General features: G+C 39.5%; 4 protein-coding genes and 1 long non-coding RNA gene across 7 annotated transcripts; 4 read left to right on the plus strand and 1 right to left on the minus strand.

Annotated features, from left to right (window-relative positions):
• The first annotated feature begins 309 nt into the window (after positions 1–309).
• On the plus strand, positions 310–9,352 carry msh2 (mutS homolog 2 (E. coli)). The gene is made up of 16 exons (XM_036572425.1): positions 310–542; positions 1,662–1,816; positions 1,939–2,223; positions 2,340–2,486; positions 2,966–3,115; positions 3,406–3,539; positions 5,180–5,379; positions 6,011–6,120; positions 6,211–6,334; positions 6,452–6,602; positions 6,751–6,848; positions 6,954–7,199; positions 7,409–7,613; positions 7,830–8,077; positions 8,702–8,880; positions 8,985–9,352. Exons 1-16 carry the CDS (start codon positions 335–337, stop codon positions 9,165–9,167), a joined length of 2,823 nt encoding a protein of 940 aa, XP_036428318.1. The 5' UTR covers positions 310–334; the 3' UTR covers positions 9,168–9,352.
• A 1,077-nt stretch (positions 9,353–10,429) lies between these two features.
• On the plus strand, positions 10,430–25,843 carry fbxo11b (F-box protein 11b). Of its 2 annotated transcripts, none has more exons than XM_036572426.1 (22): positions 10,430–10,831; positions 13,607–13,734; positions 13,844–13,925; positions 15,092–15,236; positions 15,606–15,735; positions 15,962–16,045; positions 16,161–16,293; positions 16,400–16,506; positions 16,625–16,736; positions 16,902–17,008; positions 18,797–18,934; positions 19,029–19,246; positions 19,461–19,641; positions 21,653–21,775; positions 21,866–21,951; positions 22,051–22,127; positions 22,337–22,480; positions 22,631–22,741; positions 22,954–23,061; positions 23,142–23,250; positions 23,352–23,450; positions 23,670–25,843. In XM_036572426.1, the coding sequence occupies exons 1-22, from the start codon at positions 10,747–10,749 to the stop codon at positions 23,797–23,799; spliced, it is 2,637 nt and encodes an 878-aa protein (XP_036428319.1). In that variant the 5' UTR covers positions 10,430–10,746; the 3' UTR covers positions 23,800–25,843. The 2 variants fall into 2 exon arrangements, with proteins under 2 accessions (XP_036428319.1, XP_036428321.1); XM_036572428.1 differs by lacking the exon at positions 10,430–10,831 and adding an exon at positions 10,841–11,112.
• Positions 25,844–29,386: 3,543 nt separating this feature from the next.
• Positions 29,387–44,698, plus strand: foxn2b (forkhead box N2b). Of its 2 annotated transcripts, XM_036572431.1 has the most exons (7): positions 29,392–29,549; positions 36,020–36,422; positions 37,074–37,672; positions 38,726–38,850; positions 39,413–39,468; positions 39,826–39,894; positions 41,506–44,698. In XM_036572431.1, the coding sequence occupies exons 3-7, from the start codon at positions 37,088–37,090 to the stop codon at positions 41,862–41,864; spliced, it is 1,194 nt and encodes a 397-aa protein (XP_036428324.1). In that variant the 5' UTR covers positions 29,392–29,549; positions 36,020–36,422; positions 37,074–37,087; the 3' UTR covers positions 41,865–44,698. The 2 variants fall into 2 exon arrangements, with proteins under 2 accessions (XP_036428323.1, XP_036428324.1); XM_036572430.1 differs by lacking the exon at positions 36,020–36,422 and having other exon boundaries at positions 29,387–29,549.
• A 4,253-nt stretch (positions 44,699–48,951) lies between these two features.
• fshr (follicle stimulating hormone receptor) lies at positions 48,952–64,285 on the minus strand. Its single transcript, XM_036572429.1, is given in 11 exon segments — positions 48,952–49,171; positions 49,174–50,225; positions 51,494–51,679; positions 53,833–53,907; positions 54,056–54,124; positions 57,068–57,148; positions 57,415–57,489; positions 57,707–57,781; positions 58,040–58,114; positions 58,699–58,770; positions 63,748–64,285. Coding segments are annotated over 11 exon segments (2,067 nt in total). The 5' UTR covers positions 63,930–64,285; the 3' UTR covers positions 48,952–49,046.
• Positions 50,063–52,795, plus strand: LOC118809284. Its single transcript, XR_005007353.1, has 3 exons — positions 50,063–50,170; positions 51,518–51,647; positions 52,529–52,795. It is a non-coding gene; the product is annotated as an uncharacterized LOC118809284 (long non-coding RNA).
• Positions 64,286–71,105: the final 6,820 nt, after the last annotated feature.

Genomic DNA, 71,105 nt, shown 5'->3' on the forward strand with positions numbered 1-71,105 from the left:
TATCCTTGAGGCCTAATGCCTAATTCCCTCTGTTGGAGAACTGAGGTTTCGGATTGAAACTACGGTCTGACCTGCAAAAGAGCTTTTTTAGATATAGCATGGATTTTGTCGGATAAACTACAAGTGTTAACAAAATACGAGCGCGCGTATGAATGTGTTTCCGGCTGAAAACCTCGAGTTTAGTGTTGTAACGCCGCTGTAAAACAGCTCACGGTTGATCTGTCCTGTAGGGGGCGCCGTTCAGGGCGCCGAGAAGCTCTGAAAGAAGAACAGAGAAAGCGGGAAGCCCGAGAAGCCCCGCCCCCTCACTGAGTCGGTGGCGGGAGATTCCAGCATGGCGGTGCAGCCGAAGCAGAACTTGTCTATGGACAGCGCGTCGGAAAGCGGCTTTATTAACTTCTTCTTTTCTATGCCTGAGAAACCAGACACTACAGTCAGAGTGTTCGATCGCAGTGATTACTACACCGTGCACGGAAAAGATGCTCTTTTTGCCGCGAAAGAAGTCTTCAAGACGAATGGAGTCATCAAAAACCTCGGCTCAGGTAACGTTAGCTCAGTGCCTCAGCAGCTTCATCTGGGTACTAGACAGGTGTGCTGTGCAGACTGAACAGGTCAAATAGTATCCCAAATCATTTTACAGCACTCTCACATTGTTTGTTTTTACAGCTTTGCAGGATTTGCTAAAACAGCTGGCTAACTAGCATCGGGCGGCTAGCTCTTTTTAGCTCTCACATTAGTGGTGTCTCAAAGCGACCCCCTGGTTCTGTAAGCAGATCTAGTTAACTTAGCTGGGTAACAGCAGTTTCAGCGCAGTTCTGGGTAACGAACGTCGGATAGCGTTCTTAAGTGGGCTAGATCGTGTTATTGGAACACGTTTGTTCTCTAAAGTATATTTTGAGTTACATTGTGAAATCGTGTTTATGGCACATACGTTCAGTTCTATAAGGGGTGCAGCCCAGAAAATGGCTGGTTTCCTCAATACTGTATTGTATACACTGAGAAAGAAACGCACATTTCAGACTACAGCCGTTGTCACTGAGGTGGAACGCTGAAGGCTAACTACGTCCTTAGTACTTGTAGTAAGGTCGCATGATTTGCATAATAGTTAGGTTGCAGTTGTCTTTAGTTTATAGTTAGAGCTGGGCGATATGTCAAACATAATATCACGAAACTGCAATAAGTTTTCGCGATACTTCCACTATATATAGTACTGAAAGTATCCACTAAAAGCTCTGAAAAGCACATTGTTACATGTTGTGATGTAATTTATCACCATAACGATAAATATTGTCATATTGCTCAGTTTAGTTATATTTTTATTGCTGTTATATGTGGAGTTGACCTGACTTCAAATACCCTGTCTTGATGCCAGATTATTTTGTCCAGTAATTTGTTTTTTGTAGTTAAAAATGTTATATGACTTAAAATGCTTACATAGGAATTACATACACTAGATAACGTTTTACAAGCAGGGCTTTGATTCTGTAACAGTTGTTAAGTGCTGAGTTTTCAGTAGTTTAGTGTAATTTCATTATACTTATGCTTCAGTTGTTTGTTTTTGTTTTTATTTGTTGTTTCTTCTTGTCAGTATGTGACATTCTTGCAGGTACATTTTTAATGCTCTACTGTTATCATTTTACTTTGGTTGTCCTGAAATGCAGGCAGCAGGAGGCTGGAGAGTGTGGTCCTCAGTAAAATGAACTTTGAGTCTTTTGTGAGGGACTTGCTGCTGGTCAGGCAGTACCGTGTGGAAGTGTACAAGAATAAGTCAGGCGGCAAGAGCAGCAAAGATCATGACTGGCAAATAGCCTTCAAGGTACTGTAATCTAATACAGATGGTTGTCCAACTTTTTCACAAGCCTTTCATTTTAGTTTAGTTGTGCACACCTTTTGTACGTGGTTTGAATAGTAATTTTACTTGATTCTGCTTCCTCATAGGCCTCTCCGGGGAACTTGACCCAGTTTGAGGAGATTCTGTTTGGTGGAGGAGGCCTGGGGGAAGGGGCTGCTGGAGTGGTGGGAATACGTCTGGGCACAGGAGGCGATGGACAGCGTGTTGTGGGTGTTGGATATGTTGACAGTACACTCAGGAAAATGGGTGTCTGTGAGTTTCCAGATAATGACCAGTTCTCCAATCTGGAAGCTCTCCTGGTGCAGATTGGTCCCAAGGAGTGTGTGCTTCCTGGGGGCGATGTGGCTGGAGATGTTGGTAAACTTAGACAGGTAAAAACTGACGGCTGTTGCTGATGGGCCACATGGTGCTTCACTGTTCTTCTTGATGATGTGATCATGACTTGTTCCTGTTTTTGCTTGTGCTTTTTTGTTCATTCTTGCTTCAGGTGATACAGCGTGGAGGCATTCTTCTTTCAGACAGGAAGAAGGCAGAGTTTACAACCAAAGACATAGTTCAGGATCTGAACCGCTTGCTGAAGGCTCGCAAGGGAGAGACAGTGTCAAGTGCTGCGCTTCCAGAGATGGAGAAACAGGTTAGTGGATCTAAGATGGTGTTTAAAAGAACAAGCACACCATTCATTTTAATACCTAAATGCACTTTTCCACTGCGCAGTGTGGTAGGGCCTGGTTACAAATCCGTAATCATATGTTTTGTCCTTATTTCTATTGCCCTGTGAACCATACTGTATCTGAGTATCCGAGCTGACTGTGGTTAACTTTCTAACTGTCTTGAGGACAAAGCATATAGAATGTATGAGTGGAGCTAAAAATAGTTTAGACCATTGGATTAGTCAGGCAACATTGTCATAGGGATTTTGCTGCGAACATACACCAGCATGTTCAAATGGTATCTGATTATTATTATTAATGATAAGAAAATAAATATTAGTTGTTTGTATTAAATCAACATCATCCTGACCCCCATAATTGCCTGCAGCTTACATCATTTAGAGATATATGTTAGAAATACAGCAGAAAAGAAAAGCTTTTGATTAATGCTTTTTTTCCCCAGATTGCCATGTCCTGTTTGGCAGCTGTCATCAAATATCTGGAGCTGCTTTCTGATGAGGCCAACTTCGGTTCCTTCAAGATGACCACGTTTGACCTTAACCAGTACATGCGTTTGGACAATGCTGCTGTGCAGGCTCTTAACCTCTTTCAGGTCAGAGGTCATGAAGCTTGTTAATGTCTTAATAATGAATAAAAGTACTGTAAGTGGTACTTAAGGGCTAATTGTCTAATCAGTTCCTTTGTAGCTCATTTATCAATGCAGCTTAATGTAACTCGTAAATATTCATTTTATATACAATTAAGTCTCTTCAAAATGTATTATTTATTGATTTTTCAATAGATTTTCTATAGTCATTTTCATGGCATTTTTTTATTTATTATCTTTAGTAGTGCATCTTTCTCACTGATAAAGGATTATCTAATGTGTCTTTTTCCCCTTAGGGTTCATCTGATGATCCATCTGGTACTCATTCCCTGGCAGGGCTTTTGAACAAGTGTCGAACTCCTCAAGGCCAACGACTGGTCAACCAGTGGCTCAAACAGCCTCTGATAGACAAAAACAAGATTGAGGAAAGGTGAAGGCAATAAAAATACACTGTGTATAATTTACAAGTTATCTGTTCTTAACATTTTTACAGATGTGTGCAAACTGCTATTTGTTAGTAATTACAGAAGCAAAACACAGTAAAGGTATGATTGAGCAAAAAATTGAATTTGCGCAATTTAGATCCATAAAAATGATTTAAAACATAATTATGTAGCTGAACACTGTTGTACCACATTCTGATTCCTCTTTGCAGGCACACATGTACCACTGGCATATAGACTCTAGTTCTATTTATAAACATAAATCTTTGATTTGAAAATCTAAGAGTGACAGTAATTTATAAATACAAACAACCAAAATCCCAAGCGTGATCTGTGGTCTCTGTATGCCTGTGTGATGTGTGCATGCGATGGGAGTTTGGAACAGCACCTGTTTTCTAAATGGCTGCCCCAGCTTTCAACTACATGATGCAAAACTACACATTTTGTTCATTTTAACACTGTTCTAAACCATCGACAAGTCTGTTTGATCATAATGAAAACCTGGAAGTGGTTAGAGTGGGTTAAGAGAAGTTTCAGGAATGTGTTTACAGAAATGATTCGAGTGATTTTTGACTTCTGGTGTTTGTTAGCAGTGGGCCTCGTTCACCAACCGTTCTTAAGAAGATTTTATTTTTTTTTCTTAAAACCCTTATTATTTGGATTTGTTCTTGGGTAAGAACAGCATCTATGCACACTCAAGAGCACAAAGGTGTTTTGTGGTTGAAAAACACATCATGAATCTGTTGTAGAGTTTTTCTTAGGACCTTTCTCAAGAACAAATTAAGAAAAAAACTTTGTTTTCTTGGTGAATGAGGCCCTATAGTGGCCTCCTAGCTCCTATGCTAAACTAAAGAGAGAAAATTCAGGCTCCAGATATGTCTTAACTGATTGAGTATGTCAATATGTAAGGTTTAATATGATTTATATTTCTGAGAAACGTGAAATGCCATAATAACCCAGAAAAAACATTATCCCCTTTAAATGCCCTTTGAAGATGTCACCATATTGTGCTCATGTTAAGTCATTTGACAAACCGCTGTGTCATGAGTTTCAGTGTGACCAACTAGAATTCTAGGTACACTGTGTGCTGCCTTTATGATGAAGGTGAAAAACATCCCTAACCTAATGCTGTCAATTATGAGCTGTTCGTCAGTGCTCTGTTGTTGTTTAGCTCATTACCCCCACCTTGTGTTCAGAATTAGATTTGCATCCCACAGACATACAGAATTGCTCATAAAAATAAGTAAAATGTCTCCTTGTCTGTTCTCGAAAACGTATCTCTTTAGTTTTTACTTAATAAACCATTATGAATTCTCTGCCTCAGGAAGACCCTGCACCTTGTTATATAAGGTGAGAGCTATGGATGTGTGACTGCTCTGCACGAACAAAGAAAGAATTAAGCCAGTCTTCCCGCTTGTTTGCATTCTGTGGCATCTCAGAGACTGAACTCAGTAGTTGCATCTCACACCAATCTAGGTTATTTGTCCTTGTCAAATTGGAATGAGCAGTAACTTAACTGCTAATCCAAATATTAAACATACATTATTCAGGTGAAAAAGTGTAGAATATCATCAAACATATAGTGGAAGTACAATCATTACCACTATTATCTATTTGTGTGTTTCAGGCTAGATCTTGTGGAGAGTTTTGTAGAGGATTCAGAGCTGAGACAGAGCTGTCAGGAGGACCTGTTGCGGCGCTTCCCTGACCTGAACCGTCTGGCTAAGAAGCTCCAGAGGCAGAGTGCCAATTTGCAGGACTGTTACCGGGTCTACCAGGCTGTGGGCCAGCTGCCGGGTCTTGTACTGGCCCTGGAGAGGCACACTGGTAAAAGAGCACATTTGTTAAATCCATTGTCTAATTCTGTGAATCGTACTGTAGGTGTCTTTGATTATGTTAATATTCTGTCCCCTTTGTTTACATTCGAGGGTCTTATAATCTAGACTTTTGATGTATTGCTTTGGAAAATTGAGACTTGCAGTGTGCTCATACAAATGTAAGAAAATATTAAACAATACAAATAATGTTATTGTCAATGGCTGCAGTAGTTTGTTTAACCACACTATAGGTTTGAATAAGCCCCCATTAACCTTGCTCATTGTGACAGAACAGTGTTTGTCTATTATTAAATTACCACTGCACAGGCTATGCCAGGTAAGTTGGGAAATGCCAATGAACAGCAGTTTTGAGACACTGCTGCATTTGTATACCTTGGGGTTAAGGTTGGGACTCTGGGTCACTGATTTTCTTTTATCTCATAAATATAAAGGAGAAGGCTAGGGTATTTTTCACAACATTTTAGCCAACAATGAGTTGTTAATCACCATAACTCTAACTTGAATAAAATATTTTGAAGTGCATACGCATTTACGCTTTTATTAAAATACTTTTATTAAAATAATGGTTACCACATAACCATAACCACATACATTTATGCTTCCTCTTCCACCACTGACAGGGAAACATCAAGTCCTATTGAATGCAGCGTTCATTTCACCCTTTAACGACCTCATCTCAGACTTCTGCAAGTTTCAGGAGATGATTGAAACTACACTGGATATGAACCAGGTGAGCCAGTGGGGGGTTGCATCCTTACTGTCTTGTCCGTTGTATACATCTCAAAGTCATTCGATTAATGCCTTGTTCGTCCCTTGACAGATTGAGCACCATGAATTTCTGGTCAAACCCTCTTTCGACCCCACACTGAGTGAACTGAGGGAAAACATGGACCAGCTGGAGAAAAACATGCAGGCAGCTCTGAACAGTGCAGCTCGTGAGCTTGGTAAGAATGACCTCTTATCTTTTAAGCTTCCCTGTTTAAGTTTTTTATACTGCTGGATTTACTTGCCTACATAATGGTCTTTTTCCCCTTCATGTCTTTTCTTTGACTGTGCTGCAGGTCTGGATGCAGGCAAGACAGTGAAGCTGGAATCCAATGCACAGATGGGTTACTACTTCCGTGTCACCTGCAAAGAGGAGAAAAACCTGCGCAACAATAAGAAGTTCACAACTCTGGACGTGCAGAAGAACGGAGTGCGCTTCACCAATAGGTGAGAAGTGTATCTAGTTTTGTAATATGTGCAGTAATTCTTTGTACTGTGGCAGGAGAAACTGTACTTTTTTTTTCCCCTTATCAGCTTGTCATATAGACCCCTTAGTATGTGATAAATTGATCATGTTATTGATTGTGCCTTATAGTAAGCTGAGCTCTATGAATGAGGAGTACATCAAAAACAGGGAGGAGTATGAGGAGGCTCAGAACGCCATCGTTAAAGAAATTATCAGCATTGCTGCTGGTGAGGAGCATGTCTACCTTTACTACAGACCTTGTAGTAATACAGTTGTTGGCAGAATTAGTTTCTGTATTGTTGGTCATGTTTTGTTTTGCTTTTGTGCTATAGGCTATGTGGAGCCCCTGCAGACTTTGAATGAGGTGATAGCCCAGCTGGATGCAGTGGTCAGCTTTGCGGTGGTGTCCCATGCAGCCCCTGTGCCCTACGTGAGACCAAGGATACTGGAGAAAGGCAGTGGCAGATTGATCCTGAAAGGGGCACGACATCCTTGTGTAGAGGCTCAGGATGATGTGGCCTTCATCCCCAATGACGTAACCTTCACTAGAGGAGAACAGATGTTCCACATTATTACAGGTTCACCATAACTGGAAAATTCAATTTCATGGTTCATTGGAACTGATTAATAGGATAGTGCGGCCTTTGATATGGGACATTGTAGGATGTTGTAGGCATGATATACAACAATCAAAGTTATGGAAATGGTATCTGGTATATAAATATCTACAAATCTAGTCTATTGATAATGTTTTTTTTCTTCTATATCGTTTTGCTATTTCTTGCAGGCCCAAATATGGGTGGGAAATCCACATACATCCGTCAGGTGGGTGTGATCGTACTAATGGCACAGATTGGCTGCTTTGTGCCATGTGATGAGGCGGAGCTGAGTGTAGTGGACTGTGTGCTGGCCCGTGTGGGTGCAGGGGACAGCCAGATAAAAGGAGTATCCACCTTTATGGCGGAGATGCTAGAGACAGCAGCTATCTTGCGGTCAGTACCAGAGTGCGCAGAGTGCTGGTCCCTAAGACTTATTAATAACTATAATAACCCTCAGAAATACATACAGTGGTGGGTTAAATACCTAAATTGAGCATGTTCTTTTAATTGTGAGGACACTTTTTCAGTCAATGATCAAATGTATTGTTAGGCATTGTTAGGTCTGATCCTGATTTTTATTTTTCCCACCTCTCTTTTTTTGATTGTCAGTTCTGCCACTGAGGACTCTCTGATCATTATTGATGAGTTAGGCCGTGGCACCTCCACATATGATGGCTTTGGTTTGGCTTGGGCCATCTCTGAGTACATTGCCACACGTCTCAAATCCTTCTGCCTTTTTGCCACTCACTTCCATGAGCTGACTGCTCTGGCACAGCAAGTACCTACGGTCTGCAACCTCCATGTCACGGCACTGACTACTGACAGCACTCTCACTATGCTTTACAGGGTGAGAAAGGGTGAGTTGCATTTGTTTCTGATGTACAGCTAAAGTGTAATTTTTAAAAATTCCAGCACAAAACAGTCATTGAGTGTTTTTATGTGAAATGGTGCATTGTAAAGAAGCTTGCCGACTCAGATTTCTTTACAGTGGTTGTGACCGGAACAATTTTTTTGCTGTAATGTCTACAGTGCAGATATTGCCATTTTATTTACTATCAAAAATGATCAGTGAACTTAGTTTTTGTTTGTAAAGCTGGAAAGAGTAAATAGTGGTCAATCTGAAAAGTTTTCTTTGGGTACTGTTTGTCTTTACAACACCCTGCATATACATCTTTGCCATGAATTAATTTTAAAAACTATGTTTTAGGCCAGAACTTAATCTGGCAGTGCATTTGAACCCATTTTGTGTAATATCTTTCTGCAAGGTAGCTTTGGATGAATGGTTCCTATCTTCAGCACTGTGAACAATTCTTAAGTTTCTCTAGAACAGAGCATATCATGTCAAACTACTCTGAATGACTTTGGATTTTGACCATTTAATTTTGCAAACATTTTGAAAAATCAGTGGAATTCCTTTTTAAGCAGACAGCACTTTATCAAATGTCTGCATCTTCTGATCCTGATCCATTACACTCCATCAGGTGTGTGTGACCAGAGCTTTGGGATTCATGTGGCAGAGTTAGCAAACTTTCCCAAACATGTAATTGCTAATGCACGGGAAAAGGCTCTGGAACTTGAGGAGTTCCAAGATATCTCCAGAGTAGATGAAGAAGGGGGAGATGCTGGACCTGAAGCCAAGAGACGCTGCGTGGAGAAACAGGTGGGCCATTTTGAGGTTTTTATTTGGTGTTCTCTCCAATTTGGTGAATGTCTTTGCTCTGCAAGAACTGAAAGTATGTTTCTCTCATGTCCATTTACTTTAAGGAAGGAGAGAAGATCATTGAGGCTTTCCTGGCTAAAGTGAAGTCGCTGCCAGTTGAGGGCATGACTGATGAAGCTATCAAGGCAGAGTTGCGCAAACTGAAGGCTGAAGTGGTGATCCAGAACAACAGCTTCGTTAATGAGATTGTGGCCCGAGCTGAGAATGTGAAAATGGTTTCAGTGTGAGAGGACTGTGCAGAGGTTTATGATGTGAAATAGATTTCCACTTCTTTGTGAAACAACCTATGATGAATATTATATATTTTACAACTATGTTCTTTTCTGTTTTCCCCTATTATCTATGCACCTGTCTCTATTATGTCTTTTTCATTATTCTGTTTTTTGTAGTAAACTTTTTCTTTCTATTTGCATTACGTTGTTATCTTCTTCCAGCTGCCATCCTGTTTACCAGATCATTTGACATTCATTACAGTAGTGCCATATTGTAGAACACAATTGTTCTGATTGAAATTTTGCCATCTAGTGGATGAAAAAAATCACATGGCAGAGAACTGAAAGTGACCTTTGAAATGCGTTTAGTATCTTGCCTTTTTTCCATCAGAGACATACTTTTTATTACAGATACAGTTATGTCAAACTGCTTGGTCCCCAGTTTCCTGCAAATGTGTCCAAATTGGCTCATTGTTATCACAGACTAAAATCCACTTTAAAAAGATTTTAAAATTGGCTACCAAAGCGAAGTGGTGCTGCAGGACTTGTTTCCTCTGGTATATGTCTGTTTTTGATCATATACGTTTTGCAGTTACTCATTATTTCAGTACATACATTTTTATCTTGGACAGTTAATACCACATACAACCAGACCTGTTCTAACTAGGACTACATTCATGTACCAGAACAGGCATTAAAGTAAATGACCTAAACATTATGTTATGGATTTACCAATATACACTTGATGCAACAAACCAGTGCATTTGTTAGTAACTTTAACTTCATTAAATGTATTGACTTTGTCTTGAAGTCAATACAATGAAAATGAATCTTCATGGAAAGTGTAATTTAGTTTTGTTCCAAGCTACGTCTAATTCATATAGTCTGACCTTTAGAATTATATCCAGCCCTTAAAGCGTTAATGACATTTTGACGAACGCAATCATTTGTAATAAAGTAGATTTTGGTTATCAAATATAAATTTAAGTGTGTATTCATTAATGTATGCATGTGTGCGTTCATTTAGTATATTCACTTTATCCAGCCCATTAACGTTTTAAAGACGTTTTTCAACGAAACCCATCAAAGCCTATAAATTAATAATTAGATTATGGTTAAAAGAGTCTCGTTCAGTAACGTATGTTTATTCTATGTATTCGCTATGTTACAGTACTCAGAGCTAAAACCGTGTTAAGTAAACCCTTCCTTGTGTTGATCTCAGTAACGAGCAGTAGACAGAGACCGACAAGCTGCATTATCGTTTGTAAAGTAAGGGCCCTCTGCTTAGGTTTCCATGCCATTGGTGAACAGGGATCCCTTGTGATTTCCCCCCCTTTCCTTTCGTTCGTGTCCCCGTGTGCGTTAATGGCTCCTCCTGCAAGAGAGAGACGGAGCTTGCACCGAAGAGCACAGGGGGGAGCTGTCCGCGAATACCCCAAAAAAAGCCCAGCTCACACAGAGTTGGCGTTATTTTAAGTGTTTACAGCGGCGAGTAGATTTATTTGAAAACTAGGGACCCTATGTTAACGCACGAAAGACGACGTTCGAGGGAAGCGTTGTAATTTTTTGGAGGAAAAAAAATTCTACTCGCCAAATGAACTCCGTCAGAGCGACCAGCAGAAGACCAAGGAGAGTGAGGCCGCGCCCGGTGCAGCCGGAAAGGAACAACGGTGAAAGAGGTGAGCTGGGGCGCGAATAACACGGAACGCGCATCTGGTTATTTTCCGTCTGTTTAATTCGTGTCGTTTGGCGTGCCGTGCGAGGGGCCGTCTGTTCCAGAGCCGCGAGGACTGAGCAGCTTCCACAGGAAACGTCGAGGCTCGGAGACGGTGGGCATGCAGGGCCAGGCCGCGCTTTGTTTGGCTTCATTGGCCACAAATATGGAGTAGCCTGTCGGCTAACTCTGTAATCAGCGCTAACACTCCGAGCCAGAGAAACCGTGCTGTTAATACATCCTCGGGTAAATACATCACATATTGAAATACTTCAGCTCAACTGTTTCTTGGAGGGCTGTTTTTGTTGGGAAACGAGGATAATTAAAGCGCGTATATGGGCATTAAACGTGCGTTGCGCAGCTGGTTAGCTAGCCAGTGGGCTGCCATTTTGGGGGGTGTAGTTAGTAGAATTGAAATTAGCTTGGCTAACGCTAGCTGATTTGCTAGCTAGCACCAGGGTAGTTTTGGCAAGCAAACAAACAAAACAGCTAGGTGTGTTATCACGGGACGTTTTATAGTGTCCCTACGGGCACACTTTGTTTAGCTGAATTAATGAGTGTCAGTAGTTTTTAAGTTAATTCTTACCACTAACTGTGTGTGTTTACTCGGGGGCAGGATTTGCTAACAGTAGCTAGCCGAGTTACCAGCTAGCTGGTTGCCAGCTAGTTAAGCTACGCAGTTGAGTTCATGCCGAGTCGAGTGTGGAGAAAACCATCATTTTTCGTATTTAACTTGAATTATTTTTGGGTTAATTCTCAGGCCCATCCGTGTTGTTTGCTGTTAACGTGTAGATGGTATGTGTCAACACTACGCGTCGGGTAACGTTAAATTAGCTAGACGTCTCAGTCGACAAGGCCTACCTTGGGCTCCCTGCAGCCACAGATCAACGTTACATTATGTGTCTGTGGTAGCTTGATTAAGTAGAAGCCGTTGTCGTCGCCTTTTCAGCCAGCAGTCTATATTATACGTATTTTCTTGCTCCAGTCGTTAGTTGGTTTTGGAGCAAAAATTTGTACATTGCTGGTTAGGTCTTTGTGCTCATTGATATCAGACATTTTGACCCTTAATTGTCTAAAAGTGATGTGATTTACTTGGTCGCCCATTTGTCTGACAATGGTAGCAGCAGTAATGCGTAGTCCGTAAACATTAAATAATGTCCAACTGTTTTTTCATCCTATTCCAGAAATCTTCATCACGGGTTATTTGGCTTGATAGAAAAAGGGAGGGGAAGAGTTTTAAGTACAGGAAGGCTCATTCAGGAGTTAAGAACATCCGATATGTAATACCCTTTATCTCACCCTGTAAATTAAGTAGAACAGGTGTGATCTAGCTTTGGGCAGTGTTTAAATCGTGCAGCTGATGTTATTGTACCATGTTTGAAAATGTATATGGGTGTGTTGTATTGCAGGGGTGTATCGTAGTATTGGCTGATATGATTGTGACTTCGCTAGTGTACAAGGAGTGTCCTTATCAGTATAACTATTTTTGTCACACTCTTGTAAGAAAGTGCAGAACTGCACGCTTGTAGTTTTTGGGGGTAGGGGCAGTCACATCTAATTGCGTATTTTGAACTGCATAAATATATGGATATACCTATTTAAATAAATTACCACATTCTGGTAGCATCTATCCACTCAGACCAGATTATGTAGCAAAGTAAGGCGTGATTTGATTTGAGTGTGACTGTGGTCAGGAAACTGACTTATTGTGCTGCTGCCTGACATCAGATTGCTCATGAAAGATGACTTTATCATAGAAACTTCAGACTGACCTGCTGGTATCACAAGACCTATATAAACGTGGCTACTGCTGGAACATTATATGGATTTTCTACCTACTTGCTGTGCCCTTAGGGCCATTGATATTGTCAGCTGTCAGTGAGACCAGTAAAACTGTAGGTTACACAAGCCATTTCCAGAGACAGCAAAGAGACTAGATTCAGTTGATGCTGAGCTATAGATAAACGCTATTATCTATTGATTTTATTCATCTTTGACTTTTGGATGTTGTCTCCAGGTACGGGTTGTGCTGTAGGGAAGACAGACCGTAGGCCTTTCAGGTACTGACAGGTAGGTAGGGTAAGGACACATGGAGGTGTTGAGTCAGGACTGCCAGATAGAAGAACATGGATAATGCTTTCTCCACAAGATAACATGATCTCCTTTGAAGTTTTTTCTGCAGTTTGCAATTCTTTGATGTTTTTAACAGAATCGTCACAATGTAGTAGGAGAAAATAATGAGTAGATTTGTTGACGTTACTTTTAAATTCTAGGTGACCGTTTGCAGAACATGACTTCCACCATCGCTATTAAAACGGTGTTATCATTTCTCCTTTGCATTTAGTACAGTCATTTAGGCCTAGTTTTCGTTTAAGTTCTCAGATGGTTTTCCTGTGAGCATGTATCTATTTTTACATGCCTGTCCTGCTCTGTTACCACTAATCCAGTTATGACTTTTTTTGTGAGCTTCTTTTGAGCTCTGAGGTATGCTGCACCATTTTTACAGAAGAACAGAATTGTAAGATTCTAATTTCGATAAGCCGTCCCTCTCTGTCTGCCAGACTGTGTATTTCTCTTTGCACCTCTCCCTCTCTCACTTCATCTAGGTACTGTTTTCTGCAATACGCTGGGAAAGGGGAAAATACCAGACGTATACAGCAAAATCAGACATCATAGGTGCTAATGTGTGTTGATAAATGCTGATAGTTTTTGTTCTCTCTCCGTTTCCCCCTCTGTACAGATGAGGACATCCCTGCAGATATGGTTGCAGAAGAATCTGGTCCAGGAGCTCAAAACAGTCCATACCAACTTCGTAGAAAGTCCTTGTTGCCTAAGAGAACTGCGTGTCCCACAAAAAGCAGTATGGAGGTAAGATTTTCATTTTTTAAAACTCCAATCACAGAAAAAAATAAATCTCTGTTTTTGTTCTTTTGGACATTGTTTACGTAATATCTAACGATGTTGTTCATGTTTGCAGGGAGCCTCCACATCAGCTACAGAAAATTTTGGCCACAGAGCAAAACGTGCTAGAGTGTCCGGAAAGTCCCAAGACCTTCCAGGTGAGTGAGGAAACTTGTTCAGATGTGCTAATGATTACGCTGAACATATGCATGAACACTTACACCAAAGAAATGCTAAACAAACACTTTAGTGCTCATCAATTTTTGTTTACTATGGGGAGCTAGTAGGTTGGATGTTCCTCTACATTCAGAGTTTGAGTTGAATCTATATGTGAAAAAATTCCTATATTTGCTGGCTTTAATATGTTGTCTTAATGTTTGATATGGTTGTCATTGCTTGAAAAAATGTAACCAGAACCAAAGTACCAGGAATTAAATAACTATGACCCAGTAGGTACATAGCATTTCCTTTTTGGTCAGTGTTCTGTCGTAGCATGTACACTGTCATTATACCTGGTACAGTTGTAGTTTGTGTTTAACCTTTTATCTCCCAAGCACTTAAAGCAGAGCTAAATAAAAAAGGGCAAAAAGGCTTCTGTACATGAGAACCCTTTAAGGTAAGAGAAATTAAGCAATTAAACGGAAGCCTAGAGAAAGAGAAACAAGTGGTCTTAGTATCGTAACTGCCAAATGATGTAGAATTTCTTTTGTACAGGTTCTTTCAGTGAATCACAGTGCTGGGTCATTGGTACATGTTCAGCAACATAAATCACTTAATTTTGCCCGCAGATGCTCAGTTCCAAGATTGTAGCTTATACCACATTGTGATCACCAACACCAAGAAAGAGTAGGTTCAACATAGATGAGCCATAGTCTGCTCTTCTTTCATGTAGATAAATAGATCATAAGCATGTTTCAATATTTGTTCAATATAGGTGCAAGTAAGGCAGGTGCTCACCGAGGGACAGCTTTTGATTTTAGCCCAGCATTTAGTGACAAAAAAACATTTCTCATTTTAAAACGTTTACGTACCCGTCTTTAAATTGGACTCCATGAAAAAGGAGTTTTTCATATCCACATTTTCTCCTCAAAGTATTTCAGTTGGCCTAGATGTTTGTGTTAATGTTAATTTTCTACGAAATGTGAAGAAAGCAATAAATATATGCATAAACATAGACATGTCTTTCATACACTCTTTAAATGCGACTGAAAACTTGAATTCAACTAATCAGTCATATTTTTTGGCTTTGCATTGAATGTGTTTAAGATGAGTGTCTTAAACTCTAGATATCTGTTTAAATTTTTGTCATCTCTTTTCCCTGCAGCTGCCCCTGCAGAACAGTATCTCCAAGAGAAGCTTCCAGATGAGGTGGTCCTGAAAATTTTCTCCTACCTGCTGGAACAGGACCTCTGCCAGGCTGCCTGTGTCTGCAAGCGATTCAGTGAACTAGCTAATGACCCCATTCTCTGGTGAGCAATACGTCTTAAACCATTTAGGTTTTGTAGGGTTTTTTTAAGCACAGTTTTGTTTGTCTAGAATTAGCTCACATTACTTCTCATTTTGTTTTTTGTTTTATTTGATTTGGATGCAGTAGAAGTAGTAGCAAGGTCACTGTGTTTTTCAGCTAATGTTTTGTGAAGTGCCTATTAAGAGCCTTATTGCTGTATGTGAAGTGCGTTGAGATAATAGTGTACAATATCAATGCCTGTACGTGCCAAGTGCGTTTTTCCTCATCATTGCTTTTTAATTGATTAAGAGATTTTCCAGTAGAATGATTCACTTGCTAAATGTCAAGATGTTACTTTTGTTTGATTGTCGTTTCTTCATGGATACCGTAGGAAGAGATTATACATGGAGGTGTTTGAATACACACGGCCTATGATGCACCCAGAGCCAGGAAAATTCTACCAAATAAACCCTGAAGAATATGAGCAGCCCAACCCATGGAAGGAAAGCTTTCAGCAACTGGTATGAGCGTCTCTGTGAGGGATCAGCAGGCCCTCTTAAATCGTAGTTCCATTCTTTCATGGTGATAGCACTGGTTCATGTGTTTGTAATTTGTTGGAAAGAGGGTAAAAAGCAGTGTTCATAGTATCCGCCCTTCAAAGAGTCATGAATAAACAGTGGACATGTTGGTTTCATTCTTTTGAGCACATGTAGTTGGTTCATAACTCAGTCCTTTGGCTTTTTGCAGTATAAAGGAGCACATGTAAAGCCTGGTTTTGCAGAACATTTCTACAGTAATCCAGCCAGATACAAAGGCAGAGAGAATATGCTGGTATGAGCGTTTTCCTTCCTACATTGCCTTATGTCATTGTCATCGTTGGACTGTATTTGTTGATTAAACAAAACATATACCTGTTTTAATAAGTGGTGTTATTTCTCATTTGCAGTACTATGACACCATTGAGGATGCTTTGGGAGGAGTTCAGGAGGCCCACTTTGATGGGCTCATATTTGTTCATTCTGGCATTTACACAGATGAGTGGATCTACATTGAATCTCCCATCACAATGATTGGTGCAGGTAAATTAGGTTGACCTGTTATTGAAATAATGGAAGTCATTTGTTAGATATGTGCCAAGTAGCAAGTTATTTTTTTATTTATTATTTTTGTCTTTTTTTTTTACAGCCCCAGGAAAGGTGGCTGATAAAGTCGTTATTGAGAACACTAGAGATTCAACATTTGTGTTTATGGAGGGTTCAGAAGATGCGTACGTGGGTTATATGACCATTAGGGTAAGTTTTATTAAATCTTTGTAGGCTGAAACCTTCAACCCCCTACTACTGCTTGATCTCTTTTATCTAGTTATGATGATTGTCAACAGGGTAAACTCAGTTTTCTTTTTACCCACAGTTCAATCCTGATGATAAATCAGCCCAGCATCACAATGCGCACCACTGCTTGGAGATCACGGTGAACTGTAGCCCCAACATTGACCACTGCATTATCCGTAGCACCTGTACAGGTACTGCTACAGCTTTGTGTTTTGTTTGGATCATATCTGCCCTATATTGTGTAATATACAGCTCTGAGTGAAGGCATCGTAAAGATGTTGTACACTCCAAAAATTGCTCAGACTTTCTTTACCTGTGCATGGTATTTGATTGAGATTCTCCATATATCCCTACAGTGGGCTCAGCAGTGTGTGTAAGCGGCCAGGGTGCATGTCCTACCATCAAGCACTGCAACATCAGTGACTGTGAAAACGTGGGGCTCTACATCACCGATCATGCACAGGTAGGAACCAGAAAATCATGTGTAGTCGCGCATAGAGCTGTTTGTTGCCCCATCCTCTGTGAGGCTATCAATGATGTAATGTACATCCTGTTACCAGGGATGTGTTTTTACAAAGCATTATTTCTGGGTTAGCTGGATAATGTAAGCCCAAAGTATGAATTATCCAGTGTGAATGTCCCTTAGAAATGTTTCAAGCTATAAATTAGTGTAACTTCCAGTTGGTGTCCAACTGCCTGAGCACTTATTGTTTATTTTCAAACATGATAGAGAGACTGGGGAAAACCTGTATTATTTTGTCAAACATTTTTATCACTAATTAATAGAATTGGTGTTGTTTTTTTTTTTTTTTTTTTTTGTAAGTTGTACAGCACTGGTCAGAGGATGAAATATTGGCTTAGCAACAAAAAATATTGCTTCATATCCAGCTGTTCTGGCAGTGGTGAAATTAAAAATAGCAGACTAGGCCTGCAGCAGTAGAGATAACAAACAAGTTCTATATTTGAGTTGTGTTTGGGATTTTCTGTTCAAGTTAGTAAACATAAACTGCTTCTGAAGAATCCAAGTGATTTCTCCCGTTTTCTTTAGAGTGTATATGTTTGTCTTGTACAGAAAATGATTGATATGAACTTCATGGCTAATCAAGTCGTAATATTATTGGTTGTGTATTGTTCTCCAGATTATGCATTCACATTGCATATATAAGCTGCATTTCTCCCAGCTGCATAATGGCTACAACTCTGGGAAAGGTTTTAAATGGATGTTCCTTGCTAGCACCACTAGTTGCCCTCACAGATGTCTAAGGGCCAAAAGCGAATGTGTAAACTGAGGTGATTATAAGAGAATAGTGTGGAAGCAGTTTGTGGATTTTGTTTTAAAGCAAAAAAAATTGCCTTACCAGCAGATCTTTATTATCATCAAGTATGTGAACAGTGTTTTGGTAAGTAAGGAATGAATATGCTGTCCTTACCATGTGTAAAAAGGATCTTTGGAGACCCCTTGTGGGAAGCCTAAGTAGCTGCTTATACCTAATATACATCATATGTCCAAAGGTTTATAGACACTTGCTCATCCAGTGTTTCATCTGAAATCAAGACTCTTTATATAGTGCTTGTCCCCACGTTGCTGCAGTAACAGCCTCTGCTGTTCTTGCAAGGCTTTGCACTAGATCAGTGATTTGCAGTCAGGTCCACAGGGCCCCACAGACCTTCCACATTTTTGCCTCAACTCGGCTTACACCACAGAGGGATGAAGGAAAAATGTGGAGACTCTGAGGACCCCGAGGACCTGGTTGGGATCCGCTGCACCAGGTGTTGAAACATTACTGTCAGGATTTGATTGCGTTCAGCCACAAGAGCATTAGTGGGATCAGGTATTGTTGGATGATTAATTCTGGATCATGCACACCACTCCAACCCCTCTTAAAGGATGGTGCTCCATCACTTCAGGAAATGCAGTCCCACTTCTTTACAACCAAATGCTCTGGGATTTACATTCATTTAGCCATGTACATCTTTGTAAATACAGTTTAGTTACACAGTAATAAACTAACATCTGACTGATCAATCTGTATTGTTATTCAAAGTGCAGTGCTAAAATCAACTGAAATCAAATATTTATAAATTCAACATTGGTGAATTTTATACATGTCGCTAAATGTATAGCAAAAATATTTGTACCATAAGGAAGATGAATTTTCCAGACTGTAGGATGTGCTATTACCAGCAGTGGGCAAATGTTTGTGTACTTTCCGCTTGCTCTACAGCTAAAAAAAATGCATGTGTGTTTTAGGGCATTTATGAAGATAATGAAATCTCAAACAATGCGCTAGCAGGGATCTGGGTGAAAAACCATGGTAACCCCATCATCAGGAGGAACCATATCCATCATGGCAGAGATGTAGGAGTGTTTACATTTGACCATGGCATGGTAAGTTTTCTGCATCATTTAGACTTGTCCTGTCTATTGAATAATAAATCTAATGGCTGTAGGTTTATTCCTGATTGTTTGTCGCCCCCTTCAGGGCTACTTTGAGAGCTGCAACATACACAGGAACAGAATTGCAGGTTTTGAAGTGAAGGCATATGCTAACCCCACAGTGGTACGCTGTGAAATTCACCACGGCCAAACAGGAGGCATTTACGTCCACGAGAAGGGCCGAGGCCAGTTCATAGAAAATAAGATCTTTGCCAATAACTTTGCTGGTGTGTGGATCACCTCCAACAGTGACCCCACGATTAGGTCAGTGATCCTTTCCAGTGGTTGCCTTTTCAGTGATTAGTGGATATGTGAAACTTGACTTCCGTGAATATTCTGGAGATGTTCACAAATTGACACAACAATTATTTAGTTATTTGTTTAATAAAATAGATGTATAAGCTATATTGTTGCTGGTTACAGGTTTTTCCAAGTCGTCGTGTTTTATTTATTGATTTTTTTGTTTGCTGTCCTTTAGGGGTAATGCCATCTTCAATGGAAACCAAGGAGGTGTTTACATATTTGGTGATGGCAGGGGTCTCATAGAGGGAAACGATATTTATGGAAATGCCCTGGCTGGCATTCAGATCAGAACTAACAGCTGCCCTATAGTCAGACACAACAAGATCCATGATGGACAGCATGGAGGCATCTATGTGGTGAGTATATGCAACTTTTAAGAAGTATTATTAGTACTATTATTAGGGGTTCAAGCACTTTAGGTGCATGGAAACAAATCGTGGTAAGGTACTGTAAGTCATGAAAACTCCAAGCTTGGAGGGTAGATGTAGTGTTCTACTACTCATGCAAGTGAAATGACCCCAGTCAGCCAGATGGTGGTGCTCTAGAGCAACATTTAATGTTTTGGCCCGTATCTCCTGAACCATGAGGCCTACAGTCAAAATTCTCTTGTTTCTACGTAATCCTTGGTTTGTTCTACCTAATCGCCTCACTGGGTCTGTTCAGCTCTGCCCCCATATTTTCCATCATAATTGGCAAATTACAATATCTACATTTTTCTACTAGTCTGATGTTTTTTAAGATATCAGTGGTGTTTCAGGATGGTTTCAAGGTAGTCTGACAGCCCAGTCAATGTAGAATTGTATATTCTTGCAAATCATCTCCCAGTATGTTTTTAATTAACCTGTAAAATGGGTAGTTACTTTTTTTTAATCTAAAGATATACACGTTAGCAAAACATGCAGCGATTCAGCATTGCTGTTTGGATGTTATGAACTAAACCATAAAAAGCGAACAAACAAAATAAGAAACCACTAACAGAAACCAAAAAAACGGTGCCGTGCACCTGTACTCGCTCGCTTGCTCTCACGCATGCCCCCTGACAGGTCGATATTTATATGAGCCAAGACTTAAAGCTTATAATATTATTAAACACGGTTGATATTATCGCAGTGTCAAGAGAAGAAAAAACTGACTTAAGACTGCCATGCTGACCACCTTACACTAAATGATCGAGATGACGCAAGCAAAGAGCATTTCTGAATGTTATGCTTTACACTGAGCCAGACAATTTTGCAAATACAATTTTTTTTAAAAACTATATGTTGTATTCCAGTAAATAATCAATGTTTGACATTTTCCATACTACTCACTGGATTTTTATTGCATCCTCTCAAACTTGTTTTTAAAACAAACGGTGAAGGTCAAGGTCAAGAATTGTAAATACATGTGTTTTCCTACACAAGATGTCATGCAAGTTGATTTAAATCTATTCAAAAAATATTGCAATATTTCATCCAGCCATTAGAGGGAGCTCCAACAGTAATTGCAGATGGTGAACTTCAATACATAGAAGCAAACAAACATCTTACTGTATTTTCTTTTTTCAAGTCATGTATTCCACCAAGTCTGACAGTTGTACAAATACAAATCTTTTTAAAAAGAATTGCAATTGATCTCCAAGTGTTAATAGTTTAAAAATTGGTGTTTTCCTACTACATCTTAAGGTTTTCAGTAAGTTAATTCAAAGTTGGATCTTAAAACAATCGGTGTGGCATGAAGATAAATAATTAATATAAACGTCATGACTTGAACATGAACAGTTTTGCGCCAAGAATTAAACAAATTGCTGTGACCTAGCTTATTCTGACTTGAAGGGCTAGAAATGCAAAAGTGATTATAACTGAAACATATGTACAGAATGACAGCTTGAGGTTGTATGCTGAATTAACTGTGAATTACACTACTCGATAATAACAGTAATTGAAAGTTGGGAACTATTTCCTAAAATGGTGCTTGGTTCCTTGTTGCTCCCTACCAATAAATTGTCTCCAAAAAGTGTTGCCATTGGCCACTAGCAGCTCACCATGACAGTATTTTCCTTTGCCAAACTAAGGTTCTGGATTCGATCCCCCATTAGAGATAATCAACGGGTATAACTTTCAGTGGACATATCAGTTAGGGATTTTAATCTTCCGAAATGGTCTTTCGTAAAAATCCAGCGGTTTACACACAAGGCCTTGTTGACCTTGTGATGCTTGGACTATGCAAATTGCTGCTTGTGGCTATTTTTTTCTATTATTATTATTATTATTATTATTATTTGTCGTCAGGTCATCTCCAGTTCCTGGTAAATTAATTTATTAACAAATGTGGAGTTGTATGAAACAAATCTGGAGTCTTGCTTAAAGATGCCTGCATGTTTTATAGCACGAGAAGGGCCAAGGTGTCATTGAGGAGAATGAAGTATACAGCAACACTCTGGCAGGAGTGTGGGTGACCACGGGGAGCACGCCTGTACTCAGAAGGAACAGGATACATAGCGGCAAACAGGTACGCATCCTCGGCTTGATTTCTGGGTCATCTCATACGACGGTTGCTGCTGTTGCAATCAGAGTCCATGTTTGTGATTTCTCTTAATAGGTTGGAGTGTACTTCTATGATAACGGCCATGGAGTGTTGGAAGATAATGACATCTACAACCACATGTACTCCGGGGTTCAGATCAGGTAGTGTACATATCAGTACGATTAATGTATGTTTCTAGAATTTATTTTTTTTCGTGCTGGATTGTGTAGACTTATTTTAGTTGTTTTGTCCTGACACAGAACTGGGAGCAACCCTAAAATTAGACGAAATAAAATTTGGGGAGGGCAAAATGGAGGCATTCTTGTTTACAACTCTGGTAAGTTTATGCTGTTTTAGTCATGTTTACTACTCTTCATGAAACTCTGAACCTCAGCTGTCCCTGTGTCTCAATGATTCTTGCTGTATTAGACCAATAGCACTGCATCTATAGCAGCTATATTTATATGCACTATTAAGAACGTAAGAGCCTGTGTACATCAAACAAATATAATGCCTGTTTTTAACAGTGTGGTGATCTGTCCACAGGGCTGGGCTTCATAGAGGACAATGAGATATTTGACAATGCAATGGCTGGGGTGTGGATTAAGACAGACAGCAACCCCACACTGCGCAGGAATAAAATACACGATGGTCGGGATGGTGGTATCTGCATATTCAATGGTGGGAGGGGTAAGGAGGAATTGAACATTTTATAAACACTGCCATGTATCAGATCAAAATAACCATGGATATATATGTATATAAAATTGTTTGGTAATAATCAGTTGCATGGTACATTGTATTGCATTAGAAAGGGGAGTTAATTGTTTTATTTTATAGGTCTTTTGGAGGAGAACGACATCTTCAGGAATGCCCAGGCGGGCGTTCTCATAAGTACAAACAGTCACCCGGTGTTGCGGAAGAACCGGATATTTGACGGCTTTGCTGCAGGTCAGTTGGAGTGCTGCAATCTGTTCCTTTTAAAATGTAGTAGCTTTGTAGTAGAAGTGCAAAGATAAATGAATAAATGTATGTTTTTAGTTTGTTTTAATAAAATGGTTTTTTTGATTTGCTGGTGATCTTGTGTGTTTCCTTTTTAGTTTTTGTTAGTACTACACTAATTTATTTACACTTACTGAATAGTGCTTCTCGTTTCATCCTAGGCATTGAGATCACAAATCATGCTACAGCAACCTTAGAAGGCAATCAGATATTCAACAACAGATTTGGGGGACTGTTTCTAGCTTCTGGTGTCAATGTCACAATGAAAGGTGAGTATTATTAATCCTCAGCACTGCTGTTTGCTTGCTGATCATGGGTGTAATCTAAATGTCTTTTTTCATTCCTTCAGATAACAAAATCTTGAACAATCAGGATGCCATAGAGAAGGCTGTGAGCAGAGGTCAGTGCCTGTACAAGATTTCCAGTTACACCAGCTATCCCATGCACGATTTTTACAGGTACGGTAACTGGTCCGAAGCTTAAGGAAGCTGAAGAAGTCTGGAAATAAATTTACCGTATATTAACATGATTGCCCTTTTTGCTCTTTCCTTTGATTCAGGTGCCACACCTGTAATACAACAGACAGAAATGCAATCTGTGTGAACTGTATCAAGAAGTGCCACCAAGGGCACGACGTCGAGTTTATACGGCATGATAGGTTAGTGATGATTTACCAGCCAGTGTTATTCAGTTTTATTGTTGTTAATCAAGGCAACCATTAGGGCTTCTCATTTTAAAAGGTCTTTTTTTGGCAGTTTTCATATGCCACATTTTCAGTTGAATTACAGAATTAAATGTATTGCTAGATTTAATCCAGGACAAGTTGACTAATCCATGCACAGCTGGTCTAATCTCATCTATAATCTGCTCCATCTAGGTTTTTCTGTGACTGTGGTGCGGGTACATTATCAAACCCTTGCACGTTAGCTGGAGAGCCAACACACGACACGGACACTCTGTATGACTCGGCACCTCCTATAGAGTCTAACACTTTACAACACAACTGAGGCTGACCCTGCCCTCCATCTCAGCACCCTGGTCTTTAATTTAACCTGCCTACAAAACAAGAGCTTCTGCCACTTGGGCTTGGAAAGACTCTGTGTAAAGAGACAGGACAACAAAATCTTACACTTAAATTGTTATATGGGAAAGAAAACCGTTTGAGGACATATGTGGAACTCCTATGAAAAGCTGCCTCTTTGCTGGATAGAGATGTCTGTATGTTGCTAAACGAGAAGTGTTCTGATGCAAATGGAAGCAAGAGATTCCCTGTTCTTTTTCACTTGTGCAAAATGGCTCTTGACCTGCAAAGAGTTAATGGTTGTGTAGAACTTTGGAAGAGTTAAGAGTTGCACAGAGAAGCAATATGTTGACTCAGGATTCTGGAGAATAAGAGATGAGACTACAGCAGCGTCATGTTTTGGAAGAAGAACGATGGAAACTTCCTTGGTCTTTCCAAACCGATAACCCTGTGCAGTCTCTGTGATGCGTGCAGGTTCAAATAGAGAAGATCTACTGCAGTTTTGTACAGACCTGACAGTGGCCAGAAACACTTGGAGCCATTGCCCCTCCCACAGAGAGGCTTCTTGGATAGAGGGAGAGCCATGATGACATGGCTTCCTTGGCAACTGTTTCTAGGTAACAGATGTGCTGATTATATGTATGGTATAAAAAAAAAAGAAAACTAAAAAAAATGTGGTTAGCACTTGCTTTTTTTAATATGTTAATGTTATTCTGATCAACAAATATGATTTTAATGCTTTCTCATGTAGTTTTGTATTTTCAAGCAAAAAATCTTACTGTATTTGAATGTCTTTTATTTTATTATATATTATAATTATTATTGTTATTAATATTTTCGTTAGCGCACGATAGGCTTGTAATCATACAGTGTCTCAGCATATAAATTCTTTCTGTGAAAGAGGATTAACGAAGAAAAAGATCTGGAAAACTTAACACTAAAATGTCCTCCAGCTATGGTTTTCGATATATAGAGCGTGAAGCAGTTGCTAATGCGTGTTTTGTTTTTTTTTTTTGGAGAGGGCATCTCCCTCTGATTGTGATTAGTCCCACAACTCAGTGTTTGCTCCACCTTTCACTGCTGATGTTTGTTTTTTTTGTTTGTTTTTTTTAAAACTACACTTATTTTTTGTTCCAAGAAAATGCCTGTTTAAAAGTTTGGAAAACTGAATTTCTAAACAGAATTAAAAGTCCCAAAGGCAAAGGAAGTGTTTGTGAACAGTGGAATATTATCATTGTGAAGTGCTTCACTCTTCACTTGAGTTCGTAGAATTGTTTCATCAGCATGACGTTGATGATGTCCCCCTCTTTAACTAAGACACACACATTGTTTTCTTTGGGGTCCATGGCCCATCATGTGCCTGTTTGAGTGTTACGTAGAATTGAAAAGCATTGCTGGAGTTTGCTACGTTAAAGGCCCCGGCCTCTTAGCTGAGACACATATCTCTACAGCCTCGTTGTCTTTTGCCCCTCAACTTCATCCCCATCTATGTGTAATGTGGTGACTGTGGCTTCTCATGCCGCCTGAATTGTATGCATGTACCATAACATCTAGACTTAATATATTGTGAAGTATTCAATAACCATTATGTAGATGCTAGTATGAATTTAAAAAGGGTTTAATTTCCTAGAAAAAAAAAGAAAAAAGGAAACTGGTCATTTTTAAGAAAATAAACTTTATTAGATCAAGGTTGACTGTGCTTTATTTTTGTGGGACATTTCATTGCAGTTAATTTACTTGATTTGTGTCAGAATTCATGTCCCAAGTTTATCTTGTTTTTTTAAAGTAGTCGCTCAACAAAAAACTGTCCCAACTTATTTTGACACTGTAGTAGTTTCCATTATTTCAGACAATTTTAACAGCAGTAAACTGATCTCCATCTTTTGACTTTTAATCCACAGATGAGTGTAAACTGCTTTCTGACTGTTGGGAACGCAACACCAGGGTCTATTGCTTGTTACGAAGATATACAGTTTTATAAACTTCTGGTGTGACTTCCTTACTGCCATTAAAGTTTTTCTTGCAAGTTTTATATGCCTGGTAACATAATACCCCTTTATACAATACCCTTCTTTTGGGCAGACTTCAAGAGCTTGTCAAATATGGCTTGATTACTATTGTAAAATATATTCCCATCATGTTTGCAGGTGTGGCCTTCCTGAAATAAGGCGATGGGCAGAGTGTCTGCGTCTGCCGAGCAAATATTGTGAGAGCAAAGTCCTTAAATCATCAGCGCTTTACACTATTGGAGAATTTTACTGCTGCTTGTCTTAGCGGGTTATCCTGTAACTGATAAGACGTGGGTCGTTATTGACTCAATTCATAAAGCCTCTGCTTTTCTCAATACTCTGGTAAATATGAGTGTTCTCTGGGCAAACAAGTTGAATTAGGGCCCTTCAAATTCTCCAACAGAGCCTGTGTTGACTGATGGAAACCAGTTTAATTGCAATGTGATTAATCATCAATGGCACAACAACATTATCAGTACTCTTATACGTATTTATTTTTATTGGGTGAATATGTACACTCTTAAAGGTGCCAGGAAGGTTTCTTTGCACAATGCCATAGAAGAACCACTTTTTTGTAAAGAACTGTTATGTGAAGGTTTTTTAAAGCTGTTATGGGGTTCTTCATGCTCACAAGTCTCTTTTTCAAACTTAGTTCTTTAGGGAGCCAAAAGAACCATTTGGGGGAAAAAAGGCTTTGTGACTTTAATATATGTGGGCTTCTTTTTCCTTATAGTTGCCATTACATTTTCAGTAATAACCCTGTTTAGATTGTGTGATGAGGTTTTACATAATTTAGCCCCACTTAAATTTCAGTACACCAGTAAATGTTGTTAGTTTTTTTTTCTCCCTGTGTATGTTAAAATATAGCAAATGTAGCAACTATGCTTTCATTATTATGAAACAAGGGCTTGCCTTCACTAGTTCAGAATCAGTAATCTATTAAATAAGCAAGGCTTGCATTTAGATTACAACAAACCTTCTTTTGTTTGGGACTGGACTGCTATTTCTTCCAGACAGTATAATGTTAGCCTTAATTTTTCTTTCAAGATAGTACTCCAAACAAATCTATTCAGCTTGTCATCCCAGATAACATTAAGTATATGTTTTATGTAAGTGACAGAAACAGGTCACATTGAATTCATTGTTTTGTGAGGTAAAGAAAACCAACACATTTAAATGTATCCATCTATTCAGTTCACTGTGTTCAGCAGTTCAGCTCTGCCCATTCACAATAAAGCTAAAATGAATATTTCACCTGCAAGACGGCTCATTGAATAAGGCACAATACATGGCAGTCAGTCAGAGGTCATTTACATATCTCTGTTTAAAAGGCACAGAAACAAAAACACCATGTCAAAATCTAAGGTATAAAATGAAGATGGAAAATTCTGTCATGTCAAAATTATTTAAGATGTTCTTGGTACAGAAAACTACACAAACATTGTAAGAAATTATCAAAATAAAATACTAGTAAAGATACAGAATATGGGTCCTTTAAAGACAATTATCATTTTTCATTGTAAGTGCTTTTCAATTAGACAAATGACCATTAGTGGCAGCACAGAGTAGTGCTTCATTGAATGGGAACATGAATTGTTTGCACATGCTCTTGGCCTTGAGCTGCTAATCTGTGGACACGAGTTGTATTGACCCAGTGGTTCGGATATTTAACTAGATTGTGCCTTTAAAGTGAGTCTAACTTATCAGTGTACAGACTCTGGCACAAGCCATTCTTTGATATTCATAGAAATTCAATAAATAAACAAACAATGCTGGTAATATCAGAAAGAAAGTAATGTGAGTTAAGCAACAGAAAAAAAGTACATTAATATTTTTAAACATTTCTGGAAGCCTAAATCTACCCAAATAAGCAACCCTGCTAAAACAAAACCTGTAGAAACCGTTTTGTTTCTGTTGGTTCCTGATGGTTGTGTAATGTGTTTTGGCTTTTTTAATGTGTTAATATCACAAAGTAAAGGATCCTAATGGTTTAACAGGTGACCAGTGGCTGATTCTAAATGCATTTGATGTTTTCCTAATGGGATCTAAAGCTGTTCTACAGGAACTAGTGGTGTCTATTGGAAATCATCATGCCAATTCTCATTAGAAAGCAAATGTTTTAATCCTAATGGTCTGTAATGGTAAAACAGTAGTCAGAGCTGCCTTGAATTCTCTGTTTCAGTCCTCCTGAATTTGTATTTCATGTGCATATTTTCTGTGTGTTTTGCCATGTTAGCGCAACCTAAGCCAGCGCCCATCTGTCCTCATTGCCCTCTGCAGAAGCAGACAAACATCTGCTTACTAACCCCCCTCTTATAACCCCCTATACCCCACTCCCCTCACCACAGATCAATCATTCCACAGTGGGAGGCAACATATATAGAACATACAACACCTCGGACTACTGGTGCTGCTGTCTGCGGTAGATACTGTTTATGAGACCACATTTGAAAATGTGAGTTCGTGCTGACGGATGTTGAACTATATTTCAAGCTGCCTCTTTTGTGTTTATTGCAGTATTGACACTTTCCGTCTACAGAATTCCTTTATTCTCCGGGTTTCTATCTGAGAATAAATTCTGAATTGACCTCTAAATAGGAGGACTGAAGGGGAGATAATGACTGGGTGACTGGGTCAATATGTAGACTCACAGTGTGTTATCTCCGTCCACTCCAGCCTAAGCCATTATGAGCAGCACAGCACTTATGTAAGTTTGGCGGCTAAACGCTAGAACGATTCTACGTCACCACGCGAAATTCCATTTCAGGCGCTGCCTCCAGGACTCCCCCCGCCGAATGACGTCACGAGAATAGAGCTAAGGCCTCTCCTTCAGAGCTAAACATTCCCTGAACGGTAATGTGTGCAGGAATAGCGAGTTATGTCATACATAAACTACATATAGGTTGAAAGCAACGACGGGTATTCCCCTTTTTTTCTTTATTAGCGTGAATGATTCGAATTTTTGTTTAGTTTTTATTGGGTCACAACAATACAAAGAAACATTGTTTGTTGGGAGGGTGAAAAGTTACATATATGCATTAAGTGAAAACAAAAAATAGTAAAAAATATAGAAATAGTTTTTATAGCCTTTTTCTTCTTCAAAATTTCGACTGCCATAATATAGTGTTTGGATTCCAAGATGTGGAACAACAATATAAGGCCACTTCTTACTGAATTTAAATTTGTGAATAAAGAATTTAGCAAGAAAAGCGACAGACGTGACCGCGGAGCGCGTGACGTCACACGGCCCGATTTAACTGTATTTCTGCTGGCTGGTATGTCGATATGGCCGGGTCCGCTAATGTACGATGAAAATTAATATTAAAACTTTACAAAGCGTAAGGTAAAAAAGAAGCGGTAAAGCGTGGTGCCAACATGGAGTGAACGGCGGACAGCGATCGCTTAGGTTTGCTAAAAAAAAAAAAGTGCTACCGCGCTGCGGCAGTTGTCAGGGGAGATCGGAGAGCAGCGCTGTGATTGGCTGAAGTGGCCCTGTTGCCTTGGCGACGGCGGGGGGAGTATGGTAGCGTTGCTGTGCAGCGTGATCTCTGCGCCGCGCTGCGTGCATGGAGGAAGCAGCTGCTGATCTTTTGACACACACACACACACACACATTCACGCACTCACACACACACAGACACACAGCACAACACGAGAGAGAAAGAGAAGACGACTGCATGAACGCAGCGAGGCTCCGTCGGCGGACACGACCTTAGAATGCACGAGTGTAAGTGAACGTCTCTTCATTTCTCCTCTGATAAATGTGAGCCTGTCAGTTTCGACACAGGCTGCTCCGAATAACACGTTTCACACAACGACAACATAACCTGTGATATATAAACCCCTCACAGTTAACTGCGGGCTTCGGCGAATATTCAAGTGCTCAGCTCGGTGTTTATTCGGTGTACTTTCCTTCTGGAGTGTGTGTAACGTTACCGAGCGATTTTACTTCTGTTTTGTTTCACCGTAAGAAAAAAAGAATCACCCGAATTTCGGACCATGTGATCCAGCTAGCTCGCCTTAACTAAGTTGACTCAGTGGAATGCACACGCTTTGCCTTTAAGCTTACACAACACGTTCAGTCAGTCAGCAACAAAAATGAAACTGTACATTTAAATGTGTTTTAAATACGCACGTATATATTTCGATAGCGTTCAGACAAAGAATGATATTCAGCAGAAGGTATTTTAACGCGAACTGAGCGCCGTTTCTCTGAAGAAGCCACGCATTAGCCCTTATGCTACGGGAGCTAGCTTAGCTTAGCTCCACCTGGTCCCAGAGCTTTCGGCTGCTGTTATTATTTTTGTTTTGTTTTGTATGTTTTTGTCCTTTTTGAGAGTCACACCTATACACATATCGTTTACTGAACACTTAACGGTGGGTTATGGTTCAGTGTGCGCCAAGGTGGTCGATGGAAGTCTTCACGTTTAAGTACTTTAGCTACTTTATTTTGTTGACTCATCATCTATTCAGAAAGCTGAATAGCACGTCCGTGGAGCAGACACGAGAATACCACTGAAAAAGGGGGTAGGGTTGTATATCTGAAAGGTTATTAGTGAAGGTTACAGTGCTGTCCATTTTGTTTCGAGTGGTGAGAATCTAGGGCGACTATGTAAGAGGAGAGTGGAGGGTGGGGGCTGCTATTGTTACTTTTTGTTTCCCTATTCGTGTGGTTGTCTAACATCGGTGGCCTTTCATTCCCACACGGCATTTTAAAGTGAAGGTGAAACTGAGCTCTTGATAACAAAATGTGCTGTCCGCTCGAGCAGGCAGCGTATCCGGCAGGCTGGCCTGATTATGTGCGTATGAGTGACACTGACACGTGGTCAGAAGGAGCTCATAGCTGGGCAGGACGAGCAGGCAACTCCTGTCACATGACCAGCGCGTTGAGAGTTCTGCTTTCATGGCCGAGAGAGTATCCACTTCAACAGCCCGCTCTGTAAACACACAAACACCCACATACAGAGTTGGTCACTTCACCCGGGCAGTGCAGGAGGCCCTAGAGTTCAGTGCTGGTCTAGGTTAGTGTGGATTCTTCATGATAGTCTTGCTGATCAATGGCACTGTTTGGTAACAACTCATGAAAGTCATGTTTCACTTCAGTACGATATGAAGTGTCTCAATTCAGTACCTTTTTCCAACAGAAATGCCAGAAAATGTTTATTCGATTATTTAGCACTGTAAAAGTACAATATTTGGGTACTGTAGAGTTTTGCCTGATCCTTTCAGACTTAAGCCTCAGAAAGCAAGATTCCAGCTAACTTTATACTTAGTTCAATCTAACCCTAAATTTTCACGTTGAGGTCACATCACCTCGACAAAGTAGACTGCACACCTAACCTGCTCCAGGGACAGGTTAAGTTTGGGATTTCAGATCATAAACAGCTCTTGGACCAAACACGGAGAGCCTTCTGATAGAAGTGGACACCTCCGGTACTTTTGGGGTCACTTTTTTCCTTAGTGATGTTTGTGACATCAATTACATGAAAAATGTCACTTCTCAGCAGAGAAAGCATAGATATCAAGTATGTAAAGCAGTTATTACTCCAATAAGCACTAACATGGTGTCTGTGATGATAGTACTACTACCTATAATTAATACTTTCTACATATTTATGTAGTATGACTTCATTTTCCTTCTTTGAAAAATAAGCCTCTCTACTCCTCCTCATGTTTCATGTGATCGGCTGTTTGTCATAAACCTTTTGCTTTCATGTGCATGCGCACCAGGATTTATCATAGCTCCAATGTCTATTCCTGTGTTATCAGAGAAGGTTAACCATGATCATAAAATGAGTTAACCATGACTGCATTTGTTGTTTTGTGAAGCTAAAACTTAGTCCAGAGTCCTGTCTTAGTAGAACGTGCTGCATGAGCCAGGCCCTTGATTTCTTAGTAGCGTATAAACCTCAAACAAAAGAGATGTTTTAGTGCTACAATCAATAGCCATGAACAAATATGTTAGCCTCAGAGTGACGTACAAGCCATGAGCTAACATACTAGTCCTGATACGGTAATACAGTGCAGTATGTTACAGTATGACACGTGTTGTTACACCTCTACGCTTTGGTTAAGTTTACTTATTTGGCCATCATTGAGCTAATTTCATCACTGAAAGGACATCCACGTCTGTCCATCAGTTCAACAGCTCAAAGATTTTGATCATCATCACCGAGTCCATGTTCTTATGGCAATGCCAATTGGTTCAGAAAGGGATTTGTCCAGTGTGTTTTTCTCAAGACCTGACTCCCATGCTGGATTAATGAACAGCGCGATAGCCGCCTCTTTATTGCTGCTCTCTGGAGGGCTCTTGTAGGGCACAGCAAATGATCCCTTGCTTATTGCTGCTCTCCTGACACCAGGCTGGGAAATTAATTAGTCTCATTATGACTCTCACAATGACAGATATGTTCTGGTGTTCTTGTTCTTTCTCTCAGTGACTGAAAAATGCAGAGTGGGGGATTTAGTTTAACATTCTCCATTGTGGTTGCTGAAAAACTATCACCTCTAAATCAAAGGCTGAATCACCCACATCTTTGAATTATTACACCTCTCTTTTTCTAGATGGGGTAAGGATCCTTGGAAAAAAGTGTATCAAGCTCTTTATCAAATATAGCCATTTGGTGGCTGTAGTCATAACTCCAGTCTTTCATATTAAAGAAGTGCTTTGGCTTGTCAAAATGCAATATGAATGAATGTCTTTTTAACGCTCTTGCATGGTACTTATGTAAGTGAACCATTTTGCACTTCCAAAACACATCACAACTCAACAAGCAAGCCTGACTTGTGTCCTAGCTTTCAACGAGTAACGACTGTGTCCTTTGTCTGGAGACCCCTCCTCCTCCCATCTTCTCGTTATGGCCCAGCTGCACATATTTCTCATCTGCAGTTAGCCTCTTTTTGTTTCTCGTGCCCTCAGCGACAGACCGAGAGGTGCAACTCACATCCCCAGGAGGCTGGAACGCTTTGGTTGCCATGGCTACGTGGTGACACTGGGGCGTGGTAATCAAATATAGGCGCTGCTCTGGATTTCAGTTGCAAATGTGAGCCCCCAAGTTTGACTAGGTAGCGTCGCCCCCCGAACGCGCCCCCAACCCCCACCCTCCCTCAGCTCAGCCTGGAGTACTCAGTCTTCTCCCTTTCTCTACCATCTCTCTCTTTCCCTCTGAAGGATTTAGGTCTTTAGAGCAGCCGGCAGGGCCATCAGGGCCCCTCTGCCCATTAACAGTGATGCTAATGTTAAGCGGTGCCTTGATGCAAAGGTCCAGCCCCAGCCCTGTAGCCCCTGTGTCACCCTGGTTACAATGGTCTCCATTGTTTAGGTCACTCCTGCCTGAATAAACTGGGTGTGTTTAATTGAGATGGCAGAGTGTGAGAGTGACACAGGATGGGAAGCAGGCAGCACGCTGGTGGGACAGCATGCACTACGACTGTGTGCTATATTTGTGTACTTAAGAATGTTTATGTGCCACAGGAAATGTGTCTAGAAATAGCTTTTGCACTGTCCTGTTGATACATGGGTGCTAGTTATTGAGTTACATTGGCATGTCTTGAAATTATGCTCATTTGCAGTAATAGTTCTTCAGCTTTCTTTTATTTCTATCACTTTTGTTTTACTTTATTTTGGGTCATTGAGATATTTGTGCTCAACAAATTTAATTAAGCAAAAATATATACAGTTGAAATTACCTTCAAGTCAAAACTTTAGCAGCAGTTGACCTCCTTATGAATTAAAATTCCAGTTCATGTCAGTGAATGCAACCTACTAGGAGCACAAGGCATAATTTAAGTTCTGCACTCTAAATGTTTTTGTTGTTGTTTTTTTGTAATATTTGGCCTTCTCCTAAAAAAGAAATCCAACTCATTTTGACACAGTATCCTTGAGGTTTAGGATTACAGCTTTTCAGATTCCGGAGCACTTTCTTCTGAATATGGCTAAGTAGCTTGGATTCTGAAACGTAACCACGTGTTGTGGGAAACAGGACCCTAAACAAATCATCAACAACTGAGACTTTGTGTTGTACGAGGCAGTGAGGGGTAAATGTAACGCCACTAAGTGTAGTTTCAAAGTTTGTCAGAATTCTTTGCAGAATTTTTCATAAGAAAGGCGACAGATCCATTAGTTTCTGTCAGACACCTCCCCGGTGTCAGGGACCGTGCCAAAGAGAATATCTAAATCCAGGATGGATTTGTAAGTGAAAAAGTTTTGGTATCAATAGCAGTTATTAATCTCCAGCTGCTGTGTAATGAGGGTAGGTGACCTTCCTGCTGGGCTGTCAGATCAACTCTCTCAGCGCTCTACTGAAACACCAGGAGCCAATGACTCATGCCTGATGCTCTGCAGCCCAGTTCTGACAGCGATAAGAACGTGCAGAACAGAAAATCTTTCCTGCAAGAGTTTCTCGCAAAGACCCGCTGGCTGAGGTGGGCTGATTAGACATGCTGGGCCACGCAGTGCACTTTTCACGCAGAGTGTCGTCATGCTGTTTTATTACCAGCGAGCAATTGCTTCCCCAGCCCTGAGTAAAAGAAGCAGTTCAGCGTTGCATTAATCCTCTCTTAAACATTGATGGAAATTAGGCCGTCAGAGCTGGATGACGAGAGGGGGAATAGGTGGATGTTGGATATTTTTAGAAAATACATTTATTTAAGAAAGGTTTTTTCCTCTGGGAAGTGATAGACCAGCAATACTTTCAATGTTGTTGGATTTTACTTAAATACTGTTAGAATGGAAGAACATAACTGACTGCCTTTGACTGCAATTCTTATTTATAGCCACAAAAAAAACAGCAAGGCCTTGCTTTTGTGGTTGCATTTGTTGGAAAGTTCCATGCCCATAAGTTGGCTATTCAAATGAGCGTGTGTGTGTGTGTTTTGAAACTGCTCCACCCGTAGACAATGTGTGTGTTTGTGTTTGAAGTGGCTGTGGACCATTGAGTGCTGTCATTAGCACTGTCTCTTTTTGTGGATGGAGAGCTTGTAGATGTGCTGATGAGCTTGCAGGAGCAGGTTGGCTTTGTCTTGCTAATGGAGGTTAATGAGAGCCAGTGTGTGATGCCGGGATCAGAGCAGAGACAGGGAAAGCAGGGCATCCAATAAAAACATATCCTACATTTTTCTTGTAGTCTGCCCCCCCTGAGGGTAATATATGATACTTGTGTTGGTTTGTGTAGTGAAAACAGTCATAATTAATTTTATTTGACAATTTTCCAACCAAATTTATCATTTAGGCTGTTTAATTTACTGTGCTTTTAAGACTGATATATGTGAAGACCGATTGGCTGCCCTGCATTGTCAGGCCTGAAACACTGCTTAAAACTTTAATGTAAATGGGCAGAGATAAACTGTTGTTCGCTGAATAGGCAGATTTACATAAATGTGTTGGTTTTCAAATTCAAAACTAGCTGTATTTGCAGCTTAGTGTCTATATGTGAAATATATGGACCGGGGAGTGAATATGTTTTGAAGCGATGTTTACATAATACACCAATCACTTTTATTTTTAAACTATATTTTCCAGGGTATGTGTTCTTTACAATATGCATTTGCCTGAATAAGCTGCTATTGTATTGCTCTTTATGGGGGGAAAGGGAAAAACTGAAGTACCCCTTTTCCCCCATAAGAGGCAATGTCTAAGTTTAAACCAAGATTCTGAGTACTTAGCCTTGAGTCTGAGTAATCAACTGAAAATAAGTTTTCTCATGCTCTGCTCTAGCTGATTATTTTGTCAACAACAAGAGTTTCTCACATGAACAGGAAGAGGTTTTTTTTACTTGTGTCTAGGGTGTTTTAGAAAAAAAAGTCTTGAAAGAGGAAGAAGCACCCCTCCCCTTTCCTTCTCCCCTGCTCCATTTTCCAAAGAGAGTGAGATAGACACGGAGATGGACAGAGTGAAGGAGATAGGTAGGCTAGAGAAAGAGAGAGAGAGAAAGATTCAGAGCAGCACTTTAGGTGATTATTTATTTATTGATGTACTGTATGGTTTCCATGGCAGTGGCTCATTTGAGTGGTTGTACCGGTAGGAAGAGAAGAGAGGCAGTCACTTTTCCCCGGCAGCCAGACCTCCTTTGCTTGAGCTGATTATTTATTCATCAGTGTATTCTTTGTGATTTCCGTGGCTGTCCATCAGAGGAAGCCATTTAGTCTGCATCTGAGCAGTGCTCTGATTGGTCTGCTTGGGCTGTTGTCTCTCTCCAGGACTCCAGGGGCTTCCTGTTCCTCCAGGCTGTCTGGGGCCGCCTCGCTGCCTGTGGCCATGACCAGGGAGATGTGGCCTGGCTCTCACACAACCTCTTTGTCCTTCTCTGTCGCTCGGTTTTGCAGAGGGCATTACTGAGCCATGAATGCAGGCGCAGGGTTTCGTGCTGTGTTTCTACACGGCTTCGATCTGCAAGGCTTTTCTGCTGAATACACACCCAATGTGTTGTTGCGAACAGAAGGAGAGGATCACAGTCCTTTCAGGCACTCAAGTAGACTCCTGAGAGGCCCTTAACTTTGTCTTGAGAATCCTCTCAAGAGCCTCTCAATTCTCCTAAGAAAGGAGAGGGCAAGGAGAGCAGAAGATAGGCGTAACGGCTGACAGTGTCCAGTGACAAATCAGGTTAAAATGGCAAAATATCAGATGATCTCGTAGGGTTCCTTAAAAGAATTTTGGATTATCTCAAATTTGATTTTGTAGCCCCAGCCTCAATCCATACCTTCCATGGTTAGGGTCAGAGGTATGCCTTGAATACTGTTCAGTTATTGTACACCATTTAATAGGGTGTAAAATAAGCAGTTTGCAGTCTAATACGAAAAAGAAAAGAAATAAAAAAATCACACAAGCACTCTGATAGCATGTATCCAGATTAGTTTTGGTCATTGACAGTGGTTTACACATAAGACACTAAATAAGAGACACTTAAAAGAAAACAATGAGGGAATAGTAGATACAATTTTATTTTTAAATACACTGTAAAACAAATGTTCATTTTCCATGTTTATTACTGTATCAAAACTTACACCCTGTATGCCATATGACCATTTGAATGAAGAAGGCCACATCACACAGAAACACCAAAGATTTTTTGAGTGAAGCAAACACCAGTGATTTATCTCATCACTGAAATTCATGAACCCTTACAGTTAACTAATTGCAAAGACCATTTAATGACTTGTATAAATGAATTATAAATGGTAACCCTGCTGTCAGTCTATTTTCCCTTTTGTCTGTAAACTGGAATCTCATTAACACATGTGTTTGCCTCCATAGATCCTCTTGGTTTGATGGGTCCAATAATCGGCATGTCTCCAGATAAGAAAGCTGAATCTCCAGGATCTCAGGGTGTGTGTGGAGCAGGGACTCTCCCAGAAGCAGAAAGCGCCTCCAGCCCTATGGCCACTAGCCTGGACCGGATTGGCCCTACCGGAGTGGCGGGTGTGTCTAGGGCGGAGCCTGAGGACGATGAGTTAACCAATCTGAACTGGCTCCATGAGAATCTCCTGCAGAACTTCACTCTGGGAGGACCTGAAGCACAGTCCTGCAGTGGGCCTTTGTTTGACATTGAGGGCAGTATTAGCTCACCCCATGGCCACAGTTTGTCCTCATCCTCCTCTTCTTCTGTTTCATCCGGAAGTCCAGGCAGTGAAAGAGATCCCCTCAAATCGAAGCCCCCTTTTTCCTTCTCGCTTCTCATCTACATGGCTATTGAGCAGTCTCCTAGCAAATCTCTTCCTGTAAAAGACATCTATGGCTGGATTCTGGAACACTTCCCTTATTTCTCTAGTGCCCCCACTGGCTGGAAGAACTCGGTGCGCCACAACCTGTCCCTAAACAAGTGCTTCCGCAAGGTTGAGCGAAGCCTAGGGAAGGTAAGAGGACCACAGAGGGAAATAAGCATGATCGGGTGCCCAGTCCTGGCTTGGATATCTACTACCCTGGAGAGTAAATATCCAACATACCTGGCTCAAATATTCAGATGCCTCTGGATGCCTTCATTACCTGGATCAGGTGTTTTTAATTAGGTTTCTTGCTACACTGTGCAGGGTCGTAGATCTCCAGGACGAGACTTGGTCACCCCTTTTCTACTAAATGGACCTTACTGTTTAGGAACCACATAAGGCAGAGGTCTTAAATACAAAGGGCTGGTGTGGCTACAGGTTTTTGCTCCAGTTACACTTAATTAGTTCAGCTCAGTCTTCAAACAGTTGTTCAGTTATATGTGTGTTCTTGCTTGGTTGGAATGAAAACTTGCAGCCACAGTGCTCTTTTGCAGATAAGATTTGTGACCCTTAATATAGAATATAGAGGAGCGATAGCAATTTAGCAAGCACATTCAATTAACCATTGAGCAGAGGTGCAGGAGAGCTGAACTTTCATTTCATTTTGGTGTGAACTGAAGAAAGCAAAATGCCTTGATAATGTGTTGCTTTAACATGTGTCTGTGTGAGTGTGTGAATCTGTGGGTTTCATATGGAGCAGCCTGGTGTCTGTTGCCATGGCGATGTTTCCTCTTTCCTGTTTATGAGCACGGCTGGTGATTTGAGTCAAGGTCATATCACCCCTGCAGGACCACACCTCAAAGAGGTGATGAGCCTGTTTTATGAACACACACCAGAATGTGCCCTCACATGTCCAGACACATATGCACACAGAGGCAAATGCTGTAAAGATCTGTTCTGTTCTGTTGTGCTGCCTGAGAATGGTTTGTGGCTTTTGAAGTATGTATAAATATTATGTATGATTGAGCCTCACAACAAAAAATATAGCTGTAGCCTGTTGTTGTGGAGCAGGTGTGCGGTTATGTGAATAAACCACACAACGAAATCTAGTCATAGTGCTTCCTGAAAGCTCTGTCCCAATCTTAGCTTGCTGATGTCAGACTGGTTTCTTGGAATTTAAACCCCTCCCCCTCTTTCATTCAGACCAATGGGAAAGGCTCTCTGTGGTGTGTTCATCCTGAGTTCCGGCCCACTCTGATGCAAGCCCTGAAGAAACAGCATTTCCCAAATGCACATGCCTTGTACACCCCACCTGCCTCTCCTCCCAGGTACATTCAACCTGTAGCTTTTGAAGAGGAATGGTATTGACAGCCACTGTTATTCCATACCTTTCATTTCCAGTTGTTCACTTTGGAATAAATTGTCCAAATAGCAATAATTCGTTTTTTTTTTATTACTAATGCACAGTTTTGAAGGGTATGATGGGATTTGGAATATAATAAATGAACTGTAATTGTTATGATAATATATTTGCTATTTGCTATGCTAATTTACTGGCAAAAGCAAAATTCTTAGGTTTATGTATGAAGAGGTTCATTCCAAAACGCTGTGTATTTGTACAAAAAGTCCATTCCATTACTGTGTAAACAGTAATTCCAGTCTCATTTGTGTATTCAGGGTATTTTTAAAAGTCTGTTTGAATCACACCAAAATAATCTAATTGAATTGTGGAGAAAATGTGGAGAACGCTTATTGAACTGAATTATTGTAAGGTCAGAGATTTACACCCCTGGTATTTACCACGCCTGTCTAAAGCAACTGTGTCAGCATTGTGCAGTGTGCTATATTGTATACTGTGTAAGTAATACCTGCCTCTTGCTTTCCCCGTAGTGCCTCATCTCCTCCTCGTCACCTGTTCACCCTGGAGCAGGGCTACTCTACGAAAGGTAAGAGGACTTAACTACTGCGCCTCAGTGCATTAGTTCTGTTCTGGAGGACTTAAAGCGGGTCATATCCTTCACACACCATTAGCAAATGTATCATTACACATTTAAGCATATCACTCATCTCGGCTCCTTTTGTTCAGTTCATCCTCTGCCGGTCCACACTGCGCGCAAATGCCATCTCTCTCCTGTATTTTGTAGCCTTGACAACCAAGGCACTGGTGCTTTTGTAATGAGGGATCGCTCTGGCTTCAAGTGACTCATTCACTCACACACACACACACACACACACACGATCACTCAGTCTAGTGCACTGACAGTTGAAACCTGTGTCCATCCAATGTTTCTTTCTCTTTTCAGAATCTGATTTTGATGCTGCCACTGCAATGATGCTCTTAAAGTCTGCCTCTGAGCAGAACATTGACCCATGTAAGAGAACACCATTATATAGATATCATACATCATTCTGCCTCCTCCCATTCTCTCCTCTCCTCTTTTTGTGTTACATCTGTTTTATTTTCTATGCATGAATGTGACTTCATATTCACAGTGTAGGCATGTACACTGAGTTGCCAGTTCATAACGTACACCTACTTTGTACCTACAGTCTTTGGTCATTTTATCACATACATCTACAATATAGGTGCACTTTGTAGGTTTACAGTTACATCACTGTAGCAAATCTGTTGCTATACACAACCAACCTCCTGTTAACCATCCTCCCTAGCCAATAGGGACCAACATAGGACCACAGCTGATCATATATTTTGGGGGGAACATTCTCTGCACAGCAGTAAGCTAACACCAACATGGTAGTGGTGTGGTATTGTATGTGGTGCAGGTACGAGTGTATCAGCCACAGCAGTGTAGCCGGCATTTTTAAAAACCTCTGTGTTACTGCTGGGTTGTATGGAAGCTCTGAAGGATAAGGTGAAAAACAATGAATCGAAAGTGCCTTTCAGAGTTGCCCTGTGTTATTTTTTTCTGCATGTATTACATACCAAAACAGCCAAAAAATATTTCTAGCTACAACCAAGGTACTTTTTTTTAGCTATAAGCAAGGTCCTCTCCCTCAATTTTTTCCACCATGGAATGAAAAAAGAAAGATTAGCTAACAATTAGCATGCCTTACCAGCTTTGACCAACAGGGACAGCTTTTTTTTTTTCTTTCACACTGCAGGGACCAAAAAATAAAGAAAAAGCTAAGTGGCTAATGTTCACCATGCAATGCCATCTTTGACCAGACCAGCAGGGGCTGGACAGGATGTTGGAAATTGTGCATGACAGAAGATGAGCTATAAGCAAGGTTTCAATCCAAATGTTTCACAAATTAGAAGTGAATTTCTGATGAGTCGGTAAAAAGTACAAATTATTCAGTGTTTCCATCAACTGCTCTTATCTCTTCCAGAGATAACGTTATGCTCTTGCATCGTACTTAAGACAAGAGTCTCGTTGAATGTGTGTCAAGGCGTTCGAACCTTTATTAGCTTTCGGTACAGCTTGACAGCCCTCTATTAACTGTGCATGATTGTAGTACTAACAGTTCAGAGACAGCAAGCAGGAGCGGCTGGTCACTCCCACTTTGCCATCACACACCAAACCCCTGGGAATGTCAGTCCAGACGTAGCGTTGATGCATATATTGAGTGTATATTTTCATCTGCTTGATGTTTCATCAGATGGAGTGGAAACATGTATGCCGCTACATCATTAAGTCATGTCAACACTGTGCTCTTGTGATCTGGTCAATCTGGCCAGCAGTAGTCCCATGTTGGTCCCTTTACGTTGATGGTAAAGAGTGGTTGATAAATTATTAATTGTGCATAGCAGCAGATGGGCTAAAATTAATAATTATGTATACATACAAAGTGCGCCTGTGTAGTAGGTTTACCTGATAAAATGGGTGCCCAACACACTGCCACTCAGTGTATGTGAATGATATTTCTGTCCATTTTTGAGTTTGTATCATTTGTATTTATAGTTTTGTTTCTCTTAAGCTACTGTAACACCAGTTGTTCTTATCTTAATCTCTTTGCATCAGGTGATCAAGAGGGGCCCATTGACCTGTCGCGCAGGGACCTGGTAGTTGTGAGTCGGGACCCAAAACAGGACCACACCTACAGCAGCTCCTCTGTTTCCCGTTCACCACAGCAGATGCCTCGCTGCCAGGCTGTAGTCTCTAGTCTGATAGCGCATGTGGAGCAAGAGAGAAGGGGTCCAGCCCACAGCAGTGATGACACACCCTGGGGTCATCCGTCAGGGAAGCGGGCCAGACAAGAGTCCAGGCCCGAGGTGGACGAGGAGCTGAAGGAGGCAGCTGGATCTCTCCTGCACCTGGCTGGCATTTGCACCAGTCTGGGCGCATCAAAACGCAAGAGCAGAAAGCTCAACAGTAAATGAAGCCCAGATTCCCCAGCCTGCTGACCCCTTTACCTTTGACCCCTTAATATGTGACTTGTTCTTGTGGCCTGTCTGGCCTCTCTCCTCTGGTTCCCTTCTCGTTGAAGTTAGTTTGTTTGATTTCCTTTTTTTTTTTTCCTTCAAAACCTGGATCAAAATATCCTTATCATCTCATCAATCAGGCAATACTAACACATACACAGGAGAGAAAAGCCATAGTGACACTTTCTTTTGTTGTACAGAAAAGAGTGGAAGAAAAGAAAAGATGGACGTTCAAACAAACCACCACCAACATAAGTTATGCTTTTGAGTAAAAGGATGTGAGAACTTTGGAAAACAAAAAAAAAAGATTAACCCAGAGGAGATTTGCATGCTTCCACATCTAAAAACAACACAAACTTATTTATACTGAGAATGAATGCATGGATTTCACAAACTCCCAAGTGGCTTGGGCTTCATCATAGAGAAAAAAAAGCTAAATATGAAAAAAGAAATATGAAAGTGCCATTGATTTTGGATCTTAAGACTTTGGTTGCGAAATCCGATACAAAGATAAATGCAATAATTAGTTGACCTAAATACTTGTAGTTATTTTATTTTTGTACTGCTGTTTTTTGTATTTTGTCTGGTGAAGATGGCATGTCCCCTGGAGCCCCGTGCTGTCGCAGCTATGATGTCAAAACCATGTGACTTTCCTGCTCCTTTGGATTGGATCAGCGCCGTAATCCTGCCCTCCTGAGCAGTATGATTATTGTGTCATGCAGTTGTGGAGATTAACAGCCTGAAAGCAAAGCTGTTGCTCTTTGCATGCACATTCACTTCAGTATTTATTCACCATTTATCTGTGTAGTCAGTGTAGTCATGTGCCATCACGTTCACCGATTTAACTCCCAGTTCACAGTAATGTCGCTTTAGCGTTAAAGCAAGCATAGGAGACAACACGGTGAGGCAGATACAACTTCTTTCTGTATCTCCAACTCATTAAGTTGCTTAGTCTCTCTGCCATTTAAATAATAATCATCATCATCATCAATACCCGCATCTGGGGCTTCTTCTTGTTTCTGGTGCGAGCTCTGAGAGCAGTCACAGAAGACTAGCTAAAAAAAAAAAATCCCCCGAGTGGACAGTTGTGGGAGCTGTGAGAACTGCTGCTTCTGAGTGAGAAGTAGCATAGCGCTTCACTGCACATACAACCTCCAGAGAGTTCCCTATGCTTGAGAGGAAACCAGAGACAATGGAGACTCTGGTAGAAAACCGGCTGTGGGTCAGACCGAGGCAGCCAAGAGAGGAAAAAACACTCACGTTTCTGCAGCTCTTTTTGGGAGGAAGTCATGGGAACAGACTTACAGGAAGTTGAGCTGATGAGAGAGGAAGTTGAAATGTGTGGCCGAGTTGCTGAGCGATGTTAGAAATGACTGCAGCATGCTGATCAGAATATACTTCTGACCAAAAGTAGATCTGACCTGAGCACAGTGCTGTCCCTATACTGGACTTTATGGACGCTTTGTCCAAACTCATTTTTTTTTATTTCTTTGGAATTCTCAAGGATACTATTGACCACTGCAATTTTTTGAGGGGTTTCAGGTTGCATTCAGGTTTTTAATCTGCCTGAGTAAGTTAAATACCATTGCCATTTATTTCTAGTTAAGTTAACATTAAACCATGTTAATCAGCCACTGCACCTGGCAGGCCAGTAACTGGTACGTGACTACTGAGCCTATTGAACAAAAGCAGCTACTAACACAGCGGCTACTAGAAGGGGGTATACATCGATTTTTTTTTTAAACATTTCTCCATAATTTAATACTTGTATTCATTCAGAGTTTGATGTGAAATGGTTAACTGAAGAGAAACTTTTTTTTATTTTATTTTTTTTAATAATGGTGGTGATATAAATAAGGTGCTGCAGTGTCTACCGTGCAAGAGAACCTAACTGTGTCTTCTGTGTTTTTATCTGTAAAGTTGATAATGTAAAATAGTGGTATATCCAAAAAAATCTGGAGATTTTGCCTACAGCGCCCTGCAAGTACCTGTCTGTCATGAGTGGATTTTAAAAATGCATTGTAGGCCAGAAGTTTTTCATAAAATTATTGTAAAACAGTGTCTCAGGCACCAGGCAGCTTATCTATAACCATTTCGTGTAATAGCTTCCTGTGAGGTAGCATTTTAGAGGCATTAAACACTTCAGATGCTGAGTTCCTGTTATCACCACTGTGAACAATTTTTTTTGCTAGAATGGAGCACTTCACATCATACCCGTCTGAATGACCCTGTTTACATCCTAACAATTTAATTATGAGGAAATTTTTAAAAATCGATGGAATGTCCCTTTAAACTGCCTACTGTTGTGAAGTTGTTGTCCAACCACTTTCACCAAGGCTACCAATTTCCCTTGATCTGTACATAGTGATAACACAGAATGCAAGTATTATTAGAGAGGGTTTAGAGGAGGGCAGAACTGTAGTATTACGTTTGAAGGCAATGAAAGCAGGCACTTGCTTCTCCCAAACCAGTAATATTGAATTAAAGATTCAGCTTCTGGCAACCTCATGATACGGGAGAGTGATAATTGTTTCCCTAATATTATTATTATTATTATTATTATTATTATAATCATTATTATTATCATTATTATTAAGTATGTCCCACGAATTCAGAGCTGCCAATCCAATCAGTTTGCTCGCATATGTCTGCCATGTCTGTCTGACAGACTCAACCTTTTGGTTTTGTAAGCTAACCTCTGTTAATAAAATGTTTATAAAGTTTATTTTTTGCCAAAGATATGCAATTGTTGCATTATATATGGTATTACAGAATAAAAAAGGTTTCTTTTATGTTCGTCTCTCTCACTTGTGATTCAGAAGCATAACTGAGAAGTAGAGAAGTCGGACTTTGAATGATTTTGTAATTAAAAAACTAAAAACAAGCCTGGAATTTGGTTTTATTGAACAATAGTGCCACCTGCTGGGGAAAGTTAGTAAAAATTGGTCTTATCTAAATCATTGAGGAAGTGCTACTTTGACACAGGTCATTAATGGCACTTTGTAATAGCATGGAATGTGTATAGATAAGCAGACAGATACATGTGTAAATGATATTAATTGGTGCAAAATTACCCTTGTGTTTTTTTTCTTTTGCTCTCTGTGTGGTTTTTGCTGTCCACTAGGCCCTTGACCTGCAGCCTTGAACTCCAGGCCTTGGTACTTGAGCCATATCTTCATACCAGATTCCTCTTCCTGTGTGTACTCAGGCTATGGAGCCCAGCTGCAGCTGCCACACACATCCCTTACTCCCACCCAGGCTTTGAAACACTGAAAATTTCAAAAAAGGAAAATGAACAACCGTCCCTCTGTCTTGTTGCCTAGAACCAGTGCAGGTGCAGAGATAAGCTGTGCTGGAACGACCCCTAGCCTGGCGCATAAGCTAAATACAGTGCTTCAGGGTTGCGATTCATGCCAGTTTGGACAAGGACGTGGCAAATATAAAGTAAATTAAAATATTTGGAAACGCTGCTTTTTCTCATTCAGATATATTTTCAGTGCATTTTACACTACAGTACTCCCTTTTTCTGTACTGTTCTGTTTCTGTGTCTCCCTCTGTATCCCTACACAGACATGTCTCTTCTGGTACAACATCTGGACTTGGCTGTGAGGTCACTGTGACACTGAACATACTGGATGTGCTAAACGAAGAAAGATTTGTGATAAGGGATAAGAGGACAAGGTACGGCAGTGTTCTCTTACTAAAGAGCTTATGTTCCACACATCCCTTCTCTAAGGCCTTTTTTTAACGATAAACCTCACACAGAGAGCTGGAGAGTTTCCTGTTATTTGTTGTTTAGATGAGATGCGGTCAATTCAACATCACAGATTTCCAGAACAGAAGGCACCATGTCAGAATACCTGTATTACTCACTGATCTTGTAAGCCTCCACCAAAGAAATTTCACAAAAACTTTTTAAGATTGTTGTTTTGTTTTTTTTTTTACATGTTGTTGTTGTCATAACAAAACTTTGTACCTCTGAAATACATTTAAGGTACATTAACGTGCAAGATTTGTTCCAAGGAATTTTCGACCATTTATTTAGTCTGTTTGTTCTGAAATGTTTGCACAATGTAAAGGACAAAAAATTAGGTTACCAGGTTTTGATATGACAATAACAATATTTGATACAAAGCTGATTTTATGACACAGAGCAAAACATATTTCTAATCTGTCAGATTAAAGATCAGATTAAGATGCCCTCACCTAAAGATGCACCTGAAGGTAGAGCTCAAAGGCTGAGAGAGAGAAACTGTATTCAAGTGCCTCTATATCATAATCTATATGACTTTTTGTATATGCATACACAGAACTGATAGAATATAACCCTAATCTTAATCCTAACTCAGAACATAACTCTAATCTTAATCCTAACTCTAACCTATTAATCTCATTAATTATGTAATGTGAAACAGCTACTTACACAAAAAAGATTATCACACAGTTTGGAATGTGTAATGCTCTTTGTCCATTGGACCTGCTGACAGGTCCTCCTCACAGTGTAATTTAATCCGAGCCTAATATGTGTCTGGATAATTGACCCTTCCACTTAGTAGTTAAGCACTTAATGTCCATTTGTCCAAGCCAAGATAAGTCCTGATTGGCTTTGCGTGGTGGAAGAAAAACATGGAAAATGATTCATACAGCATTACACAGACTGTGTGGTCATTATCTTCCAGGCAAAAACAGTCAGTCATTTTCTTTTAACAGATCAAGTAATCACAGTGATATGACAATGAGGGATTTTGCCACCTTTTTCCTTCACACTGCAAATCCATGTTCAGATTCAGTGTCTGAACTTACAACAGCCGTTGTTGTCAAAACAATACTAACTACCTAATACCAACTGCATTTGGAGTTGAACACTTTTCTTATTGAGGATTATAGATGGATAAAGGCCTTACCGAAGAGCTAACCTTCATACCCATAGCACACTCTAGGTATTAGATGATGCTAGACTACACGAGTGTTGTTAATAATTTCACAGTCTGCCCTTGGATATGTATGTTACATTAATATATTACCGAATATCTTTTCAGCATTTTATTCCAGAGGAGCAACTGTCATATTTTGTCATATTTAAAGGGCCCATATCCTACACTCCCACACCAAGGTCTACTTAAAATATTTGTGTGGTTTTATGTACCAGAAATATTTCTACATGACCATTTTTCAACTTCTCTTTATCCTTTAGTTTTAAACAGGCTGTTTTCGTTGCTGTGTCTTTAAGACTGATATATGTAAATGAGCTCTGTTCTGATTGGCTGCCCTGTTGTGCTCCTTATAACTTGTGAGTGGGCGGGGTTAACAGCTGTAGGTTTTATAGGCAGATATTTGTAAATGTATTGGTTTTTGTGACATCACAATAACAGGGAATTCAAAACAGTTTGTTACTGCAACTTAGTTTCCACTTGGGGACTGTATGAACTGAACAGTACATTTTGAAACTTTTATATTTTTATGTTTTTATTTGTTTATATTATGTTTACATACTACATCAAACTCTTTCATTTCAAATAAAGCAAGCAACATTCAGTTTACCATATGGGCCCTTTACAATGAAACATGAAATATGTTGTTCCTCACCCAAAACAAAACAAAACAAACTTTATTATTATTGCGTTCTTGAAGGAATAGTTTGGTGAGAAATGAAAACATTTTTTTCTTTTACCACAAATGTAAACCTGCATCAAGTTGTTAAGTAAGTAATTAAAATTAGACTTGCCTGTGTGTTTTCCGACACTGTATGATATACTGTAATACTGTTAAAAAGACAAAAGTATGGACACAATTCAGGCTTCAAGATGGTTGCTGCTCTTGTTTTTAGCAATTTTTGGTGTACAACCGTGTCCCAACTTTTTTAAAACGTGTTTCTGGCATCAAATTCAAAATGGGCATATCTTTTTCAAAAAACAATGGCATTTCTCAGTTTCAACATTTGATATTTTGTCTTTGCACTTTTCTCAGTTAAATATAGGGTTAAATGATTTGCACATCATTGCCTTGTTTTTATTTACATTTTGCAGTGTCCTAACTTTTTTGGAAATGGTGTTGTTTAAGCTTCCATTACTTGTTAGCTACATTAGCACAGCTTGATTGCAAAAACAAAAGATGTAAACTAAGGACACAAGACATGCCACTACTGAATGACTACATTAAGGGGAAATTCCACCAATTTTTCTGTGTAGTGTAATCATAGTGACGTAAACAAAGTCTTTCAGGGTGATTTGATGTGAAATTATTAATTGTAGAGAAACCTACTAAATCTGTTTTCTTTACAGTGTTGGTGATAGGAACCAGGAGTCGGGATGTCTGCAACACAAATATGACCATTTTATTCACTATTCAAAATGACCAGTGAACCTACATATGTCTTTTTAATTTTTTTTCATATTTGAAGTTTTTAAATGTCATGTTGATAATGGTAAAATAGTGGTACATCTGGAAAAATACTAGTTAGGCCTAGAACACCCTGCATGCACCCTGAATGTATCTTGAAAATATGTTTTAAGCCAAAATCTCATCTTAAAACTATCATAAATGGTGTATTAGGCTTCAGACAGTGTATTCGTAACCATTTATGTAAGATCTTTCCATGAGGTCACTTTTAGAGGCATTGAACACTTCAGATGCTATGACCACCATTGTGATCAAGCTTTTCTAGAATGGAGCACTTCACATCAGACCACGCAGAATGACCCTGTTTACATCTTAACAATTTAATTATGTGGATATTTTGACACAAGGATTCCCACAAGGTTACTTTTAGGGGCATTAAACTCTTTGGACGTCTGGTTCCCATCACCATCACTGTGAAAAATTTGGACTCGATATGTTTCTCTATAACAGAGAGTTTCACATCAAACCTCTCTGAATGACTTTATTATGTAGAAAATGTAAAAAAAAAAAATGGAATTCTCCTTTAAGTTTAGGAGAAAGCTAAGTTGGTTTGATTGTTTGCCAAACTATTCCTTTAAGACTAAAGACGCAATAGCTACAATGGAATTATTCAATTCAATAGTAGCAAATTGTGTACATGGTAGGAATATATTAAGTTCTTTTTTTCCTGTTTGTGTTTTGAAGTCCAAGCAGCACAGAAGGGAACATTTGTAAGGGAACATGATAAGAGCAGCTTGCAGTTCACTGTTGTGGAAGGCCTCTGGGGCATAGAGGGGTCAGCGGGGGGTCAGACAGTCTCAGTGAGGGTGACTGAGGTGCACCAGTGAGTACAGCGTTCCGTCGCTGGTCTTTGGAGAAACTGGCCAAGCCCCATTTTGGCCCGAAGAGGTCTCCGTGCGGTAGATGTGTGCGCGTGTCTTGAAGCAGCCGAAGCGACTAGCCAGCATGAAGAAGTCCTTCTTGAAGGTCTTGGTGAAGAAAGCGTAGAGGAAGGGGTTGGCACATGAGTTGATGGGGTAGAAGAGAACCAGCAGCACCTTGGCGTGCGACACGGTGATGAGCGGCAGCTTTAGCGCCGCTGAGATGGCAAAGAAGGAGATCGGTGCCATGCATAGGAAGTCGGTGAAGATGAGCACAGCCATGCGCTTGGCCACACGCATGTCAGCGCGAGAGTGCACGAAGGCAGGGTTGCGCACGGTCACATAGATGCGCAGGTAGCAGACGCAAACGCACAGGAAGGCGGCTACATTGAGCAGCAGCAGTAGTATTACATAGCCCTGTGACAGCGCTGTCTCCACATCCATGGGCAGGCAGATGCTGGTCTTCATGTAGCTGCTCACACCCACCATGGGCAGCAGTGCGATCAGCACGGCAAAAAGCCAGCCGACCGCCATGAGGGCGCATGCATGGCGCAGGCGCAGCTGCCTCTCCAGCTGCATGGCATGAGTTATGGTGTGCCAGCGTTCCAGTGTGATGGCCGTTAAAGTGTACATAGACAGTTCGCTGGCGAAAACTGTGAAGAAGCCGGCTGCCCTGCAGCCAGGGCCAGTCTGCCAATCGATGCCATGGTTATAGTAGTGGGAACGGGTCTGGATGTCCACAGCAGCAATCATGAGCAAGTAAATGCCCATGCAGAGGTCAGCAAAGGCCAGGTGACACATGAGGAACCTGGGCACAGTGAGCTTGTAGCGGCTACTGAGGAGGACCAGGAGAACAATGAAGTTGCCAACGATGGCCAGGATGCTGATGAACCAGATGAGGACCCGCAGGAAGGTGAAGCCCATTATGTCCTCGCATGGGTTGAAGGCATCCGGTTCCGGGTAGCAGCTCACTGCTGTCACATCCTTACAGTGTTCCTCAAAAAAGTACGGCTCCAGGTTACGGAGAGCAGGATCATTGCACAAATGGTTCTTCTCTGATCTGTATACACACACAAAGACTGATATAAGAGAAATGAGCTCTGTTCTCATGTAAAAAAGTACTCAGAGCTGAGGCTAGAGCTTGGATAGAGAACTGGCAGAGCTAAACTGCTGTAGGCTGAATAGGTGAAAAGATGTAAAAGTTTTCATGACATCACAGAAACAATGAATTCCAAAATGGCTGTCTTAGCAGCATGGTTTCCATGTATGGACTGTATAAACTGAATGGTACATTTTGAAACTTTAACAGTGTTAACATATAACATTAACTTCAAACTCCTTTATTTCAAAAAAAGCAAGGAAAATTCAGTTTTCCATGATAAGAGTCCTTTAATTCACTTATTAATCTTAAGCCTTATTCAATACAGTATACTTTATCGTCGCTGTCCAAAGAAAAATCTCCAAAATAATAAGTTTACAGGAAAGGCTAAAAACGTTCTTTACTTTCAATATAAGTCGATGTAAAGATTTTTTTACAAACAATTTTGAAGCATTTTTATTGGTCCATACATCGTGAACATCACATTTTTACACAATGTGAAGGACAGCTGATGCGCTTAAATGACACAAAAATCAACAAAAATAGAGATGCAGATGCAGTCTGTAACTACACTCCTTAAAAATTAAGCTTCCCAAAAGGGTCATTTCAAGACATGTAAATGAGATGTGTAAGTGCGATGAACCCACTTAAGTTTAAAGAACATCCACATCATGCAACGGTCTTAATCATCACCGAGAATCATTTATAAACTTTTATTTTTGAAAGTACTAAGAAACTAATATCTAAGTTATGCAATTATATGAATATGAGGAAGTGAGGTGTTTAGGGGTAAAGATTAGTGCACCACTTTTTAAACACCCTATTAGATTTCTGTAAGCTATTTAGAGGTGTGAAATGTGACAATATTTAATGTCATCTTGCTAATTTACAGTACAGTAAACCACATTTCCTCACAATATGCCTTACTGAATGTTTCATATCAATGAGACCATAATTAGGCCTGGTTAATTAAGTCCAAGTGCAGCACAGAATGTGAGTAGAATACATTTATTGTATTGATAGTTTTTGATAATATTTCTATATGCAGCACTGCTAGTGTTTTCTTGTCTGCTACAACTTATCAATCAAAAAAAAAGGGAATACATTGTTTATCTCATGTAAAAATGTCTAGAAGTATTGTGTTATGTTTTTGTGATTTCACCCACCCCTAAAGCTGTCTCTGTATGTGTATCATGTGCAGCATACCTCTGTGATGTGGGCTTACTCACTTGTTCTTTTTGAAATTTTTGAAGGCACAGCAGTGGCTGGGGTATGTCAGATTGGCCTGAGTGAGCTCGGAAAACAACTCCAGACTGGGTAACCATCGGAGGGAGTAGACGGAGATGGCAGTCAGCAGCTTCAGACTCTTCAGCATGCTCTCTGGTAAGGCACTGACAGCGGTACGAGAGATGTCTCTGCACAAACACCCACATCAGCCTCATGTTCAATTGTTGGGTGATTTACCAAACAGCATCTTTTGCTCAGTCTCAGTGTAGTAGTTACTAACTATTCAATTTGCACTTGCTCTAGTGTTTTCTGCATGTGACTGTGAAACTTAACTGACTTTTTATGATAAGCGATGTGCATGTGATGTGAAAATGCATTGTAATGAGTTCAGATTAGTAGATAGACCGTGGTAATACCTCTGCAAGAATGAAGAGAACTAGAAAAGCTGTAATTAGGATTTGTACAAGACATTTTAAGAACAGGATGAAGAAAGGAGCTGGGGGTGGTCAGCTAGCAGAGAGGCTGCATGGCTGATTTTAAGCCTCTGAGAATGACACACATGCTGGTGTAAAGGCTACCCCCGCACTCTTCGGAAGTCAACAACCATCTTCTTAGTTTTGTCTACATTCAGAGACAGGTTGTTGGTTCCGCACCAGTCTGTTAGCTGGTGCACCTCCTCTCTGTACGCTGACTCATCATTCTTGCTGATCAGACCCACCACAGTCGTGTCATCAGCAAACTTGATGATGTGATTTGAGCTGTACTTTGCAGTACAGTCATGAGTCAGCAGGGTAAACAGCAACAGACTGAGCACACAGTCCTGAGGGGCGCCGGTGCTCAGTATGGTGGTGCTGGAGATGTTATTACCTATCCTGACTAACTGAGGTCTCTTAGTCAGGAAATCCAGGACCCAGTTACAGGGAGGCATTCAGGCCCAGCAGGCTCAGTTTTCCAATCAGCTGCTGAGGGATGATGCTGTTGAATGCTGAACTGAAGTCTATGAACAGCATTCTGACATAGGTGTCTTTATTGTCCAGATGGGTGAGAGCCAGGTGGAGTGTGGTGGAGATGGCGTCATCTATTGAGCAGTTGGGGCAATATGCAAATTGCAGTGGGTCCAGTGAAGGAGGAAGCTGGTCTTTAATGTGCCTTATGACAAGCCTCTCAAAGCACTTCATGGTGATTGGAGTGAGTGCAATGGGACGGTAGTCATTGAGGCAGGACACTGGAGACTTCTTTGGCACAGGGATGATGGTGGTGGATGCCCACTGAACATCACTGGCTCTGCTGTGGAAATCGTCCAGAGCACCAAGTTCCTCGGCGTCCACATCACAGAGAACCTCACCTGGTCCCTCAACACCAACTCCATAGCCAAGAGAGCCCAGCAGCGCCTCTACTTCCTACAGAGACTGAAGAAAGTTCATCTCCCCCCTCCCATCCTCACCATGTTCTACAGGGGGACTGTGGAGAGCATTCTGAGCAGCTGCATCATCGCCTGGTTTGGGAATTGCACCGCCTCCGACCACAAGACCCTACAGCGCATAGTGAGGACAGCTGAGAAGATCATCGGGGTCTCTCTCCCCTCCATCATGGACATCTACACCACACGCTGCATCCGCAAAGCCACCAGCATCGTGAACGACCCCATCCATCCCTCACACAGACTTTTTTCACTGCTGCCGTCTGGCAGAAGGTACCGGAGCATCTGTGCCATCACTGCCAGACTCTGCAACAGCTTTGTCCCTCAAGCATTCAGGTTTTTAAACTCACAAGGACTAAACTAACCCCCCCCCCTTACACACTCATACACACCTCTTTTGATACTCTACTTGCACTATCTATCTGGAACATTGTTGCCAATACTGTGTTTACATTGTGTTTACACTGTTTTCACTACCTCAGTAACTGTTTACTACCTCAGTAACTGTTGTGTATATGTATGTTATCTGACGCAACTTACAGATCACATCATGTTAATATGTCTGCACCTTATTCCACTACCTCATGTCCAGAAATCTATGCTGTGTCGGTGCTACACCGTCCGGTCTGTTTACTGTGTCTAATGTCTGTTTAATTTATCGTATTTATTGTATTGTTCCTAGCTTAATTTTTGTTTGCACACTGTCTGCACGTTTGCACTTTGTAATTCTGTAGTTTTGTACCTTTGTACTTTTTGTTCCTTGTTGCACCTTGTTCCTGGAGGAACGTAATTTCGCTCCACTGTGTACTTGTACATAGATGGAATGACAATAAAAGCCTCTTGACTTGACTTGACTTGACTACTTGTGTGATGCAGCTGGCAGGCCGGATTATTGTTGACTGTGAAACTGGTCATGCTTACAGAACGACGGGGCCTTCAGCTCCTAGAAAGGCGTAGCTGTGGATATGCCTCAGTTGTTGGTTTCCCATGAGAAAACTAAAGAGGTGTGGGGGTAAAAACATATGTTTAAGATTCCGTTGTAGATTCTATTCTATTTGGGTGCTTGAATTGAATTAAAGTTGTTATATAAAAATAAATAAATAAATAAATAAGGACTTGGAAACAAACAAAGAAACAAACTCACAGTTTTTCCATTTTGGTTCCATTGAAGGCATTTCTCTCCACTTCAGTGATTCCATTCTTTGTCAGCCTCCTATGATAATAATAATAATAATAATAATAATAATAATAATATAACAGAAATTGGGTAAACAAGCATATCAGTGGTAACAGATTTGTTGGTAACACTTTACTGTAGAGCAGTGTTAATAAGGCTACATTACTAAAACAAACCAAAAACTATAATCACTTATTCCAATAGGTATCATTTGTCATAAAGGTTGTTGCCAACTATGATGTCAGGTGACACTGATTTTTCGTGACATTGTGTTGTCACTTTCTGGGGTGAAATGATCGACTTTGTAGCTCATAGTATTTCACAGTGACGTAATGCTGATAATATGACAGAGCTTGCCAAGTCAGGCTAATTGAATAAAAGTGAACATTTTCTGTTGCTCTTAGGTGAAGGGAGTTTCATTTTACCATAACATTTAATGTCACATCATCAGCATTGTGTCAGTGTGTATACCCACACAGAGGCTACAAAGTCTCTAGGTGTTTTAAAGTTGCTGTTATTAATAAAACTGCAGGTCCAGATGAATTTGTGGTAAGACACAAAGATACTGTGCTTGAGGTTGTATTACAGCAATTGTTCCAGAAATCTTTGATGAATGATGTTGTGTGTACAGGTTCACCCCGAAGATGGGCGTTGTCTCCCTTGCTATTCATCCTGTATACGGGTGATTGCACATGAAAATTGCCATATTTTAAAATTTACAGATGACAGTCTTGTTGTCTCTGCTTTTTGGGGCAGATCAAGAACATGGTACAGTCTTGCAGGAATTATGGTCTAAATTATGATGTGATTTCATGTCTGGAAATGAATATTTTAAAAACAATGAGAGGATTTTTCTATGTTGCAACCCTTAAAATGGACACACAAGTCAATGGTTGGGCTGTAGAGAGAGTCAATACTCAGAAGTACTTGGATACAATTTTGATGAGATGCTAAAGTTTGAGGAGAATACAGAGGCAATTCTTTAAAAAATGCTATTATTGCATTTACTTTCATAGGAAGTTAAAATCTTTTTGAGTGAGTTCATCTATTTCACTTCCTATAGCTCTTTTATTGAGAGCCTTGTTTCATTCTCCTTCATTTGCTGGTTTAAATCTGTTTGTGCCGAAATAATTGGTCTTACGCTGGCTTTATTATATAAACAACAAACTCTTAAAAAAAAGGCCATTCTACCATTAATGACCCCTCACATGTCCTCTACCCTGCCTTTGAGTTGTTGCCCCTGGGCCACCATTATCCCTGCCCTAGATGTTGGTCGGTCCAATAGAGAGTGTTGTTTGTGTCTGAGGCCATCAGGTTGATCATTGATCATTTACGGTAAGCTGTGTGCTTACTATGTATTTTATTTATTTATCTATTATTCCTACTAATAATGAAGATCTATGAAGATGTCTGTCTTTAGTTGTCTGTAGATGTCTCTACCTTATATGTTTGTGTCATATGTTTATATATCCAGTTATGGACTGCCCATAGGTGACAATTAAAGTTTATTAAATTCAGTTCAATTCAATTCAGTTCAAGTCAGATTTTATAACATATCATCAAAAAACAAACAAAAAAAAACTGTCATGACACAAACCAATGTCAGAAAAAAAAATCCATGTCACTCTTGTCAAAGTTGACAAAAGCAGACTTTATGACTGAGGACACAAAGTTTTTTGTCACTTGTCTTTACTCATGGGCTAATGTAGGTATCATGTAGTCTTATGAACACTGCCATAAAGTGTTACCAGTGTGTCCATGTTGTGATACAGATAGTATAAGTGATGCCACTAGAGGGTCATTTATTTATCTCAGATAGTTCAGGTAAAAGAAGCAAGAATGGTACAACTTTACGTTAACAGTCACAGATTAAAGCTTAATTATGTTATTAATAGGTCATTAACAACTCATTATTAGTATATTAATTGAATGTGCATTAAGCATTACTTATTAGTAAGTAACTGATTATGTACTTAGTAATTAGTAATTACAAATGTACTAATTAGTAACTGCACTTTAAACTGATAACTTTGTTGCTCATTCATAGCTTAATTGTTCATGATAATTAACCATTAAAAACTGCTTTATGTATCCCTCTAAGTAAAGTGACGATCTTCACTGCTAATAATTATACTCTAAATTCCAGATTGAGAGCAGCCTATACATATTTCACTGTGAATCCCACTGTGGATCCCTAATTAACTTGTCATTGGATGAGATATGCAGGTGTAAAGTACTCATTTTCCTTTGAATAAAAAATGAGTTATTCTTATCCTTTTGGTGTATTGTGTAGCATCATTTAGAAAAACCATGAATTGGTAATGTAAATAGATTCTTCAGTTTACTTTAAGGAACACTAAAACAATTAGAGAGAAGTTAGGATATCACTAACTAGTTTAGTGTTCATCATGAGTTTGTAGTTTAATTGGTAGTAAAAATGATTTCATTACTCATATTTTATTACATATCTTTACTTCTATTTGTGCATCTGTATAATAGCGTACAACAATACTTTTGCTCTTTACTGTACTTTGTGCTGCTGTAATGGATGACTTTCCCTCTGGGATTAATAAAGTGATCTCTCTATCTATCTGTCTATCATAGTGGGTACAAAGTAATAATGAATTAACAATAAATCTATAAATTAACATGACTAACTCATAAGTCCTAGTTATTACTTCTTTATATGAATAACAACACTTATTCATAAGCAGTGTAATAAGCAGCAGTTAGTATACAGTTAATGGGTAAATGAGCAATGAACTACTAACTAACTAAACCATCAGTTAGCAGTGTAATTAATTACTAATGACTAAATACTTAATCAATAAATAAATAATGAACTCATAAGTAATTAATATTTGATCACTTCTTGGCATATAATTATCACTTAATCTGCAGCCCTAAATGTAATGTGTTACCACAAAAATTGCAGTTATGGAAAGGACAATTAATGATCACCCCTCAGAATATACTTACAGCTCAGTTATGATACCACTTGTAAGTCCAAGGAAAGCATTGCTGGGTATCACTTTTATGTGCATATTATCTTGTAGGTCACTATAAGACATTGTAAATTTAAAGTTAAGACAGCTTACAGTCATAAAGTTTTATACATTGATACATACTTTCATCCAGACGTTTGTTTCTTTGTGGAGTTATTTTGAATCTGCAAAACTGCATAGCTGTATACTCCCTGCATAACTATACACTAAGGTCCCAGTTACACCCAGTTACACCACATGAACACAGTCAGGAACCATGAGTAAATGCTTACTGATGACAATTTACACATGTTGTGTATAAGAAGATACATATATACATACAATAAAAATTCAAGAGCAGCAGACTGGACCTTGGTGAAGTCAGGAAGGACTGTAAGACCGGTGTTTGAAATAGTCCTGAAAACACACACACTGATGCACATTTAGTAAAAGTGGCTTGTTAATGGGCCATTTTTGTTTTGTGGGCTTCCTGTGAGAAATGTTTGATACAGTAATGACCTGTGCTTGGGTCATTGTGGCCTACAGGGCTTATAACATAACTCAGTTTAGACAGTAACTTGTGAGAATATCCTCCCTGCAGAAAACACAGAAATACAGGAAATCGTGTACTCACAGATATCTCAGCTTTGGAAGTCTCCAGAAGGTCTCTTTCTCCATACTCACAAGGTTTTTTGATTTAGTAATAGTTCTGTTAGTAGAAAACAGTGCAAGGCATCTTAGCAAGTACTATTAACTGATCTTAATAAAATATATTTTACAATCAAAGGAATGAAACTCACTTATTTAGTGTTATTTTTCTTTGCATTTCTTATACTTGTTTAAATGTCACAGAAACGTGCATGCATGAGGGTTGTATGTCCATATTTCAAGTCCCTTAGCATTGGTAAAATTGATTAAATAGAATAAATGTTTTGTTTCCATTGAGGCTGGCAGAGCTAAAACTTACATCTCTTCTAGTTTGGTTAGGTTTGCAAATGCGTAGGCTCCAATTTCCTTGAGGGCACCGTTCTCAGACACCATTCTGTGAGAACAGTGGTAATGATCATTTAACACAGACATCATCATCAGTGCTACACAAACAACAACAGTAATGAAGGAGCTAAAAGCCTAATTCAGTTGCAAGAATTTACTGTTTACATAAGTGGCCGGGTAAATGGCTATGCACATAATGATTTTCCTGAGGAAACAACTTTGCAATGCTAATCCAAAGATCATTTCGTTTTTATCTCAGCTGTTAAAGTTCCATTTGTAAACCAAAGAGCACATGCAATTTTTCTTTTCTGCTACTATATTTCTGTGATTCATGTGTCCCGTGTTTCACACTTCTATTACACATCATGTTCTATGTCAAAGACTAAACATGTTCAATCAAGACTAAATACTTTATATTTATATGAGTTTTCACATCAAACCTAAACTAAATAGCTGTTGAGCTCTCATGATCCTAGACGTTTTGCCTGTCATTATCTTTCTCAGGCCTTGATATAGTGTGGACCATTATTAGATGAGATTTCCCATCATAGTGGATTTGCATCTGCACAAACACAGGCACAAGCAAGCTCTCATCACTCTTCAGAAATGTGGCTGTTTATGATTTTTACTTACATTCTCTTGAGCTCATGAAGTGATGAGATGGCCCATTTTGGAAACACGTTGATCTGAGTCAGCTTGATCTCCCTGCTCACAATCAGAAGATTATGTCTCAGTAAATGACTTGTTTGAAGCAAACAGAACCTCATGTGTCAGGATACATCGCACACTGTGCAAAAGTCATGCACTCTATACTTCTATCTGTGTTATTGTCCTTTAGGCTAATGTTTGTTTCCAAAATGTTTTACACATTCATTATAAAAACTTCAATGTAATTGTTTTACCTCTTACAGTTCTTAAATCAACTTCTCTGAATAGTATTTACTTGTGTAGTTTGACATTTGCACCTGAGACACAACAGAAAAGAATAGAGTTGTTTGTATTTGGGATGTCCTGAACATTTGGCATTTACAGTGCTGTGCAAAAGTCAAAGACTACCCTTTTATTTATTTAATTTGCAGTAAAATGACTGTCAAATACAAGTCATTTCTTTTTTTAAAAAAAGTCAGTACTTTTTTTAGTGTCAGGAAAAAAGCAGGAAATGAATGTTTAGTAAAAAAAATACTACCAAAGCCTCAACAACCAAATATAATCAGTTTTATGAGTATTTAGTGTGTTTTCCATTCTTTCTTTCAGTTTTTCAAAGAAATCTGCAGGGATATTTTTCCAGTCTTAGAAGTTGGTTGTATTTTCTGCTCTAAATAATCCCAGGTTCAAATTTAGTCCATAAAACCATAATTCACATCTCATATGTCCAGTTTCTGTGTAAAAAATTTCTTGTTTCTTTTTCTCAATAACTGTTTCTTGACAGCTACACATCTTTTCAGACCTGTAGTATTGAGTTGTCTTCTCGCAGTGGAAGGATGGACAGAAACACCAGTGGATTTTTTCAGAAATTAAGCAAGAGTGGAGCTTGATTTTCTCCTCTCTCTCCAAGTTGAAAGCTGATAGTGACATTTTTGATGGTCTACCAGATCTTCCATAGTTTTATATTAGAAGCCATTTCTCTATATCTTTTAATAATTTTGTGAACTCTAGTCTTTAACTTATTTTCATTTGATTTTCCTCTTCCTTATGCATGCAGATTATCTTCTATCTAACCTCTCCTTTAGCCAATTTAGATACACAGGGGAAAGAAATATATAAGTCAGCTGAGGTGTGTTTGGGTAGCTGCTGGTGTGACTGTTAGTGTCTCTTTGAAGGGGAGGGGACACTCTTTGAAGAAGTGTCAGTGACACATTTCGAAACAGCCTCCTTCTCTGAGTGGATAAAAACATCCTACATATTGCAGCTGTAAATACTGATGTATTTGATGCTACTTTTAGTTGTTGAGGCTTCTGTGTCATTTTTGTTAAACAAATGTTTCCTGTTTTTTTCCTAACACTGAAAAATAAATAACTTAATGACTATTTTGACAGGAAATTAAATAAACAAAAAGGTGGTCCCTGACTTTTGCACAGGACTGTAGGATTCTACTTTAACTACTATCCCTAGATCATCATCATCATCATCATCATCATCATCATTATTATTGTTATTGTTGTTGCTGTCAAAATCCACAGTTAAAATACACAAACAAAATAAGATGTGTAAAAAAAAGAATGTAATGGCAAAAAGTTTAGCCATATCAGGGTTTTTTTGGGTTATAGTAAAGCAAAATAAAGCAGAAGAAAATCTACTGTAATGCACTTCGTACAAGCTTACATAATGAACTTCTTACTACTTTATCCAACAGAATACTGATAAAATGAATAACAAGTAGTACTGCATTCTCTGCTTTCTTTGCCAAACCAGTCCCTCCATACAGAAGTAGTAAACACACCCTTTATCTTAAGTGAAAAGGAGAAGATGTAACACCTTGTGCAATCAGTAGAAAAAAAAACAACTTGAAAACAACTTTGCCTTGACTTGCCCATGTGAATTTTACACTATTCTATTACATGAAAAAACAAAAACAACTGCATGTTTCATTCCCTTTGCTACAGTGCAAAAAACACAGTGCCATATTTACACGTTGGTGTCCTTTTATCTCCTTGTGTGTGTGTATAAATTGATCTGTGTAATAGGCAGAAGACAGAAATGAAGATGATGGGGATCAGATGGGGTGTCCTGATATGGAAAGAGTTACTGGTGCTTACAGGCAATCTTAAAAGATGAATGTACAGTGTCTACAGTGGAATGGTGGTTTGTGTCCTCTGCTGCTTTTCTTTCCGTCTGTGAGGTTTTTTATGAGGACTACAGTTCTAGTAGAAGTACTGATGTACTAGCATGTTTGAATTGTCACAACACCATTAATTTTTATTTAAATTTTATATTTGATCTCTTTGGGTTTTTTAGATCATGGTTTGATTTACAGCCACATGTCTCATTTACTATTTTTTTTCAATGGCAAAGATCCATTCTTTTCATTCAAATATATTGAAACTGTCATAACAACACATTTATGTAATAATATGAAATCTAAATTTTAGAAGAAAAGGAAAAAAAATGTAAAACTTCCTGAATGTAACATAATATAATGCGATTGCAAAGTGATTTTGGACCATTTTGAAATGTTCACACAATGTAGAGGGCTTTACCTTAATCCTGCAATAAGGCCCAATCCCATTTCACCGCTTGCCCCTTCCCTTAGCCCTTACCCCTTCGTTTTGCGTGTTCATGTGGTAGGGTGTCCTGATTTCTGTTGAGATAGAGGGGTAGGCCGAAGTGTTAGGGCTACATAGCCCTCCAAACGAAGGTTTTTCAGAGGCACACTCCAAATGGAGTGTTATGAGAAAAAAGAAAAAAACGATGGCTGCGCGAGTGACCAAAAAACCCCACAAATGTAAGTATTGTCTCTGTTAAAAATGACCATTGTATTGTCTAGTTTAATGTCATTTCAATGTATTTTGGTCCTTTACTTCATAACAACGCTAATAGTATGCTAATGTCTCAATAGCTAGATAGCTAAATTTTCCATTCCACCTCAAATGATCCAGCAGTTCTGATGCCTGAAGCGCCAGAATGTAACTGCTGCTTTATTGTGGAGCAGGAAAATTTGAACAAGAAGCTGGAGAATATCTGACTTCAGCTTCATATCACAGAAGAATTAGAGGTGGGCAATAATAAATAATTGTCTCATCCCCTCTTTAAAAGCATATGATGCCATAATTTAACTAAAGCCCAGCAGCGAGGTTTACCGCTCCTCTGCCATCACTGCACACGGGCAGGGTCGACTACAGAGCAGCACTAGTAGCCTGTTAGTAGCCTGTGTTCTTTTTTTTGAGGATTGTCCCGTTTCATAGGGGAAGATTTCAACCATTACCCCTTGTAGCTCAGTTCCAAGGGACAAGGTGACACTTAAAAACAAGGGGTAGGGCTAAAAATAAGAAATGGAATTGGGCCGAAATCTGTGGGAGGGTCTGTCACGGTTAGTTTTAGCACACCATTTTATACTTCTTTACTTTTGCTTCCTTTAACTAGCCAAGATTAATATTAGATTAGAGTTTTGGTTCTTAGACATACTGGGAAAAAACTTAAATTTGGGGGAAAAAAAAAACTTTACCTTTTGTGGGAGTTCTTTAAACTTAATTTGACTTTTCACACTCGCACATCTCATTTACAACAATAGCTCCTCAAAAAGCTCTCCAAAGAAAAGTTCTTTAGGGCAGTGGACCTGAAAACTGGCTTAAGAACCACTGCTCGAGGGAACCAGTGGCATCCCTCCAAGACCCGTTTTTGGCACCTTTGTTATTAAGAGCATAGCTGAGTGTTAGAATTAGTTGCAGTTAGCGTCCAGTTAGTTGCAGTAAACATATTAAGTAGGATGAGGAAAACCATCTGCACTGCTGGGTCTCATCTATCAGTCCCTATCAAGCACAGGACTGTTTGTTCCAGCTTCATCAAGTAGTGAATTCATCCTACTGAGCCACACTGCCACAGACCCTCCACTCCCCCAAAAATGGCTAAAATTAAAAAGTAGCCAGTTACCATAAAGCCCTATTCTGGAAAGGCATGCAGAAATGCAGCAAATAGCTCTGGAACAGCTAAAAATGGCCTGTGAGGAACACAGCGCATGGCTGCTGCTGAGCTAGTGAGGTAGATGTCTTTGAGAATGACCTCAGCTCAGTTCACCAAATCTGACTGCAAACTGCTCTCACATCTGAAGTAGATCCCAAAACAAACAAATCTCTGAGGCTTAATGAACCTAGAAAATGTCCATGTGCTCTCTCTCTCTCTCTCTCTCTCTCTCCCCCGTCCCCCTCCCCAGCAGAGTCAAACATGCTGAATATGCTTGATGAGGCTAGCAGATAGCCATTCCTTGTGATGCGTGAAAAACAAGATGTACTTTCTTGTGATGCGTGAAAAACAGACTATTAAACTTCCCCCTGCTGCACAGTTCAAGGCTGAGTGTGTATGTGAGTGTGTGTGAAGTCCTATAGCCTTGAGAGTGCAAAAGATACGTTTCACAACTCATGGTGTATTTTTGTTGTCAGTCAAATTTCCAAGCCTTCAGTGTTTTCAACAAGCAGTTTGAAAACAATAACAGAACGTTATTTTTGCACGATAGAATGTTGTTGCTTTTGTCAATCAGGAGAATTTGATTTGAATTTCAATCATTTTTCATAGTTTCTTGGATTGATCTTTTTGCTCATTGTGTATTATAAACATATGAATTTTTTCTAAAGACTTTATGGGACGCTTGCCACATATATCACATTTATGTTTTGATTTTAATAATAGTCCTTATCAAGCTATACATTTTAATTTATTATTAATTTAAGTTTGTGCACCAGCAACTTCAGAACAGTTCAGAGCAGTCTAAAGCTCACCTCACTTTTATCCTTAAGCCAGTTTAATGATAAATTTCAAGTGATTTTACTTCTGTTTCAGTTTGTTTTCTTTACTGTTTTATTATGCTATCAGTTTCATCATTAATACAATCTTTTGCCATAATTACATTTACATTACTCTTACATGACATTAAATTAATATTTAATATTTAATATGGGGAGGCAGTCAGTTAAGCATCAATTAAGCACATCTGAACTTTATTGTTGTGTGCATGTGTTCATATATACTTACACGTATGTGGTATTTTTCGGAATGTCACTCGGCATCTGATGGACTTTACTGCCCAAACAGAAGAAGGAGCGAGTCGTCCCGTTGGCTGAGCAGGTAGGAGATCCCAGATGTGTGCTGTGTGTGTGTGCCACGAGACAAGTGAGACCGAAGCCCAGCATCATCATCAAGACCATCATCTTCATCCTGCTGTCTGGCTCAGTCAGTCCTGCTTGATATGGCTTTTATGTCACTTTACCAGTAGTTGTATGTTGACCTGTACACTCTCGCTGAGCTAAAGCATAGGGAGGTCTTCAGTGCAGTGGTCTGCAGCAGGCCCCCATCACCAGATTCTGGACTTCCACAGCCACTCAAGTGATCCTTGTGCTGTCTGTTTGGATTTGCTGGACGGTGATTGAATGGTAATGACTTTCTTGCTGAGCAGTGCGGTTGGTCAGGAGCGCTCCAGCCAAAGCCATTGAAGACCTTGAGAAAGAGGAGCTCTGATAACAGGCTTGTGTTATTCTCATTTCTATTCCCACCCCACTCGCCCTCCTCCTTCTCCTCCTCTGGTCCAGGATCATCCGTCTCTCCACCCATTACACTCTTTCTTCCCATTCCTTACCAGTCTGCTCACATACAGTGATAGATACATCAAGTGCACTCATGCTAGCCTTCATCAGAACATAGTTTCACTGACTGTTGGTGCTTTTAGTGGAAAGATTGTGTGACTTTCTCTGAATGTTTCTTCTCAGGAGGTATTTTATACACCAGTATCAAAATAAATGTTTGAAACAATGTGTTGAAATTTAAAACTGTATTGCTGATACACCCCTCGGCCTCTTCCGAGGGTCTCTCATTTGTCATCTTTGGAGGAAACCACTGTCAAAGATCAAGACTAAGCATTCTGATGCATCCAATCAGAGTACAGTGGGCAGAGACAGGGGTGGGCCTTAGGCTGTAAATACACCCGCTCAACTGTCTGGGCTTTTTTCTCTGAAGTCTCTTATAAATTGTAGGAGTAGTGATTTTGAAATTTATTCTCAAACCTGGAAATATATGCAATATGAAATGTAGAAATACACAAAAACATTTTTTAAACTGCTTATCCTTCTGGAGCCTATCCCAGTGGTCATTGGGCGGAGGGCAGGATAGACCCATTACAGGTTGCCTGTCCATTGCAGGGCAACTGTAGAAATAGCTATACTTAAACAAACAATACTCTGGTTTTATACTGTGATTAGATCATCCTTCTATGTATAAAGTACACAACAGACTTTTTATAATTCTGCAGTCATTAGACATTTTTCCCTGTTAGTGTACACACACTTTTGCTCAAATTCTTAGTTGGATTTTGTGATGAACTCTTGATATACCCAAGACAACTTGGAGTGTAAATGTATAATGGAATGGGATGGATGGGAGTTTTCCAAAGGATATGATGATTTTCGTCATATTCTGTTAAAATGGAGCCCTGCCATTGTCACTTCCTAGAGTGAGAGTGTTTTAGGAAAAGAGGTGATCTGAACTGTTTAGTCTCAGATTCTTTGTTTGTGTCTGTCAGGCAGACATGTGATAGTAGTGAACGGTGTGTTCCCTTACTCTCCTAAGTGAGGCCTGGGCTAGAAATAAGCCTTATACTCCAAGCACATACACAGAGGGCATTGCCAGCATTCTGGCACTCATTAATGACAGTGAAAGTATTTAAAGACTGTTGATTTTCTGCATTTCAGAAACATCACAAACCACTATACTAAACCACATCTTCTCTGTTCTGGCCCCCAGGTAGTCATCTTTTTGTAAAGCATTTGAATGAGCACCTTTTTTGCACCTTTTTTTCTTTGTATTGTGAAATTCTATGTGTAGGTTTTATATACTGTGTTTTTTTTATTTTGGTATCAGAACTGATTCTTATGTTTTGCAGTATCTTTCCTCAAGGATATTTTCTGAGCGGTCAACAAAGCACTTTTGTAAGTCACTCTGGACAAAAACATCTACTAAACACAGCAAATGTAACTGTAATTCAGGCCTTAGGAGTTACATTGATCCTTGGCAGGCCAAGACATGGAAATCTTCTTCGTACAGCATGACACTGTGCAACTAACAATAGCGTGTTCCTGCTAATCGTCTCCTGATGCTCTTGCAGGGTTGCATTTCAGTACGTGTCCAGTCCTCCCTGCACCTGCACTCCTCTGCTGGGCCTCAGTGTACAGAGAAAGAGCTATTCCAGCAATGGCAGCTATGTCCAAACCTGTCCTCCACTGCAATTTATACCCTCGCTGGAGCCAAACCGCAACCTTGACTGCTGAGGAGGTTCTCAGAGTATTTCTCATATGAGGTATTTTTAAATTTAGTTTCAGGCCTGAAACAGAATCCAGCAGCGCTAGTGTCAAACAGAGCGTTACACAAATGTATGAGGGCACATATGGCAGATATTGAGCATTACTCCTGTGAAATGTTTTTTTTTTTCTTGTTAAACAGTAATTCTGGCATTTAAGTAATACGATGATTTGTGCAGCACAGCTGAAGTTGTGTGAAGTTGACATAGTTGGCTGACACATTCATCTTGGAAATAATTAGATATAACAGCAAACCAAAGCAGTTTTTCGGGTAATTCACCACTTTATCTCTAAAGAATTTGTAAAGTGTTCTTGAAAGTCTCTTTATTTATCCTTTTTTCTCTCTGTTGTTTTGCATATTTGTCTCCTGTAATTAAGCAAACTGCGTTATTCCATTATTGTTATTATTTGGCTAAAAATAGCCATGCATGGTGAGCAATCAGAGAGCAGGTTGTGTTTTATCTGGCTTAAGTGAAAACACTGTACTCAGCAGAGGAAGGGAGAGAGCTGGAGAGCTGTAAACTTTTAGCAGGAGGAGGGATGGGAGGAGGGAGAGAGGCAGGTAATGAAAGGAGGTTACAGAGAGAATCGCAGCTGCTCTCCCTTCCATATTCCAGAGAAAGATTGCAGATTTGTGCAGTTTCTCAAAGATTTACAAGCCAGATTAAACAAGGAATATTGCTGTTGCTTTGTGGGTATGCCAGGGCTGTTGGTAATACAGACTAAACTCCTTGGGAGTGAGCGACAGAGCCTGTATAATCACCTTTTCCATCCCATTGCATTTGTAATGCTTCCACATCTGCTGTGTTTTGATGAATTTGGCATGAGAGCAGAGCTGGCTGGCCTTTGGCTGGATTGAAGATCTAATAAGAAACAGCTAGCTGAGCAGCAGAGACACATGCTGGTTAATGTGCTTCATTAAATGTTTGCAGCTCATGTGGAACAATATTTGAATGTCCGTGAGATTAAATTAAGTTAAACTAATACAATATAAAGATTAAACCTTTCTTTTAACAGTTTGCTACACACCTGATTCTCTACCTAAAAATAAAGGTCCTCAGTGCTCAGTAGAACCACTTTTCATTCCCTTAAAAAACTTTCAATGGGTGGTTCTTTGGTTACCCAATTTTGGAAATGGAATATGTGAGTGTGAAGAACCTTTTTAAAGTTTAGAGTACATCTACATAATGCAGAGGTTCTATGAAGAGCCTTTACATTGGTCCTTTGCATTATGTAAAGGATCTTCCAACCTTTAAAAGGTTCTTACAACTCACAAATCACTTTTTCCAAGTTGTTTAGGGAACCAAAAGTGGTACTTTTATTACATCACTCTAAGAATCCTCTGTGACACCTTTTTTGGAGAATGTAGTTGGGTTCAAAGGGATATATGGAAGACCAAATGAATGAAGAATACAGAGCTGTTATTGCCTGAACTTCATTTCTCCTCTTCAGCTCTTCTTTAAGAAGGCAAATAATCCAAACCTGAGGACATGAATGATGATTAGCACTGCACATTAGCCTTAATTCACCCTCTCACGGTTTACTCTCTCTGCACAGCTCTGTCTGCACATCATGAAAAGAAAATGTTTTGTCTACATACATACATCCATACATACTCCTTTATCAACCCAAGAACTTGATTATTATGATCCATTACTGATCGGGTGAATCACTGTACTTTTTCCCTGAGGTCCACTTTTAATGTTTGTGTGGCTTTACATATCAAAAATAGTGATACTTTATTTTTCCATGACCAACCACTATTTATCTCTTACAATTAAACAGGCTGCTTCTGTTACTGGGCCTTTAAGCCTTTAACACTGATGTATGTAAATGAGCTCAGTTGATTGGCTGCTGATTGGCTGCTCTGTATTGTGTCTCAGCACTGTTTAGAACTTCACAGTGACTCAGCAGTGTAGGTTGTATAGGTAGATATACGTAAATGTGTTGTTTTCTGTGACATCACAAAAACTGTGAATTTAAAAGTGGCTGTTTTTGCTGCTTGCTTTTCATATATGGGCTGTATGCACTGCAGAGTGGCAGTATAGTTTTTCAAGATATGTGCCCTTTAATATCTATTTTTGTCCATTTTAACAGTATGTTAAAACCTTATGTTAGGACTGGGATAGTAGGAACAAGATGTTAATCCGAGTTGTTCTCCACATTATTGTTCAAAAACTTGAAATCACTTGTCATAATGATTGTTGCTATTTTATGTATAATAATAACATATGCCTTATAGATTTAAACATCATAAAATAGACACCTAAAGACGTTTTTGGATGCTTTGGGAAGAAGAAGGTTATGAAATGATAAATAATTTTTATCTATTTACTTAATTATCTATTTGCAGTAATAATTGATCAGTTTGTCTCCCTGCAGATTTGATTCCCATTGTGAAGCATTTTAGATATATGATACATACTGGATATTAATATTATTGTAACTATTATAAGCTCTGTTCATCTCTTTAAACACAGCAATTAGTTTCTGGTAATTATATAAAATTTATTACACAGTATTAGAACCATAACTGATTCATTTATACATGTATTTGTAACTAAATTGGTTTTTAAAAAATCCAAAGTTTTGATTGGTGATTCCGTATTTTTGAATGACAGTGTATGTTTAGCATTCATACAGCACAGACTAGCTGTTCATTACTGTCACTGTGCTCCACCAGAGGTCAGAAAAGCGCCGCTAGAACAGGCATGGATCTGCACCACTAGGGGACAGCACCGGTAGATGCAGGTGGCAGAGGAAACAAATTGAAACGCATATTTGTCTGTGTGCATTGACCTGTTTGTTCTCTGTTTGTTGGCATGAATGCATCCTCCATAAATTATCTTGTCATGTGCGGTTTCCGTTCACACTCTTTCACAACAAAGAATCAATTCTCTCTCCTAAACATTTCTAAGAGGTAGATTCTACAAATATATGGGAATTGACATGCACCTCTGTTTACTGTGTTTACTGTGTATGTCCTGATAGTTCTCCTTCAGTCACTTGGTGCTGTGCAGAGCTTCGAGGCGTCGAGCACTGGGCAGCATGTGAGATGCATATTTCATGGCCTAAAGCCTTTGTACTTTTTGCTGTCTGCCTACACACAGTGTACAATATCTTACATACCCAAGAATGTGCTCCCTTGTTGATGAGATCAGCTTTGTGCTAGCTTCCCTGTATAGCTGCAGAAGATGGATTGTCTGAGGATACACACATGCAGCGTGATACAGACACACAGCCTGTGGTTCTTCAGGGCCTGAGCCTTGTGAAAATTAGCATCAGCTCTGCATGCTTGTATGTTACAGTAGATTTTTAGGAATGTTTTGGTAATTATGTTTATTCATGAAATAATTGCAATTAGGACTGCACAATGTATTGCTTGTTAATCACTAATGTCATGATGGCCTTTGCAATACTGAAATTAAAGGAGGCTAAAATATGCAAATGAGCCCTCTAATCAATAACAATATTTTGCATTGTGTCCTTTGAGCATATAGACCAATCACAGGGGGTGTGGGTGGGTGTTTTGATGAATGAAGATATTAATGGAATCTAACAAAAGTGAATTATTGAGCCTGACCTTAAAACATATACTATTATTGGTAATATATTGCAATATAATTTGTAAAATGTAATATGTTGCAGTATAATCATAACAGTACAGTTTTGACTTTGAATTACGATTTGCGATTACTTTTTTCCTGTAACAAAATACACTGTAAAATGTTATAATCACATTAAGGTTAATGACCTTTTTACATTGCATGCTTTACTTATGTGTCTGAAAGAACAATATTAATTATGCGCAATGCTTTTTAAACATAAATTCCCTTTTATATATATTATCTGTGGCTGTCCTTTTATGTTATTTGCACACCTGTGCTACCTATGACAGCTGACTATGTTTAATTGTGAATGTGAGCAGTGCAGCTCAAGCATGGTCAAAGCATCTGATTCTGCTAATATATAACTGTAAGATAAAGATCTCTATGCTTAAGAAGGGAGAACCCCAACTTGTGTATTTACATTATGTATTTATATTATGTAGTTTCCCATAATTATACTTATAGTATCTTACAATTATGACATAGCATCTCATAATTTTGGCTTAATGTCTCATAATTACTGCTTACTATTTCATAATGACTTCCTATCTCATAAAAAGGAGATTCCATAATATGGAGAAAGTTTTTAATAATTTTGACTTAATATTTTATAACAATGGCTTATTATATTGTAATTATGAGTTAGCATCTCAAAATATTATAAATAAAGCATCAGACATCAGTCAGTGTATTTGTAACTGCTTGCTGTGAAGCAGCTTTTAGAGGCATTAAACTCTTCAGACATCTGTTTTATACAACCTCCACTGTAAACAATTCTGACCTGGTCAGTTTCTCTAGAGCAGAGTATCAAACAACTGTGAATGACTTCGATAACCTCAATCATTTGATTATGCAGAAATTTTGAAATATCAGTGGAATTTTCTCTAGAACGAAGCATTTCACATCAAACCATTCTAACTTTGTTTGAATCTTAATGATTTAATTATGCAGACATTTTGAAAGATACGTGGAATTCCCCTTTAAATTACGTTTACTGTGATTAGGTTTTTAAATAATAATACTGTTTTTTTTTCTATGTGCATTCCAATTAGGTAGATATCCAAAGGTTTTAAGGAGTAACATCGCAGTGAGGTAAGTGAGTAGTGAGATCCTAATTGGAATGAAATGCATTTTCCATTTTGGTTGACTGTATTAGTCTTAACAGTCTTCCTAGAAAGAGGTGTCATTCCAGGGCATGAGCAGAGAGAAAAAGCGTGTCTGTCTGTGGAGACATGGTGAGATTCACTCTGACAGCTACCTGATTCTCTTCACACGTTCTTCTTCGCGGAGGCTAAAAAACACAGAGGGCTCAGGTGTCTGGAACAGTGAGATGATAAAGGTTTTTATAACTTCTCTTCTTTTTGCATTTCTGAACACTGTGGATTTTGTCCAAAACCAGCACGGTTATTTTCTGCTCTATCTATTGATTTTTTTT

Source organism: Colossoma macropomum, unplaced genomic scaffold, assembly GCF_904425465.1.
Source record: "Colossoma macropomum unplaced genomic scaffold, Colossoma_macropomum, whole genome shotgun sequence".
Lineage (NCBI taxonomy): Eukaryota > Metazoa > Chordata > Actinopteri > Characiformes > Serrasalmidae > Colossoma > Colossoma macropomum.

What these genes read in the sequence shown, in the direction of transcription:
- msh2 (XM_036572425.1), top strand. Translation starts at nt 335, where the DNA reads ATGGCGGTGCAGCCGAAGCAGAACTTGTCTATGGACAGCGCGTCGGAA. An exon ending in AAAAACAAGATTGAGGAAAG is followed by an intron (nt 3,540 to 5,179) that starts GTGAAGGCAATA and finishes TGTGTGTTTCAG; the next exon opens with GCTAGATCTTGTGGAGAGTT. An exon ending in CTACACTGGATATGAACCAG is followed by an intron (nt 6,121 to 6,210) that starts GTGAGCCAGTGG and finishes GTCCCTTGACAG; the next exon opens with ATTGAGCACCATGAATTTCT.
- fbxo11b (XM_036572426.1), top strand. Translation starts at nt 10,747, where the DNA reads ATGAACTCCGTCAGAGCGACCAGCAGAAGACCAAGGAGAGTGAGGCCG. An exon ending in GGATACATAGCGGCAAACAG is followed by an intron (nt 21,776 to 21,865) that starts GTACGCATCCTC and finishes TTCTCTTAATAG; the next exon opens with GTTGGAGTGTACTTCTATGA. An exon ending in GAGTTTATACGGCATGATAG is followed by an intron (nt 23,451 to 23,669) that starts GTTAGTGATGAT and finishes TGCTCCATCTAG; the next exon opens with GTTTTTCTGTGACTGTGGTG.
- foxn2b (XM_036572430.1), top strand. An exon ending in TTGAGCGAAGCCTAGGGAAG is followed by an intron (nt 37,673 to 38,725) that starts GTAAGAGGACCA and finishes TCTTTCATTCAG; the next exon opens with ACCAATGGGAAAGGCTCTCT. An exon ending in CCACCTGCCTCTCCTCCCAG is followed by an intron (nt 38,851 to 39,412) that starts GTACATTCAACC and finishes CTTTCCCCGTAG; the next exon opens with TGCCTCATCTCCTCCTCGTC.